This window comes from Oncorhynchus mykiss, chromosome 27 (assembly GCF_013265735.2).
Source record: "Oncorhynchus mykiss isolate Arlee chromosome 27, USDA_OmykA_1.1, whole genome shotgun sequence".
Taxonomy (NCBI): Eukaryota; Metazoa; Chordata; class Actinopteri; order Salmoniformes; family Salmonidae; genus Oncorhynchus; species Oncorhynchus mykiss.
The window spans coordinates 3,082,388-3,154,476 of record NC_048591.1 but is presented as its reverse complement, the minus strand read 5'-3'; the positions used below and the strand labels follow the sequence as shown (position 1 = coordinate 3,154,476).

The following is a 72,089-nucleotide window of genomic DNA, read 5'->3' as shown; positions in this document are numbered from 1 at the left end:
TTGCCTAATTCCTCTCTTTATCTCAAATCTAGGTGAGGTGCCATATTTCAATTTGATAGAGCTGTTACCATTTGCATAGAGAGTCTTAATAGCCTTACAGAAAAAATCCCCAAAGCCAAGTCTCTCAAGGGAGTGGAAGATAAACTGATGCTCTACTGTGTCAAATGCTTTATAAAAATCAACAAATAATATGAAGCTATCCTCAGTTATTAGGTCTGAGTAGTCAAGTACGCCTAATACTAGTCTGACATTGTTAGAAATATGTCTGTTCCTCATGAAGCCAGACTGTGTTTCATCAATGATTGCATCCAGGACTTCTTTAATTATTTTTGCAAGTAGTAAGGCTAATATCTTATAGTCATTATTAAGAAGACAAATTGGACGCCAGTTATCGATGAGCAGCACTTCATTTTTAGGTGTAGGTATCAGTGTTATTAACCCCTGACTCATTGTAGGAGGGAGAACATTGTTTTTAATACTCTCTAAAAAGAGTTCAAATAGGAAGGGAGCTACTTGTTCAGAAAATAATTAGTACAATTCTGATGTAATTCCATCAACACCTGGTGATTTATTGTTCTTTAGATGTTTGATAGACTCTATAATCTCTTCAACTTTGATGGGTTCATCACACTGTTTAGATTCTATATCACTGATAGAGTGAACATTATTCAGTGAGTTAAAAAACATATCTGTGGATTCCTGACAGTACGTAGAGCTATACAATTTTCTGTAAAAATTGCTACAGTATTTAGCGATTCATTTTTGGTCATCTGTAATAACACCATCAATGTTTAACTTATGGATAGTGTTATTTTTAGAGTGAAATTTCTCAAGTCTAAAGAAATAGGATGAATTCTGTTCTCCCTCCTCAATCCATTTTTTCCTAGATCTAATAAAGGCTCCTTCTGCTTTTAATTTATATATATTATCCAGTTTATTTTGTAACTCAATTAGTTCCATCTTCTCCTCCCCCAAGAGGTCGGCTGGGGACCTCTGAGAAAGGGAAGTTATCTTAATGATCACCTTTTCCTCCTCAGCTCTTCTGGTCTTAGCAAGATCACTACCATATTTTCTAAGGTATTTTGACACCTCAAATTTAAAGAGCTCCCAGTTCTTGCAATAAGATTTTTCTTCACAAGCCCTTTCCCAAAAGTGTGAGAGCAGATCTTTAACCTCAAATTTAAAACCTCTCTCTCCATATATCAGTAAGATCAAACTTTTCCATAAAAAGTATTAAACCCAAATTCGGATTGGTTGGCCTACCTGGGGGCCATCTATCAGTTGAATTATCTATTGTAATGTTCAAGTCCCCTCCTATCAATAATAACAAATTGGGAAATTTAGATAATCAATGAAGTATATGCTTCTCCATAGATTCAAGTAACTCATCATTCTCATGTTTGGTGTTGTACCTGTAGAAGTTTACAGTAATGAGCGTAATGTCATTGTAACTGATCACAAGACAAATAAAGTGACCAAAGGGGTCACATTCCGAGTGTAGAATATTACCACCAAAGGTATTTTTCATTGTAGTGACACCGGCGGAGCGTTCAGATCCATGGGAGAGCCAAATATCGTTGCCCCACTGTGACCTCCAGAAGTTGGCATCAGCCAAAATTGAGTGAGACTTGAAAAAAGCAAAAATATGTTCGAAATTGTTTAGCAAATAAAAATAAGGCCTGCGCTTCACATTGTTTCGTAACCCCCTAGCATTAAGAGATAATATACACAAAGACAAAACAACAAAGATTATACAAAAGTATAAACTGTAGTAGGATGAGTCAAAGACGTAGGAGCAGTGAACGTAAACGATAAGGAACCGAAATCTGCACCATTTAAGTCAATTTAAAGTGAAAATAGCTTATTCCATAACCTTTGAGCTAGACATTATCTGGCTTTGAAATTCAACTCAACTGGAAATTATGTTCAAGACCAAACCAAGAGTTCTTGTAGTAAGAGAGACTAAAAACCCTATTTAGTGTAATCAGGAACTATTCTGAGAAATAAAACAACAAATAATAATTTAAATAAAAGGGTACCTACTATTTTAAGTAAATATGAAAACTGATCATAAAATAATTGAATAACAAAATGTTTTACATATACAGTGCCTTGCGAAAGTATTCGGCCCCCTTGAACTTTGCGACCTTTTGCCACATTTCAGGCTTCAAACATAAAGATAAAACTGTATTTTTTTGTGGAGAATCAACAACAAGTGGGACACAATCATGAAGTGGAACGACATTTATTGGATATTTCAAACTTTTTTAACAAATCAAAAACTGAAAAATTGGGCGTGCAAAATTATTCAGCCCCCTTAAGTTAATACTTTGTAGCGCCACCTTTTGCTGCGATTACAGCTGTAAGTCGCTTGGGGTATGCCTCTATCAGTTTTGCACATCGAGAGACTGACATTTTTTCCCATTCCTCCTTGCAAAACAGCTCGAGCTCAGTGAGGTTGGATGGAGAGCATTTGTGAACAGCAGTTTTCAGTTCTTTCCACAGATTCTCGATTGGATTCAGGTCTGGACTTTGACTTGGCCATTCTAACACCTGGATATGTTTATTTTTGAACCATTCCATTGTAGATTTTGCTTTATGTTTTGGATCATTGTCTTGTTGGAAGACAAATCTCCGTCCCAGTCTCAGGTCTTTTGCAGACTCCATCAGGTTTTCTTCCAGAATGGTCCTGTATTTGGCTCCATCCATCTTCCCATCAATTTTAACCATCTTCCCTGTCCCTGCTGAAGAAAAGCAGGCCCAAACCATGATGCTGCCACCACCATGTTTGACAGTGGGGATGGTGTGTTCAGGGTGATGCGCTGTGTTGCTTTTACGCCAAACATAACGTTTTGCATTGTTGCCAAAAAGTTCAATTTTGGTTTCATCTGACCAGAGCACCTTCTTCCACATGTTTGGTGTGTCTCCCAGGTGGCTTGTGGCAAACTTTAAACGACACTTTTTATGGATATCTTTAAGAAATGTCTTTCTTCTTGCCACTCTTCCATAAAGGCCAGATTTGTGCAATATACGACTGATTGTTGTCCTATGGACAGATTCTCCCACCTCAGCTGTAGATCGCTGCAGTTCATCCAGAGTGATCATGGGCCTCTTGGCTGCATCACTGATCAGTCTTCTCCTTGTATGAGCTGAAAGTTTAGAGGGACAGCCAGGTCTTGGTAGATTTGCAGTGGTCTGATACTCCTTCCATTTCAATATTATCGCTTGCACAGTGCTCCTTGGGATGTTTAAAGCTTGGGAAATATTTTTGTATCCAAATCCGGCTTTAAACTTCTTCACAACAGTATCTCGGACCTGCCTGGTGTGTTCCTTGTTCTTCATGATTCTCTCTGCGCTTTTAACGGACCTCTGAGACTATCACGGTGCAGGTGCATTTATACGGAGACTTGATTACACACAGGTGGATTGTATTTATCATCATTAGTCATTTAGGTCAACATTGGATCATTCAGAGATCCTCACTGAACTTCTGGAGAGAGTTTGCTGCACTGAAAGTAAAGGGGCTGAATAATTTTGCACGCCCAATTTTTCAGTTTATGATTTTATAAAAAAGTTTGAAATATCCAATAAATGTCGTTCCACTTCATGATTGTGTCCCACTTGTTGTTGATTCTTCACAAAAAAATACAGTTTTATATCTTTATGTTTGAAGCCTGAAATGTGGCAAAAGGTCGCAAAGTTCAAGGGGGCCGAATACTTTCGCAAGGCACTGTAAACGTCCCTAAGACCTATTTTGGAAATAAGTATTAATAACTAAATAGAACAACAACCGTGTCAAGTCAGAGCAGACCTGTATGCCCTTTAAAACAGTATCTTAGTTACTGTATACATAAAAAATAAATACAGCTTTCAATCTTCTTCATAAGTTTGTAAACAAAATAGGTCTTCTGGTCATGCAAGAACAAACTAATACATTGAAATACCTGAGTATTCCTGAAAAATAGTCACCTGATGCTTGTTAGGTAAACAACATAAGGAAAATGAGAATACCATGGCTGAAACCATCAACCTGTTCCTTCTGGTGAGATTTTAGGGAGGAATATGGATTTCTGAACCGTTGATGAAACCGCGTCCTACAACGAAGTAAGCAACCTTCCCCTCATTTCGTGCTATGTAAGGGATGTCTACCCTTACTTAAGGACTGAAGCTAGGCGATTGCGCAATGTCCCCATGAGTGACACAATACTGAGCCAATCATGGTGCAATGCTCCTATTTTCTGGTGGCCCGCCCCACCACCACAGAAAGCCCTTGAGCTAGGCTGAAACACTTGCATTTTGGAGCTGCCTTACTCAAGAAAATAAAAAAGAGACCATGGTTGTATGCGGCTTTATTAACTCAGTTGTAATATGTTTTTACATTGTTTGCAAACTGATATGTGACACGTATTAATGCCAAAATAACATGCAAGCCCCCCCCCCAATTAAAAACAAATAAATAAATATATATATATATTGTCTGTATATAGCTTGTCTGTATACCCATCTGTCTAACCCTGAAATGGGACTGCAGACTCAACACTGCACTTGAATTAGAGCAAATAACTACTATGTCTGGCTTGACTTCCTCCACCCACTGCAAGGCCAACAGTATGGCCATCCACTCCGACATTTATACAGCCAGATGATCCGTAATATATTTCTTGACTGCCACCCCACATTCCTGCACTGCAAATGCTGACCCAGTATGTCCTGTCCTTGGATCTGTTGAACCATCTGTGAAAATCGCCACATAATCCTGATATACACAGGATCCAGATGTCTATTAAACAAATCAGATGGATCAACACCCTCCCTATCTTTCCATAATCTCTCCAACACTGCCAGACTACTGGAGGCGGGAGCAGCCATGGTGGATTCACAGGAATAGCTACCGTTGGACTAAACTCCCTTCCATACAGTCCCATCTCCCTCGTCTGGGTATTACTCACCCACCCAAAGCTTGTGTTCTGTCCTCGCTCATGTTCCCAGCATGCCTGTAAAATCCCTTTCACAGGATGAGACACCCCATGTTACTGTAGGTTGACCCAATAATTCATTGCCAGTTCTACTCCTCCAGGCTATCTCAGGTTACAAACACCAACTTACTAAGAGATCCAAGATGGCGTAGCAGTCAGACGTCGTGTCGTGTCCCTTGTATATATCGTTTTTTTACATACTTTTCTTCGCATATCTTTTAAAACATTTTGCTAAACCTCAACTTCGAAATACTCTCCGCAACCCGCCTCACCCAATGTAGCGCAGATCTGCTTTTTTTTTCTAAAGTATTCATATTTACTTTGGATCCGGAACCCCTCAACTGAAGCTAGCCAGCTAACTACCAGCAAACCATTGCTAGCGGTCATCAGCTAACTGGTCATCAGCTAACCTTTAGCTCGGAAAGCTCTCGCCAGTTCGAACAACGCGACTCTAACCAGAGCATAACGGACCTATTATTTTTATCCCCGGATTCCCTCCGGATTCCCACCGCAAACGGAACATCTTCAGCTGGATCTTCACAACTAGCTAACTAGCTAACCGCAACTCCGGATGATTACTCCTGGTTAGCGTTTCCATCCACTTAGCTTGAAGCTAGCCCGGCCAGAGCTCCTGAGCTACCACCGAAGCATACTCCTGGGCTACAATATCCGGACCCACGACCGGTCTATCGATGTCACCGCGTGAAGAGGCATAAACAGACTCACCCCATCGCGACGTCCCCCAAAGACCTTCTAGCCCTTGCTATCTGCTTGCTTGCTAACTCGGCCTGCTAACTGCTAGCTTGTTTAGCCCCGGTCCGCTAACTGCTACCTTGTTTAGCCTCGGCCTACTAACTGTTAGCTTGTTAGCACAGGCCTGCTAACTGTCTGAATCGCCGCGTCCCAACCACTCACTGGACCCATATTTACTTTCAATCTCTTTTCGATTTTTAATTCGATTATACCTTCCGGTAACCTGCCTCACCCAATGTGATACGGAATCGCTATTATTTTAAATTTTTTACATTTTTAGAACACATTCAAGAACCTCCAGAAGCTAACCAGCTAACTAGCTACAAGCTATTTAGTCATTGTTAGCCACTGCTAGCGGCTTTACCTTCTGCACAGCCAGCCAGTTTTTTTAACCTGGATAATACTCGCCAGTCTAGCTTCCCTGCCCCATCCACCGCTGCCCCCTGGACACTGATCACTTGGTTACATAGCTGATGCATGCTGGACTGTCCATTAATCACGGTACTCCATTCTGCTTGTTTATGTTTTATCTGTCGGCCCCAGCCGCACTCAGGCTCTGTGTGTAGTTAATCCGACCCTCCCTGCCTAGTCAACGCCATTTTACCTGCTGTTGTTGTGCTAGCTGATTAGCTGTTGTTGTCTCACCTACTGTTTAGCTAGCTCTCCCAATTCAACACCTGTGATTACTGTATGCCTCGCTGTATGTCTCTCTCAAATGTCAATATGCCTTGTATACTGTTGTTCAGGTTAGTTATCATTGTTTAGTTTACAATGGAGCCCCTAGTTCCACTCTTCATACCCCTGATACCTCCTTTGTCCCACCTCCCACACATGCGGTGACCTCACCCATTACAACCAGCATGTCCAGAGATACAACCTCTCTCATCATCACCCAGTGCCTGGGCTTACCTCCGCTGTACCCGCACCCCACCATACCCCTGTCTGCGCATTATGCCCTGAATATATTCTACCATGCCCAGAAATCTGCTCCTTTTATTCTCTGTCCCCAACGCTCTAGGCGACCAGTTTTGATAGCCTTTAGCCGCACCCTCATACTACTCCTCCTCTGTTCCGCGGGTGATGTGGAGGTAAACCCAGGCCCTGCATGTCCCCAGGCACCCTCATTTGTTGACTTCTGTGATCGAAAAAGCCTTGGTTTCATGCATGTCAACATCAGAAGCCTCCTCCCTAAGTTTGTTTTACTCACTGCTTTAGGACACTGCTAACCCTGATGTCCTTGCCGTATCTGAATCCTGGCTCAGGAAGGCCACCAAAAATTCGGAGATTTCCATACCCAACTAAAACATTTTCCGTCAAGATAGAACTGCCAAAGGGGGAGGAGTTGCAGTCTACTGCAGAGATAGCCTGCAAAGTAATGTCATACTTTCCAGGTCCATACCCAAACAGTTCGAACTACTAATTTTAAAAATTACTCTCTCCAGAAATAAGTCTCTCACTGTTGCCGCCTGCTACCGACCCCCTCAGCTCCCAGCTGTGCCCTGGACACCAGTTGTGAATTGATCACCCCCCATCTAGCTTCAGAGTTGGTTCTGTTAGGTGACCTAAACTGGGATATGCTTAACACCCCGGCAGTCCTACAATCTAAGCTAGATGCCCTCAATCTCACACAAATCATCAAGGAACCCACCAGGTACAACCCTAAATCTGTAAACAAGGGCACCCTCATAGACGTCATCCTGACCAACTGGCCCTCCAAATACACCTCCGCTGTCTTCAACCAGGATCTCAGCGATCACTGCCTCATTGCCTGTATCCGCTACGGAGCCACAGTCAAACGACCACCCCTCATCACTGTCAAACGCTCCCTAAAACACTTCTGTGAGCAGGCCTTTCTAATCGACCTGGCCCGGGTATACTGGAAGGACATTGACCTCATCCCGTCAGTTGAGGATGCCTGGTCATTCTTTAAAAGTAACTTCCTCACCATTTTAGATAAGCATGCTCCGTTCAAAAAAATGCAGAACTAAGAACAGATATAGCCCTTGGTTCACTCCAGACCTGACTGCCCTCGACCAGCACAAAAACATCCTGTGGCGGACTGCAATAGCATCGAATAGTCCCCGCGATATGCAACTGTTCAGGGAAGTCAGGAACCAATACACGCAGTCAGTCAGGAAAGCTAAGGCCAGCTTCTTCAGGCAGAAATTTGCATCCTGTAGCTCCAACTCCAAAAAGTTCTGGGACACTGTGAAGTCCATGGAGAACAAGAGCACCTCCTCCCAGCTGCCCACTGCACTGAGGCTAGGTAACACGGTCACCACCGATAAATCCATGATTATCGAAAACTTCAACAAGCATTTCTCAACGGCTGGCCATGCCTTCCGCCTGGCTACTCCAACCTCGGCCAACAGCTCCGCCCCCCCCGCAGCTACTCGCCCAAGCCTCTCCAGGTTCTCCTTTACCCAAATCCAGATAGCAGATGTTCTGAAAGAACTGCAAAACCTGGACCCGTACAAATCAGCTGGGCTTGACAATCTGGACCCTCTATTTCTGAAACTATCCGCCGCCATTGTCGCAACCCCTTTTACCAGCCTGTTCAACCTCTCTTTCATATCGTCTGAGATCCCCAAGGATTGGAAAGCTGCCGCAGTCATCCCCCTCTTCAAAGGGGGAGACACCCTGGACCCAAACTGTTACAGACCTATATCCATCCTGCCCTGCCTATCTAAGGTCTTCGAAAGCCAAGTCAACAAACAGGTCACTGACCATCTCGAATCCCACCGTACCTTCTCCGCTGTGCAATCTGGTTTCCGAGCCGGTCATGGGTGCACCTCAGCCGCCTCAAGGTACTAAACGATATCATAACTGCCATCGATAAAAGACAGTACTGTGCAGCCGTCTTCATCGACCTTGTCAAGGCTTTCGACTCTGTCAATCACCATATTCTTATCGGCAGACTCAGTAGCCTCGGTTTTTCTGATGACTGCCTTGCCTGGTTCACCAATTACTTTGCAGACAGAGTTCAGTGTGTCAAATCGGAGGGCATGCTGTCCGATCCTCTGGCAGTCTCTATGGGGGTGCCACAGGGTTCAATTCTCGGGCCGACTCTTTTCTCTGTATATATCAATGATGTTGCTCTTGCTGCGGGCGATTCCCTGATCCACCTCTACGCAGACGACACCATTCTGTATACTTCCGGCCCGTCATTGGACACTGTGCTATCTAACCTCCAAACGAGCCCCAATGCCATACAACACTCCTTCCGTGGCCTCCAACTGCTCTTAAACGCTAGTAAAACCAAATGCATGCTTTTCAACCGTTCGCTGCCTGCACCAGCACGCCTGACTAGCATTACCACCCTGGATGGTTCTGACCTTGAATATTTGGACATCTATAAGTACCTAGGTGTCTGGCTAGACTGTAAACTCTCCTTCCAGACTCATATCAAACATCTCCAATCGAAAATCAAATCTAGAGTCGGCTTTCTATTCCGCAACAAAGCCTCCTTCACTCACACCGCCAAACTTACCCTAGTAAAACTGACTATCCTACCGATCCTCGACTTCGGCGATGTCATCTACAAAATTGCTTCCAACACTCTACTCAGCAAACTGGATGCAGTTTATCACAGTGCCATCCGTTTTGTCACTAAAGCACCTTATACCGCCCACCACTGCGACCTGTATGCTCTAGTCGGCTGGCCCTCGCTACATATTTGTCGCCAGACCCACTGGCTCCAGGTCATCTACAAGTCCATGCTAGGTAAAGCTCCGCCTTATCTCAGTTCACTGGTCACGATGGCAACACCCACCCGTAACACGCGCTCCAGCAGGTGTATCTCACTGATCATCCCTAAAGCCAACACCTCATTTGGCCGCCTTTCGTTCCAGTTCTCTGCTGCCTGTGACTGGAACGAATTGCAAAAATCGCTGAAGTTGGAGACTTTTATCTCCCTCACCAACTTCAAACATCTGCTTTCTGAGCAGCTAACCGATCGCTGCAGCTGTACATAGTCTATCGGTAAATAGCCCACCCATTTTTACCTACCTCATCCCCATACTGTTTTTATTTATTTACTTTTCTGCTCTTTTGCACACCAATATCTCTACCTGTACATGACCATCTGATCATTTATCACTCCAGTGTTAATCTGCAAAATTGTATTTATTCGCCTACCTCCTCATGCCTTTTGCACACAATGTATATAGACTCTCCTTTTTTTCTACTGTGTTATTGACTTGTTAATTGTTTACTCCATGTGTAACTCTGTGTTGTCTGTTCACACTGCTATGCTTTATCTTGGCTAGGTCGCAGTTGCAAATGAGAACTTGTTCTCAACTAGCCTACCTGGTTAAATAAAGGTTAAATAAAAAATTAAGAAATAATAAATAAAATCAGAGTGGGTTCAGGAAGGGAGGGGAACTATGGACCCAGGAGCAACGTACAACTGGATAAAGGACTTCCTGTTTGGAAGGTCTATCCAGGTGAGGGTGGCGAAGTCTCTGTCAGGCAGCTACCTAGTGGATAACGGTACACCTCAAGGGAGCTTGATTGGTCCTCGGTTGTTCTCAATCATGACCAATGAGGTTTACTCTCAGGTACGGACGGATATTGGGAGGTTGTTATTTGCAGATGATGGGGTAATGGAAGAGGGGAAGAAATGTGCCATACATACTGTAGTCAGGAAAGTACAGGAAGCAATTGATGTGGTAGAGCGGTAGGCGTTAATGTGGAGATTCAGGTTCTCTGTAGAGAAAACTCTGACAGTGTTCTTTACCAGGAGGAAGGTGGGAGATGAGGTATGATTGAAGTTATATGGGATAAACTTGTAGAGGGTGGGGGCCCTCAGGTTCCTTGTGGTGTGCTTTGACATTAGGCTGACCTGGACTCTTGAGAGAGTGGTGGGAAAGTGTAAGGTGCTAAATAGGATAAACTGTTTTACGGGGAAAGCTGGTGGTTCCTCATCGAGGGCCATGTATGTTGCATTGATCTGATCTGTAATAGACTATGGCAGTATAGAGTATGGTCCGGCAGCCCTATGGTAGAACAATTACCAGATTATGTTGTAATACTCTTCATGCTTCGAATAGCTTTGATGAGTAGTCTATCATCTGTGTTTTTTTATTAATTTTTTTATTTCACCTTTATTTAACTAGGCAAGTCAGTTAAGAACACATTCTTATTTACAATGACGGCCTACCCTGGCCAAACCCAGATGACGCTGGGCCAATTGTGCACCGCCCTATGGGACTCCCAATCACAGCCAGTTGTGATACAGCCTGGAATTGAACCAGGGTCTGTCGTGACGCCTCTAGCACTGAGATGCAGTGCCTTAGACTGCTGCACCACTCGGGAGCCCCTGAGCCCCTAATGTGGCGATACTAACCCCCTGCTCTCCAGGAAATAAGTATGTTGTTCTGTAGTAATATGTTCCATAATCTTACATGCATGTGATGTTAAAGCTATTGGCCAATAGCTTGTTGGCCTCTTTGGTTCGTTCTCTGGCTTCCAGATTGGTACCACTACTGCCTTCTTCCAGTTGCCTGGTAGTTTCCCTTCCTCCCACACTCTGTTGTACAACACCAATACCTTATCCAGTGCCTCATTACTAAAATGGGCCAACATAACATAGCACACCTCATCTTTCTCAGATGAAGTTAACCCAGCCTTACATATTACCCTCTCTCCCATGGTAAATGGTGCATTCAACGCAGAAAAAACATCCTCCCTCCTAGCCAGCACTCCAGGGTTCTCCCCCTCGTTCTCTCTCAGATTTGCTGAGCTATGCACTTAGACAAACGCTTTGGCCATCATCTCTGCCTTCTCCTCATCTGTTACTGGCACATCCTCCCCACTTGTCAATACTGGATTATCCCACTCCCTTCTGAACCCACTCATCAATACTGGATTATCCCACTCCCTTCTGACCCCACTCATCAATACTGGATTATCCCACTCCCTTCTGGCCCCACTCATCAATACTGGATTACCCCACTCCCTTCTGACTCCACTCGTCAATACTGGATTACCCCACTCCCTTCTGACCCCACTCGTCAATACTGGATTATCCCACTTCCCTTTGACCCCACTCATCAATACTGGATTATCCCACTCCCTTCTGGCCCCACTCATCAATACTGGATTATCCCACTCCCTTCTGGCCCCACTCATCAATACTGGATTATCCCACTCCCTTCTGGCCCCACTCATCAATACTGGATTATTCCACTCCTTTCTGACCCCACTCATCAATACTGGATTATCCCACTCCCTTCTGAACCCACTCATCAATACTGGATTATCCCACTCCCTTCTGCCCCCACTCATCAATACTGGATTATCCCACTCCCTTCTGGCCCTACTTATCAATACTGGATTATCCCACTCCCTTCTGACCCCACTCATCAATACTGGATTATCCCACTCCCTTCTTGCCCCACTCATCAATACTGGATTACCCCACTCCCTTCTGACCCCACTCATCAATACTGGATTATCTCACTCCCTTCTGGCCCCACTCATCAATACTGGATTATCCCACTCCCTTCTGACCCCACTCATCAATACTGGATTATCCCACTCCCTCCTGGCCCCACTCATCAATACTGGATTATCCCACTCCCTCCTGGCCCCACTCATCATTACTGGATTATCCCACTCCCTTCTGGCCCCACTCATCAATACTGGATTATCCCACTCCCTTCTGGCCCCACTCATCATTACTGGATTATCCCACTCCCTTCTGGCCCCACTCATCAATACTGGATTATCCCACTCCCTTCTGGCCCCACTCATCAATACTGGATTATCCCACTCCCTTCTGACCCCACTCATCAATACTGGATTATCCCACGCCCTTCTGGCCCCACTCATCTTCTTAATCATCCCCCACACTTCTCCCACAGGTGTCGCCCTTCCAATGGTGCCACAGAACCGACGCCAACATGACCTCTTTGTTCTCCTCACCAGGGCCTGGGCCTGCTTATACTGAATCAGATGTTGGAAGTTGTGTGTCCTTTTCAGCACTCTAAATACCCTGTTCCTAGTCACCATTGCCCCACGCTCCTCTGTCCACCATCGGACTGCTTTCCTCCTCTTCCTGCCTGAACTCTTATAGCCTCAGTAGCTGCCCCCACTAAAGCTGTACCCAGTTATTCATAGTATCCACATACCCTCTTATATCCACCGATCCATCACCTGCTCACTCATCAGCTCCTGAAACTGGTTCCACTTTGCCCTTCCAAACACCAACCTGCCTACTCCGTCCACTGACACCTCCTCCTCCCTCAGCCTACTGTGCATACAGTAAGGATAAGGATCACTCCCTACTGTCGAATCCTCCCATACCTCTCACAGACAGATTCCTGCCGTTGCATTAGATACCAGAATTAGGTCCAACGTAGACTCTTTCCTTGTGGCTACATCAATCCTGGTCTTTCATTTAAATCAGAGTTTACATCACTTGGCTATTTCCATCTATTTGTTTCCCTCCACAGAGTGTGTTGTAGGCATTAAAATCCCCTCCCCCTACATCTCTGTCCATTACGAACCACTACATACCCTGTATGATAAACTCCGAAGTCGGTTTAGCTGGTTTAGCTGGCATATCCACAACGAACTGCTGGAACTACTGCCCATTAGCCAACAAGCTTCGAGCATTCCATTCCATTGTAGTATTACCACCATCACTAACATCCAGTAATACATTGAGGTAATCTCAAACCTCTTCCCATGTCATATCTCCGCCCACCTGCCCCGTAATCCCCGGTCTAGATGTGCCTACCCATCTCTCCCTTGAACATTTGCTTGACTCTGAGAGATTTTTGTCTATGCTCCATTTCCTTACAGAACACCAACAATGAACACCAACGATGCTCTCATTGCTTAACACTTTTGCATTGACAACTTCCCAAATCAACTTTTATCACAGCCGTCAATCAACCTCATTGCCCCAACTCCCCCTTTCTCCCTAAACTTCAGAATCACTTTATGCTCCTCCTCATGTCCATGATCCCCTCGCAACTTATCTTGCCCTTTGCCCTTTGCACTCTCGACCTCTGAACTGCCGCTGGCGTTGGAAACTGTTGCTCTCCTCAAACATAATTTTTTTCTTCATCTCCTCCTCCATAGACCTCTCGCTCCCCTTCAAACCCTGCTTTCTTTCTCTCCTTTATTTGATATGAACGTACTTGGTTCACCTTCTTCTCAATCACTATTTCCAACTATATTTGACCCAGTCACAGCACACTGTGTAAAGTTTGATTGTTTGCTTATTCACTTTCAATCGAATTGCAGTTTCTCTCTGCTACCTCCCCCCGCAAATCATTCTCCAGACAGGTGAGTGTTCTTCAAGCAGAGTCCTATATGTCCAATTCATTGCCATAGATTTTGTGATCGATGGAAGTTAAGTTGACCACATGACACACTGCACAAAAGCAGAGCCAGGTTACTGAACCAATAGTGTGGGCATTCCTACATCTGCAGGAACGCCCCCTTCAAGCATCCCATTGGTTCCTGCCTGAACTCGTTCCTGCATGAACACCCCCCCCCCAAGCACAACGTCTTCATGCTTGTGACACGGTCAAAAGGGAAATAAATGTATTAACCAATAGACAGTGTCATTCGCCTGACGAATACCTGCCCCCACCGTCTGACAGAACTGCAGGAAAACAGTTTGCGAAGGACACTGTCTACCATGTGCTAGCTATCTTCTTAGCGACACTTTGTGCTAGCTTGTTAGTTAGCTAGCACACGTGTCACCCACACCTCCCACCTGCTGTGTACCGGAGAGAACCATGCCCAACAGGCATGAATGACTGTCTGCCAGTAGCCCCCGCCTCCCGCTAGCACAGCAGGCGAGAGACTGGAGCGGCATTGTGTGTTAGCTAACTAACTAGCTAGCAGTTAGCTAGCTAACTAGCTAGCACACAGTGTCGCCCTTGCCTCCTGCCTGCTGTGTACCGGACTAGTTGGCTAAACTAGCACACAATGTCTTTCAGGTTGGAAGTCAGCGGGCTATTAAAGCTATAAAAGTGGGAGAAAATCCTACCCCATGGCAAAAAAGTGTAGAATTGCAGGAAATTAGCCTTAAAACTGCAACATTTTCTCTCTGCACCATGGAAAGATGTATCAATTTAGGAAGTTAGTGAAAACAATTAATGGTACTGGTACTTTTATTCAGTGTGATCATGCAACAATGAAATGTAAACAATGCAGTCATAACATCACAACATCATGGGACTGCATAAAACACCTCACAGCGAAGAATCATTTTTGTCGAGTCCTTACAGGCTACTCTATTGTAAAGTGGTTTGTAAAACGTTTTTCATACGGCGGTCATTCTCTGTTTCTTTATCTCTGTCACCCCCCTCTCTCCCCTACTCCTTGGCAGTTATTGGCTGTAGCTTCAAGTCTTCACTCGCAGGGTCAGGGCTTGGGTTGGTGTTCGAATCCCGCCTGCTCCTCCTACTCCTGAACACCTCCCTGACCCTCTTTCTGAATGTCTTGGAGAAGTAGTAGTAGAGCACAGGATCCAGGCAGAGATGCAGCACCACCAGCAGTAATGTGGACTCCTTGGCCAGGAAGAGGTGCCTTTTGGTCTGGCAGTCTGGAGTGATGACCTCGGTCTGGGCTAGCGTATAGGGCGTCCGTACCACGTGGTATGGCACGAAGCACACCACGTACGCTGCCGTCCCCGCCGTAACATTGATGGTGGCACGGCGAGCATGGCGCCACTGTTCAGGGTCATTCCTGCTCGCCAGCAACCTCTTTAGCACCAGACCGTTGGAAACGAGGACAGCCGTGGACGCTTTGAGGAACAGGATGGTACAGAGGAAGACGGCGAGGCCATGCCAGTGGAGTCCCACCTCCTGCTTCAGCTTGGAGCAGCTCAGGAACTTCCTCTCTGGGACGTCCTGGATGGGCAGGGCCATGTTGGGCACCATGATGAGGAGCACAAGTAGCCACACCATCACTGACATCAGCTTGGCGAAGCCCACCTCCTGTATACGGAACAGTCTGGAGCTCTGGCTGGTCAATCAATAAATCAGTCATTGTTTAAAGTGCCTCTAATTCTAGCAAAACATTTAACCAAAAAAATGCTAATACTCCTTACACAATAATTAACAATAGTACAACATTAAAATAAGTTCAAAAGACAGTTTCAAAACCATAATAATACCTGATCTGCATGTAGCAGTCAACGCTGACGAAGGTGAGGAAGAAGATGGACACATACATGCTGATGTAGATTACCACAGCTCTCACCTAGCAGTTGAAGACCATGAGGCCCCAGGGTGCCACACCCATGTCTTTGGCCACCTTGAAGGGCAGGGCCAGGGTGAGCAGGAGGTCAACGGTCAGGAGATTGACCAGGTAGACATTTATGCTCTTCTTGTCATTGTAGCTGTGTAGGAACACCCAAAGGGCCACCAGGGCCACCTGTTGCACAACTGAGCAAGAGGACAAGTACATTAGTGTCTAGTTTTAGAAACAGACGCCTCAAAAGTCCTCAACTGGCAGCTTCATTAAAGAGTACCTGCAAAACACCAGTCACAACGTCAAAAGTGAAGAGGCGATTCTGGGATGCTGGCAAAATAATACAGACACTGGTCAGAGGAATTCTCTTTAGAAGACCAGCATCACAGCCTCTTCACTGTTGACGTTGAGACTGGTGTTTTGCGGGTACTATTTAATGAAGCTGCCAGTTGAGGACTTGTAAGGCAGTTGAGGGCTTGTAAGGCATCAATTAGCCTTTTAAAATGATAAACTTGGATTAGCTAACACAATGTGGCTTTGGAACACAGAAGTGATGGTTGCTGATAATGGGCCTCTGTCTATGTAGATATTCCATAAAAAATCTGCGTTTCCAGCAACAATAGTACTTTACAACATTAACAATGTCTACACCGTATTTCTGATAATTTTATGTTATTTTAATGGACAAAAAAATGTGCTCTTCTTTCTAAGTGACCCTAAACTTTGGAACGGTAGTGTATATACTAGGCATGTCAGAGGAAGGCCCAAGAAAATGTCAAAGACTCCAGTCATTCAAGTCATAGACTGTTCTCTCTGCTACCACACAGCAAGCGGTATCGGAGCGTCAAGTCAAGGACCAGCTCTACCCCCAAGCCATAAGACTGCTGAACAATTAATCAAATGGCCACCTGGACTATTTGCATATATACACCCCCCCCCCCCCCCCCCCCCCCCCCACACACACACACACTTTGTTTTTCCACTGCTGCTACTCGCTGTTTATTATCTATGCAAAGTCACTTTAACCCTACCTACATGTACAGTCGTGGCCAAAAGCTTTGAGAATGACACAAATATAAATTTTTACAGTCTGCTGCTTCAGTGTCTTTAGATATTTTTGTCAGATGATACTATGGAATACTGAAGTATAATTATAAGCATTTCATAAGTGTCAAAGGCTTTTATTGACAATTACATGAAGTTGATGCAAAGAGTCAATATTTGCAGTGTTGACCCTTCTTTTTCAAGACCTCTGCAATCTGCCCTGGCATGCTGTCAATTAACTTCTGGGCTACATCCTGACTGATGGCAGCCCATTCCTGCATAACCAATGCTTGGAGTTTGTCAGAATTTGTGGGTTTTTGTTTGTCCACCCGCCTCTTGAGGATTGACCACAAGATCTCAATGGGATTAAGGTCTGGGGAGTTTCCTGGCCATGGACCCAAAATATCGATGTTTTGTTCCCCGAGCCACTTAGTTGCTCCATCATGCTGGAAAATGCATTGTTCATCACCAAACTGTTCCTGGATGGTTGGGAGAAGTTGCTCTCGGAGGATGTGTTGGTACCATTCTTTATTCATGGCTATTTTCTTAGGCAAAATTGTGAGTGAGCCCACTCCCTTGCCTTAGAAGCAACATGAATGGTCTCAAGATGCTTTACTGTTGGCATGACACAGGACTGATGGTAGTCTTCTTCCTTGTCTTCTCTGGACAAGCTTTTTTCCGGATGCCCCAAACAATCGGAAAGTGGATTTGTCAGAGAAAATGACTTTACCCCAGTCCTCAGCGATCCAATACCTGTACCTTTTGCAGAATATCAGTCTGTCCCTGATCTTTATCCTGGAGAGAAGTGGCTTCTTTGCTGCCCTTGTTGACACCAGGCCATCCTCCAAAAGTCGACTAACTTGTTCCCCCGCTCATTGAAACAGTGTCGGTAATCCCTATATATATATATATATATATATATATATATATATATATTGCCTTGTTATTGTTTTTTGTGTGTTTTTTGTCCGTTTATTTAGTAACAATTTTCTTAACTCTATTTCTTGAACTGCATTGTTGGTTAACCTGTTGCGACGAGCAATCCCGTATCTGGGATCCTATTTATAGCCTCAAGCTCATTAGCATAACGCAACGTTAACTATTCATGAAAATTGCAAATGAAATGAAATAAATATATTAGGTCTCAAGCTTAGCCTTTTGTTAACAACACTGTCATCTCAGATTTTCAAAATATGCTTTTGAACCATAGCTAAACAAGCATTTGTGTAAGAGTATTGATAGCTAGCATACCATTAAGCCTAGCATTCAGCATGCAACATTTTCACAAAAACAAGAAAAGCATTCAAAGAAAATCATTTACCTTTGAAGAACTTCAGATGTTTTCAATGAGGAGACTCTCAGTTAGATAGAAAATGTTCAGTTTTTCCAAAAATATTATTTGTGTAGGACAAATCGCTCCGTTTTGTTCATCACGTTTGGCCACGAAAAAAACCTGTATCCAGGAGTGTAATTATCGCCGCAAGCTCATTAGCATAACGCAACGTTAACTATTCATGAAAATCGCAAATGAAATGAAATAAATATATTAGCTCTCAAGCTTAGCCTTTTGATAACAACACTGTCATCTCAGATTTTCAAAATATGCTTTTGAACCATAGCTAAACAAGCATTTGTGTAAGAGTATTGATAGCTAGCATACCATTAAGCCTAGCATTCAGCATGCAACATTTTCACAAAAACAAGAAAAGCATTCAAATAAAATCATTTACCTTTGAAGAACTTCAGATGTTTTCAATGAGGAGACTCTCAGTTAGATAGCAAATGTTCAGTTTTTCCAAAAATATTATTTGTGTAGGACAAATCGCTCCGTTTTGTTCATCACGTTTGGCCACGAAAAAAACCTGTATCCAGGAGTGGAATTATCGCCGCAAGCTCATTAGCATAACGCAACGTTAACTATTCATGAAAATCGCAAATGAAATGAAATAAATATATTAGCTCTCAAGCTTAGCCTTTTGTTAACAACACTGTCATCTCAGATTTTCAAAATATGCTTTTGAACCATAGCTAAACAAGCATTTGTGTAAGAGTATTAATAGCTAGCATACCATTAAGCCTAGCATTCAGCATGCAACATTTTCACAAAAACAAGAAAAGCATTCAAATAAAATCATTTACCTTTGAAGAACTTCAGATGTTTTCAATGAGGAGACTCTCAGTTAGATAGCAAATGTTCAGTTTTTCCAAAAATATTATTTGTGTAGGACAAATCGCTCCGTTTTGTTCATCACGTTTGGCTACGAAAACCCCCGAAAATTAAGTCATTACAACGCAAACTTTTTTCCAAATTAACTCCATAATATCGACAGAAACATGGCAAACGTTGTTTAGAATCAAGCCTCAAGCTGTTTTTCACATATCTATCGATGATAAATCATTCGTGGCAGTTGACTTTCTCCTCTGAAGAAAATGGAACGCGCATGGACCTGGAGATTACGCAATAATTTCGACGGAGGACACCGGGCGGACACCTGGTAAATGTAGTCTCTTATGGTCAATCTTCCAATGATATGCCTACAAATACGTCACAATTCTGCAGACACCTTGGGGAAACGACAGAAAGTGCAGGCTCATTCCTGGCGCATTCACAGCCATATAAGGAGACATTGGAACACAGGGCATTCAAAATCTGGACCATTTCCTGTATGAAATTTCATCTTGGTTTCACCTGTAGCATTAGTTCTGGGGCACTCACAGATAATATCTTTGCAGTTTTGGAAACGTCAGAGTTTTTTCTTTCCAAAGCTGTCAATGACATGCATAGTTGAGCATCTTTTCGTGACAAAATATCTTGTTTAAAACGGGAACGTTTTTTATCCAAAAATTAAAAGAGCGCCCCCTATCTCGAAGAAGTTAAAACCGCTACAGGATCGGTGGGTCCCACACAGGATGGTTGAGCTAATGTGGGCTAATGCGATTAGCATGAGGTTGTAAGTAACAAGAACATTTCCCAGGACATAGACATATCTGATATTGGCAGAAAGCTTAAATTCTTGTTAATATAACTTCACTGTCCAATTTACAGTAGCTATTACAGTAAAACAATACCATGATGTTGTTTGAGGAGAGTGCACAATCATGAACTTGAAAAGTTATTAATAAACCAATTATGCACATTTGGGCAGTCTTGATACAAAATGTTGAACAGAAATACAATGGTTCATTGGATAAGTCTAAAACGTTGCACTTACACTGCAGCCATCTAGTGGCCAAAATCAAAATTGCGCCTGGGCTGGAATAATACATTATGGCCTTTCTCTTGCATTTCTAAAATTATGGTACAAATGTTTTTTTATTTATATTCGCTTTTACCAGATCTAATGTGTTATATTCTCCTATATTCATTTCACATTTCCACAAACTTCAAAGTGTTTCCTTTTGAAATGGTATCAAGAAAATGCATATGATTGCTTCAGGTCCTGAGCTACAGGCAGTTAGATTTGGGTATGTCATTTTAGGCGAAAAGGTGAAAAAAAGGGTCTGATCCTAAGGGCTTGTAAAGTAAGCATTTCACAGTAAAGGTCTACTCCAGTTGTATTCGGCGCATGTGACAAATAACATTTGATTTGGTCATAGACAACGCACTGATGGAGGGTGTCATCGGTGGAGTTTGTGGGAAGCGTCATCATCAATTGGGGAGTAGATAGTCTAACACAACATGCACCTTTGACTGATGTTGTGGCAGAATCAGAATTATTTAGGTAACATTGATAAATAAGATGTTTTATCAATGTTCATAAGTATGCTTATTTGGGAAAAGTTACTTGGGGCCCAGAGAGGGGAGAGGTCAGGTTTGTCTTATCTGTGAATGTGTCTGTAACTATTCCTAAACCATGTGAAGGGATGGTGTGATTAATGGGGAACCAGCTAGTTGGCTCCACAATGTCTGTGTGCCAGTCACTCCTCTCCGTAAGCTTGTCCAGGAGGGGTTGTATTTTTTATGGGAGTATCTAGAATTGACAATTGATATATGCCATTGAATGAGGTAATGTTTTGGTCCTATGTGGTACCAAGAACGAGAAGTAGAACCTCGTCTAAGAGGGCAAACTGAACGATAATTTATAGCTAATGCTGTCTGGCTATAGGATACTCTTTTTTTTTCTGGTAAAAGGTTCTTTGTGTAATGTTCCTAAGATCTGTTATTCGTCATGTGAGTTTTGATGGGTGTGTCTCGGCTATAAATTATACTAAGAACTGTTTTGTAAGCACTCTCAGAGAATTAATTTATAGACACTGAATTGATCTGAGAGTCACAGGGCTATGGTGAAGCTCATATAATTAAAGATGGACTTTATGATAACTCTGACTTGTGTGTGGTTTACTCTCTCATGATTTGGTAATACAGGAAATTTCCACGACATTTGGCGACGAGGAAGGGATGTGAATCTTCACTCAGTGACCATTCCTGACAATCTAGGTAAATAAATTGTGCACGAGGGATCCCTCAAAATTGGGATCTTAGGGAAACCACACTTCGGGAACGAGGCAGATGGACCAACCTTTGATCTGAGAGGAAGTGAGCAGAGTGGATACCACATCTCAAACTGAGTTTTTTTTAAAGAAAGAGGTGAGCGAACCACACACACTTGAAGTCAAGTTTTTTAAATATGCCTCTGTTACGTATACTCTGAGTGTGAATTCCTCTGTAAGGAGGGCACCTTGGAGGCGTAAGCAGGGCCGAGTCAGAGGAGAGTAATCTGAGAGTTTGTGGACTCAAAGATACTCTGCCACTGTCCGGTTGCGAGTGACCAAGAGCTGTCCTGACACTGAATTGATCACAGTGGGGATTGGTGCGGTCTGTGGGGGTGAGGGGCCAGGGTGACTGTGTGTTCTGTGTGAAACATGGTACTTGGTGAAGCCCTATTGGAAGAAGGACCTCATTCTGTGTGTCTGTGTGATTGTCTAAGTGACCCTCAGACGTGGTGAATTCCAATTATTTTAAATGTGCTAGCCAGGTATGCCCTGGGTTACTCTGTGTGAGTATTTTGTTATGGGATCACTAGGTAATATTTGTCGGAGCGTTCTGTGTGAGCGGGGTAGGTTGACTGTGTGAGTAACCTTTCAAGTATGTTCTGATGTTCTGTGTGAACGTCTGACCAGTTCTGTGTGAACATCTGACCAATCCTGTGTGGGTGATCCTTAAAGTTCTGTGTGAGTACCTAAGATTTCTTATGTTTTATATGGATTCTGTGAATATTTGAAATTATGATTAATTGTATGTGTGTATAATCAATTACTACAGATTTGATAAAGTAATGCTGAGAATATAATTAGATACAATTTAAACCACCCGTTCGTAGATGTACGTAGGTTTTGAGTTGGTATCTTTAATGGATAATTTGATAAAGATGAGGGTGTAAGCACTATTAAACTAGTCTACAAAATCTGGGAAATGGAGCTCTGGAAACTGATTAGAGTGTGTCCACTTTTGGTTATCTTACCCTAACGATGTAACTATAAAACGCTTATTGGATTATCTCCGTCTGGGTACAACATTTGAAATAAAACTGCCCTTAAGGTCTGATAATGTTATATTTTTTCTTCCCAGTATGAGATAAATTGCGGGATTTATTGAATAAACTGTTTTCCATAAAGTTAGAGAGAATTCGAGGGAATATCAACGTAATTGATGATGTCATAGAAAGCCTAAAGTTTCCATCAAACTAATTATCATTATCATCATCATGTAGTAAAGTAATTGAAATACGTTGCATGAGTAAACATAATCTACTTTTATTAAAAGGCGCAGGATCTGTTTCCTTGTGTAATAAATGTCGATGTTATTCTTTGATTGCTAATCTATTCATTTGGCATATGAGAATCATAGCCGGAGTAACGCTTGGACCTTTAAAACTATCGGAATTGCCGATAGTGACGTGTCCAGATTTTACGAATACAAACAATTGTAAAGTGGGTTTATTTGCGGAGAATCTTAGTCATTTACATAGTGTTGGTGGTATAGTGGTGACCATAGCTGCCTTCCAAGCTGGAGCCCCGTGTTCGGTTCCCAGCCAAGGCGTTAACTAAAATCTGAGTTTTTGATTGTAATTAAACTATTTGTATGTTTTGCCTGGAAAATTATGGTCGCTTGTGTTTGTATAAAATATAAAGTGAATGTTTTAAATAGCTTGTTTGGTTTAAATTGAAAGACTAATTCATTCAACTTAAAATAAGAGCGAAGCGACTCAAGACAGTGTCTGTTGCCTAAATGATCTGCTGGAATAATGTATTGAGAATTGAGTCGTATTTAAATAACTGTATCAATAGAGGAGACAGTTACCTAAATTAAAGAAATTCTAAATAATAGAGGAGAGATAATGGCGATAGAGAGGTGCCCCCCGAAATGTTTTTCATTCTTATAGATTGACTGACACATGCTATAATTTTGGCGCTGTGTGTGTTATTTTTAAAGTCTTGGACATTTCATATGTGGGAAGATGAAAGAGAAGAGAAAGTTGTAAAGTGATTCAGGTGTGAGTAAGGAAACATTGTGATAATGTATTCTGATGGTTATTGATTCTTGGTTTGATTGTTTAGGTAACACCAGTGAATTTGAGCAGGAAAGGTAATGTAGTCTAACATTATAATCTGTTTCCATTATGTGGAACAATGTCAGGTCATTAAAGTTGATTGCAGGTTGAGTAGTTTGAGAGCCTGTTGACAGAAGACGGAATGGGTATTAATGTTGAAAAGCAAGCTTGGGCCAAACTAGTAAGGTAGTATGTTAAGTGGGGGAGTATCATAGATTTGAATGATAGTTTTGTTAACTCTATAGTCAAAACAATTGCATACGTTTTGGGAAACTAGCTAGGTTGAATTTGGTTATTTGTGCTTTTCCCCTGATACATAGACATCTGTCTCAGGGGCATCAGTTGTTGTTTTTTAAGAAACGTGCTGATTGTGTTTTATTTTATTGAGATGTAAACATGAGTCTCTGAGCAATTTTGTCATCTGAACCATTATAGTAGTGTGTTCTTGTGTAGTTTGTTTGTTATTTGCATGAATTTATCACTGTATCATCTGCATACATTGGAACTTCAGACCCTGTACAGACAGAAGGAAGATCATTAATGTACGTGCTGAACAGTATTGACCTTTGGGGAATGAAAACTTTGTGGATATGAGTGGAAAAAAATTTGTTTGGATTTTTACGCTGATGAGACAGCGCTAACTTTTGAAAGATTTTAGATTTGTTAAAAATCAGGATAGTTTTTACTAAATTTATATCAACAGGTTGAAATTATTAGATTGCTGATTAAAGGGGTTTGTTTATTTGTTACTGTTTATTGTTTATTTTAGGTGTTGATTTTATTTAATTAAACACATTTCCACGACACTGACAAAAAAAAATCCACATGTGGTTAGGTCATGCAAATTTGAATAGTTTAGAAAACTGAGGCCAGCCAGCAAAACATAAACAAGTGTACTGCAGTGATCTTAGAACAACACCTATGAACCTTGTTTAAAAAATAATACTTACTTCAGATGTCACTCTTTCGTTGTCTGTTTGTTGGTTTTCAGCTGAGACACCGAAGTCACTGTCTGTTTAAAATGACATTACAGGAAGTGGTGAACACAATGAGTTTCATGTTCAATTTCTTTAGCGTATACACCCAGACAACACATCCTAGACAGTCAGGGACCTGTAGAAGGAAGCCCAAAAAGATTTCCATTCTAAATCTCACCATTTTGTAGTTTGAAAAACAGTATAACCATTTTTTTTTTTTTTATCTCAGTGTACCTAAGGAATACGTTTGCTTGACAGTATCTCACCATTTGTACAGCAGATTGAAACAAGTCCTATTTTTGGTTGAAATGTCCTATTTGACAGGTCTATTTAGCATTAGAAACTGAGATATAATCTAACCCTTTAAAAGAGGATGCACTTTAATTGCATATTTTATTTTCAGGTTTATTTGCTACAATATTGTTTTGGCATTCTGTATGTTGGACTTCCTCTTGTAAAAGCCTTCCTCATACCACACAAAAACAAAAAACTTTTAGCTATATTATGTTATGCTTTTAAGGTTTTACATTTTGAGGACATGAAATTCTGTGGTGGGTTTCGGCAGTCTGTATCTGCTACAGGAACTGATGCACAGAAATAAGATGTGCTCAATAGAGAAGTGTCATTTCTGTTCCCTAATCTGTGCTTTTGATCACACATGGAAATTATGACAGGTACTCATTTCTAATGTGTATCATTTATTGGAGCTTGCTACAAATACATAAGACACGAAGTGCACAGACACTAACCTTGGTGTTTTATCTGACTGTACGTGTTGCCATGATTTGATTGATTGAACGCACAATGATTAATATTGTACTTTTGTCAAAAACAAGACTAGAGCCATTGACTAAGAGGACAATGAGTGTGCAGGTTGGTTGAATAGAGAGTTTGGGGACAGAAACGAGGTCAAGCAGTATATTTCTCCGTCTAAATCACTAAGGTAAACCACAGGTTACATATAGTCAGTCAGGTCATGCTGTCGTCTGAGTTTATTATTAAAGGAAAAATTATAGCCGAGGTCGAGGCTCTCAGCCGGGCAAAATAGCGGTACAAGGCAAATAGGCAAATGTATGTTCTATCTAGACCAAAGGATGCCCATAGGTAACCCATTTCATATTCTGTATTGAGTAGAGACATCACATTTTTAGTTAGCCAATTTTAGCCTCAATATATGTATTTTATAATATATATTTATTTATGTTCCAGGCAGTTCCATCCACAAATTTCTTGTTAACAAACTATCGTTTTGGCAAGTCGGTTAGGACATCTACTTTGTGCATGACACAAGTCATTTCTCCAACAATTGTTTACAGACAGATTATTTAACCTATAATTCACAGTATCACAATTCCAGTGGGTCAGAAGTTTACATACACTAAGTTGACTGTGCCTTTAAACAGCTTGGAAAATTCCAGAAAATTATGTCATGGCTTTAGAAGCTTCTGATAGGCTAATTGACATAATTTGAGTCAATTGGAGGTGTACCTGTAGATGTATTTCAAGGCCTACCTTCAAACTCAGTGCCTCTTCGCTTGACATCACGCAGCCGTCATACCGCTCAGGAAGGAGACGTGTTTTGTCTCCAGAACAACAGCAAAGGACCTTGTGAAGATGTTGGAGGAAACGGGTGCAAAAGTATCTATATCCACAGTAAAACGAGTCTTATACCAACATAACCTGAAAGGCCGCTCAGCAAGGAAGAAGCCACTGCTCCAAAACCGCCATAAAAAAGCCAGACTACGATTTGCAACTGCACATGGGGACAAAGATCGTACTTTTTGGAGAAATGTCCTCTGGTCTGATGAAACAAAAATAGAACTGTTTGGCCATAAAGACGATCATTATGTTTGGAGGAAAAAGAGTGAGGCTTGCAAACCGAAGAACACCATCCCAACCGTGAAGCACGGGAGTGGCAGCATCATGTTGTGGGGGTGCTTTGCTGCAATAGGGACTGGTGCACTAAATAAAATAGATGGCATCATGAGGGATGAAAATTATGTGGATGTATTGAAGCAACATCTCAAGACATCAGTCAGGAAGTTAAAGGTTGGTCGCAAGTGTGTCTTCCAAATGGACAATGACCCCAAGCATACTTCCAAAGTTGTGGAAAAATGGCTTAAGGACAATAAAGTCAAGGTATTGAGGTGGCCATCACAAAGCCCTGACCTCAATCCTATAGAACATGTGTGGGCAGAACTGAAAAAGCTTGTGTAAGCAAGGAGGCCTACAAACCTGACTTAGTTACACCAGCTCTGTCAGGAGGAATGGGCCAAAATTCACCCAACTTGTTGTGGGAAGCTTGTGGAATGCTAACCGAAATGTTTGACCCAGTTAAACAATTTAAATGCAATGCTACCAAATATTAATTGAGTGTACGTAAACTTCTGACCCATTGGGAATGTGATGAAATAAAAGCTGAAATAAATCATTCTCTCTACTATTATTCTGACATTTCACATTCTTAAAATAAAGTGGTGATCCTAACTGACCTAAGACAGATAATTTTTACTGGGATTAATTGTCATGAATTGTGAAAAGCTGAGTTTATATGTATTTGGCTAAGGTGTATGTACAGTTAACTTCCGACTTCAACTGTATATGAGATCTCTGCCCACCTGCCCCGTTATCCCTGGTCTAGATGCTCCAACCCATCTCTTCCTTGAACCTGTATCTCCCTGGACCTGGACCTCCCTCACTGCCTCACCATATGACACCCTTCTGTCCCCTCTCACTTGTTGCACCTCCACTGCCTGCTTCATTGCCTCAAAAACCACCATACACCTCACTATGAGCACCCCCACAGCTGTAGCACTTTGGTTGTACACCATTGACACAGTTCCCATACTCATGCTCCCCTCCACACCTGGCATGCCTCTTTCTCTCTTTACAGGCTGTTGCCACGTGCCCAAACCTCTGACAGTTAGAACATCTTAAAGGCTTGGGTACATAAGCCCTCACATTGTAACTCATATATCCTGTGGTTACTTTATTTGGAAGTATCCTGTCCGTGAAATGTAACAGAATAGATGGGCTATCTACCCTCACTTCATCCCTTGTTGCTTGCCATCTTTGAAAATTCACTGGAACGCTTCTTCTAAAAATGTCACTTACCTCTTTAGTGCTAACACTCACAGGCACTCCTGTTATCACCCCAATGCTTGATCGGTCCAGCTGCTCAACACCACCTTACAGTTCCCTATTTGCTTCACTCTGAGCTTTTTGCCTCCACCCTATGTCTTTACAGAACACAAACAAGCTCCCATCTCTTAACCCTATTGTATTGACAACTTCCCCAATCAACTATTTTATCACAGCCGTCAACCTTATCGGACTCATTGCCCCAACTCCCCCTTCCTCCCTAAACCTCAGAATCACTTTAAGCTCCTCCTGACCTCCATGATCCCCTCGCAACTTATCTTGCCCTTCCTCCTCAGCACTCTACCACTGAACTGCCTCTGACGTTGGAAACTATGTTGCTTTCCTCAATCATCCTTTTCTTCATATCCTCCATAGACCTCGTGCTCCCCTTCAAACCCCTACTCCCTTTCTCTCCTGCTTTGTTTTTTATTTTTCCCTCTCTCCCCTTTATTTGTACCGCTATGTGCTACTTGCTTTGCTTTCTTCTCAGTCACTATCTCCTACCGTCTCTGACCCAGTTACAGCTGGGCTGAACTGCCATCACGCCGAGTAAAGTTTGATTGTTTGCCCATTCCCCTTCAATCGAATTGCAGTTTCGCTCTGCTACCACCCCTGCCAATCCTTCTCCAGACATGTTCTCACGTGTTCTTCAAGCAGAGTCCTGAATGTCAAGTTGATTGCGCTTGATTTTTGGATTGATGGAAGTTAAATTGACCACATGACACACTGCACAAAAGCAGGGCCAGGTTCATGCTTGTAACACTTTTGAATGCAGGTCAAAAGGGAAATAAAAGTATTAACCAGTAGACTGTCATTCGCTCCCACCTGCCAAACACCTGTCCCCACCTTTGTTAACAGAACTGCGGGACAACAGGTGGCGAAGGACACTGTCTACCGGAGGCTGGGGCGACACCATGTGCTAGCTAACTAACTAGCTAGGGTGGGTCTAGCTAGCTAGTTAGCAACACTTTGTGCTACTTTTAGTTAGTTAGTACACGGTGTCACCCACACCTCCCGTCTGCTGCTTACCGGAGAAAACCATGCCAGACAGGCGTGGGAGAAGGACACTGTCTACCAGTCGCCCCCGCCTCCCGCTAGCACAGCAGGTGAGAGGATAGAGCGACATTGTGTGTTAGCTAAATAGCTAGCTTGCTAGTCAGGGACACCGTGTGCTAGCAAAATATGAAAAAAAGCATGAGATGAGTTATAAAACTTAAAACTTGCCCCATAACAAAAAAGTGTAGAATTGCAGGAAATTAGCTTTAAAACTGAAACATTTTCTCTTAATCTAATGACAAAATGTGTAGAATACCATTATAAAACTAGACATTTTCTCTGCACTATGTCAAAATGTGTTGAAATGCAGGAATTTAGCGAAAAAAAGAAGCAATCATCTGTTACTTTAATTCAGTGTGATCATGCAACAATGAAATGTAAAATAATGCAATCATAACATCACAACATCATGGGACTGCATAAAACACCTCACAGCGAATAATCATTTTTGTCGAGGCCTTACAGGCTACTCTATTGTAAAGTGGTTTGTAAAATGTTTTTCATACGGCGGTCATTCTCTGTTTTTTTTTTTATCTCTGTCACCCCCTCTCTCTCTCCTACTCCTTGGCAGTTATTGGCTGTAGCTTCAAGTCTTCACTGGCTTGGGTTGGTGTTCGAATCCCGCCTGCTCCTCCTACTCCTGAACACCTCCCTGACCCTCTGTCTGAATGTCTTGGAGAAGTAGTAGTAGAGCACGGGGTCCAGGCAGAGATGCAGCACCACCAGCAGTAATGTGGACTCCTTGGCCAGGAAGAGGTGCCTCTTGGTCTGGCAGTCTGGAGTGATGACCTCGGTCTGGGCCAGCGTATAAGGTGTTCGTACCACGTGGTATGGCACGAAGCACACCACGTACGCTGCCGTCACCACCGTAACATTGATGGTTGCACGGCGAGCATGGCGCCACTGTTCAGGGTCATTCCTGCTCGCCAGCAACCTCTTTAGCACCAGACCATTGGAGACGAGGACAGCCGTGGACGCGTTGAGGAACAGGATGGTACAGAGGAAGACTGCGAGGCCGTGCCAGTGGAGTCCCACCTCCTGCTTCAGCTTGGAGCAGCTCAGGAACTTCCTCTCTGGGACGTCCTGGATGGGCAGGGCCATGTTGGGCACCATGATGAGGAGCACAAGTAGCCACACCGTCACTGACATCAGCCTGGCGAAGCCCACTTCTTGTAAACGGAACAGTCTGGAGCTCTGGCTGGTCAATCAATAAATCAATCAATCACTGTTTAATGTGCCTCTAATTCTAGCAAAACATTTAACCAAAAAAATGCTAATAATCCTTACACAATAATTAACAATAGTACAACATTAAAATAAGTTCAAAAGACAGTTTCGAAACCATAATAATACCTGATCTGCATGTAGCAGTCAATGCTGATGAAGGTGAGGAAGAAGATGGACACATACATGCTGATGTAGACTACCACGGCGCTCACCTGGCAGTGGAAGACCATGAAGCCCCAGGGCGCCACACCGAGGTCTTTGGCCACCTTGAAGGGCAGGGCCAGGGTGAGCAGGAGGTCAGCGGTCAGGAGATTGACCAGGTAGACATTGATGCTCTTCTTGTCATTGTAGCTGTGTATGAACACCCACAGAGCCACCAGGTTGGCAGCTATGCTGGTGAGAAAGACCAGGATGTAGAGCACGCTGAAAGGCTCCATCTGGTCATTGACAACGCACTGAGGGAGGGTGTCATCGGTGGAGTTTGTGGGAAGCGTCATCATCAATTGGGGAGTAGATAGTCTAACACAACATGCACCTTTGACTGACAAAAAAAATCCACATGTGGTTAGGTCATACAAATTTGATCAGTTTAGAAAACTGAGGCCAGCCAGCAAAACATAAACAAGCGTACTGCAGTGATCTTAGAACAACACCTATGAACCTTGTTTAAAAAATAAATAATGAGAACCTTACTCTAAATGTCACTCCTCCGTTGTGTCTGTTTGTTGGTTTTCAGCTGAGTCACCGAAGTCACTGTCTGTTTAAAATGAGATTACAGGAAGTGGTGAACACTATGAGTTTCATGTTCAACTTCTTCAGCGTATATACCCAGACGACACATCCTAGACAGTCAGGGACCGGTAAAAGGAAGCGAGAAAAAGATTTCCATTCTGAATCTCACCAATTTGTAAACAATCTAACCATTTAAAAAAAAAAACGTTTTTATCCCACTATACCCAAGGATTACGTTTGCTTGACATTATCTCACCATTTGTACAGCAGATTGAAACAAGTCCTATTTTTGGTTGAAATGTCCTATTTGACAGGTCTATTTAGCATTAGAAACTGAGATATAATCTAACCCTTTAAAAGAGGATGCACTTTAATTGCATATTTTATTTTTAGGTTTATTTGCTACAATATTGTTTTGTCATTCTGTATGTTGGACTTCCTCTTGTAAAAGCCTTCCTCATACCACACAAAAACAAAAAGCTTTTAGCTATATTATGTTATGCTTTTAATGTTTTACATTTTGAGGACAGGAAATTCTGTGGTGGGTTTTGGCGGTCTGTATCTGCTACAGGAACTGATGCACAGAAATAAGATGTGCTCAATAGAGAAGTGTAATTTCTGTTCCCTAATCTGTGCTTTTGATCACACATGGAAATTATGACAGGTACTCATTTCTAATGTGTATCATTTATTGGAGCTTGATACAAATACATAAGACACGAAGTGCACAGACACTAACCTTGGTGTTTTATCTGGCTGTACGTGTTGCCATGATTTGATTGATTGAACGCACAATGATTAATACTGTACTTTTGACAACAACAATGCTAGAGCCATTTATTAAGAGTGTTTGTGCAGGTAGGTTGAATAGAGAGGTTGGGGACAGAAACAAGGCCAAACAATATATTTCTCCGTCTAAATCACTAAGGTAAACCACAGGTTACATATCAAGCTGTCGTCTGAGTTTATCAGGAAAATTTAGGTCTAGGCTCTCAGCAGGGCAAAATAGCAGTACAAGGCAAATAGGCAAATGTATGTTCTATCTAGACCAAAGGATGCCCATAGGTAACCCATGTCATATTCTGTATTGAGTAGAGACATCAAATTAGCGCATTTTAGCCTCCAAAACAAGTATTGACATTCTAGGCAGTTTATCTTTTTTCCCCCAATACAAAGTTCAAATAATTTCTAGTAGATAGAAAATGTACCAGAGGAGGGCAGTGCGGTGTGTCCTAAATTACACTGGCCCGTCTCGACATGCTGAATGACGTCCTTGTCTGGGTGCATGGCAGGGTGGTCAGGTTCCCCTGGCTAATTCTCCTAGCTCCTGGCGGTGGGCCTGTACTGTCTGGCTGTGCCATTGTTATACTATGACGCCTCTGCATGCCCAGCTGGGCCCTGAAGGTCTTACAGAAGATGAAGTAGATGAGTGGGTCCAGGCAGGCATTGAGGACTGACAGCAGGACTGTCAGCTCCTTCATGTAGTAGAAGGCCTGATGCCAGTAACACCTGTGCAAGAAGGGCCGGAGGAAGGTGTAGGGCAGGCGCACCAGGTGGTACGGCACAAAGCACACGCAGAACACAGTGACCAGAACGAGCATGTTTCTCTTGGAGCGGCTGAGGTTCCTTCCGGATCCACAGGAAGGATGTTTCTGCTGGTTTAGCTGCGCCTGTTGCAGCCTGAGGATGGTGCCCCAGTAGAAGAAGATGAGGGAAAACAGAACAAAGAGGAAGATGGCGGCCGAGAAACTGTGGATTATCTTGTAGAGCAGTAGAAGCTGGGTGCTGTGGAGGGAGTCACAGCCTATGGTACCGGGGATGAGATCTGCACCCCAAGTGGTGAGGAGGGATACTGTCAGGTACGCAGATGATGAGGCCAGAAGGGTGACCCAGGTTGCCATGGAGATGTAGTGGGCAGCGCGCACCGTTTGCAGGGTGTGGGTCTCCAGAGGACGGACGATCTTCAGGTACCTGTAGGCAGTAGGATGGCTTAGCAGGGGTAAGATGAATTGAGAACTGACTCATTACTGAGTCTTACTGATGTTGTATTCATGAACATGGCTGCCAACCTGAATGGTGTCAGTGAAATGTGCACCTTTTGAAGGTGAAATTTGCAACAACAAAAAAATATACATTTGAAGGGTAGCTAGCACTGCCGACACTTACGCAGCATCACAAGAAGACTATTCAACTTGATTCACATATCCAAATCAAACAAGATTGCTGTAGTTGTGTCACTGGACATGGGAAAGGAATTTGATAGGGTCAGCTGGCCTTTTCTCTTTACAGTCCCAAAAAATTGAATGGATAAAGATTATATATACACAACACCTACAGTATCTGTTGTAAACAATGGGAAAATGTCTCAACCATTGATGCTGGCTAGCAGGGGCAATCTCATGATTTTTTTCCACTGCTATTTCCCTCTTTATAGAACCTCTTGCCTGTGCTATCAGACAGAACAACCAAATCCATGGCATACAGGCTGACAGACATGGACTTGTCAGTTATCAATAAATACCTGTTGGCTGCGATGTACTCCATGAAGAGGATGCTGGCGTACATGTTGAGGTAGAAGGCCGTGGCTCCAAAGTTGCAGTACACGTGGCGCATAATGGTCGAGTTGTGGGTGGCGTAGTTGGCAATGCGGAGAGGCAGACACAGGCTGAGGAAGAAGTCTGCCGCGGCCAGGTTCTGCATATATACTGTCACGCTGGATTGGTGGCGCTGGGCTCGGCAGAAGTAGACCCGCACCGTGAAGCCGTTGAGAACCACGCCCACCAGGAAGACCAGGGAGTAGGTTACGGTGAAGAATGGGTGTGCGGAGATCTCCATCAAGCCGCAAGAGGCCGACCCAGAACCATTTCCCACAGTGTAGTTCATGGTCTGTATAGAGTATGTATTGAAATAGCTGTCCATTCCTCCCAAAATTGAATCATTAAAACATTTCTAGCCCGTCTATCTATGGGTAAAAGGGTTGACGTGTTACGTTCGACGTGCTCAGTTTTCCACCACAAAATGGCCAAAAAGAGTAGAACCAGCTTTTTATTTTTAAAGTTGCACCATATTAAAAAGGGAGGCCAGTTCACGTAAGAAGGTTGACCTTAAATTGAGGGACAGGATTCTTAAGAATATTTATTTTATGTGATTAGTGATTCATCTAATCACATGAATTACATAATAATCTTCAGAAATGACTTTGTCAAAGCAATAACACAACTAGGGCTTTACAATAATGGTGAAAACTTGGAAAAGGTCTGGTGTTAAGAGGTTAAAAATCTTCCTAGAAGTCACAGAGGATGCACAGAGGGGCATCTCAAATTAGCAAGTCATTATTCAAATAAAAAATATATATATTTATAGAATTTTCCATGTGGCCTATGTTCAAATTAATTAAAATATCAAAGGGACACAAATGTCTCTCTATTCGTGGAACAACCCTCCTATCTATCTGTTATACAGATCCTCGAATATCAACGTTCTTCTGCCTCAGTTCCTTACAGCATCTTTGTCAATCTCCAACAATTCATTAATGATCTTGGTTAAGCTTTGTAGTAGTCATCAATAAATCATTATAACTGCTTATAAGTAATAGTATACATTTGAAAATACTCATTTATGAATAGAATGTAAACTATACATCGTTTATTCATGCTTATGCATGAAAGTGGTACTACCATGATATGTAAAATACTTAACTGACAGGGAAATAGATATGCTCATCTGCATCGCTCCACTATTGCTCTCTTAAGCTGTTACTTAAAAAAATCTTTCACTCATTTGTTGCAGAATTATTAAGTTATCACTATGTAATAGAGAATGTTATGAATATATCTCTTACCCTTCTTTCTGTTCCAAAGATACAGTATGTCAGCTGGACCGCCTGGTTAGATCAAAGTATGTTCTCTATATTCTCTACAACTTCCTTTTTCATGAGGTAGTGTGAATGCGTATGAATGTGGGTGTGTGTGTGTGTGTCTCTGTGTGTGTTGGTGATAGACAGAGAGCGAGAGTAAGAATGCCTGAATGCACGTGTGTACATGTGTGTGAGCGTGCATGTGTTCTAGAGAGAGAGGAAGAGGGCGCATGGAAATATTTGTCTAGTCAAGAAACAGTGATGTAGTGATAGCTAAATAGGTCATCAGTCAATACTATAAATGCAGGTCTCAGGTACTGCATTTGGAAGTCAAATCAAGAGGTCGCTTGACAAATATATACTTTTTGCCCCGTAGCAGTTCTCCTCACTGAATTGAGTTCATTACGATGGTGTGATAAGGTCATCTGGAGCATGCACAAAACATCACTTCTTGAATTCCCTACTTGGCTGTGTTCCAAACAAGTAAAAGACACACCCTCTCCCCTCAGTCCTCAAATTAAGTGGACAGTTCAGAAGGCGTATCATGAAGTATGATGAATTGACACTTGCAAGGCAATGGGTGAGGGAGGAATAAATTCCTTGCCCGGCTGTGTGTGTTTTATATGCGCTACAGTCAATTATGATTGTATTTCATATATTGGCTGGAAGACAATGCATCCGCAGACATCGAGTACTAGCCATTCGACAATATCTGGTAAATCAGAAATGATAATGTCAGGGAAAGTTGTATGCACTATCTAATGTTTCCAACAGCTAACCAAACAAAAACATCCTTACTTTTACGATACGTGTTTGTGCCGTCATATGCATTAGTAGCATAACTTATTTACATTCGTTTTTACTTACACTTGTATGTTGACTTCTCCATATTGATGTTGGTTTTAAGTTTTGTCTGACTTTTCTGAGCGGATGTAATACAATCATCGCAAATTGAGTTATGGGGTGTTTCAGGCCCCGGAGTGAACAGAACTGTACACTTGATCACAAACGAGAGCTGAGGGGCTTACTTTGCCAACTTCCCTTGCTTGGCTAATTGTTTGGACCGACGACAAATATGGCCGCTGGGATTCCCCCAAGGGCATAAGGCGAGGGTAAGTGGAGGAGGATGTGTCTTTTACGTGTTTGAAACGCAGCCCTTGTCTGTGCAGTTTGATACAAACAAGCTGTAGCACTGCCTGGAGTTGTCATCAACTCACACACATCCAACAAATACATTTAATTCAGTAAGAACCACATAAATACCCCAGTGGTATATCAAGCTAGCAGGTTTTATGTTTTTATTTCCCCTTATACAGCAACTTGAAGGTGAATGGGGAAATGAGTGAACATGAGGAGGATGATAGGGCACCGACAAGCAGTTCCAGGAAGTGGATCCTCAATGCTTGGAACCCGTTGTGATAATAAATATTAGCGATAGCGATATTACTGTGCAACATTCTATTTTCATTCTATTTTCTCCCAAGATTGCAAGACCGTTCGTATGTTGATGTAGTGAGCCTTGCGGATTGTATTGTCCAATCATAGAGCAGATACAAGCCACATGATCCGCCAGCGAACACATAACGGCAGCTGACAGCAGATCACGTGACTTGCATCTGCTCTGTGACTGGACGACACATACCTCAATGCTGTATGGGATAAGTAGTTTGTTTCCCCTCAACACCGGTATGTACAGTCTTGAACTCTTGACTCTTTTTCTTCTTATATCACAGTTTTTTTTATTCAACATTAACGAGCATGTTTTTGAAATGTGTATGCTAAAAATGACTGGCCATGACGGAACCACATGAAAATAAAATAAAAGAGAGCCGCACACTCTAGGAGCTCAGAAGCAAAAATGTAATTACCAACGTTTCGACAGCCAAGCTGTCTTCATCAGGGTATAATCACAAACACTGCGGGATGACTCGTTTATATAGTGTCAAAAGACACAGGTGTCTGTAATCATGGCCAAGAGTGGCCTAATATTATTGGTTAATAATCAAATATTAAAATGTCATACAAAGAACAGCATACAAACAACAAATGGATAGCATACGATCATAGATTAATTTGACTACACAAGCTTACAAACAATTACAATGGCAAAGTCACAATAATCACAAGAATGGCTTCAGATCAAAGTCTACGTTGAGACCGAAGGGCGCAGGGGTCTTTAAATTAAAGATCCAGACAGCCTCTCGTTTTAACAATAAATTATCAAGGTCACCCCCTCTCCTAGGGAGGTGACATGTTCGATGCCAATATAACGCAGAGACGAGATCGAGTGGCCTGCCTCCAAGAAGTGGGCCGCAACTGGATAAGTAAAGTTTTTACACTTAATGGTGCTACGATGCTCTGAGATATGTACTTTTAATTCGCGCTTTGTTTTACCTACATAATTTTTACCACAAGGACAAGTTATAAGATAAATAACTGCCTTAGTGGAGCACGTAATAACACCTTTTATTGGGATCGATTTCCCTGTTTGTGGGTGTTTGAAGGATCTACATTTATAAGTGCCATTGCATTGAGCACAGCTATTACATTTGGGTGACAACTATCAGCCCTCGTCAAACTGTTACGATCAGTAGGTTTCCTGTAAAGATCAGTGTATAGAACATTATCTTCACACAAGATCAGAAAATCAAGAAAACTGATTTGACGTGTATCAGATTGCATAGTAAATCTCAGATGCTCAGAACAGGAGTTAAGAAAAGCATGGAATGCCTGGAGCTGTTTTGCATAACCCCTCCATTAAACAAAAATATCATCAATATACCGTTTCCAAATAATGATGTGAGGCAAGAAAACATTTTTGAGAGGATTGAAAATAGACTGTTTCTCCATGTAACCCACATACAAATTAGCATTAGCAATATGTCTCGATAGAGTGATTGCGATTGGCTGGAGGTATAAAATAACTCTTGCTTCTAAAAGGAGTCGGAGTATGTGCAGGAGAGCAAGAGTGGCCTAATATCATTGGTTAATAATCAAATATTAAAATGTCATACAAAGAACAGCATACAAACAACAAATGGATAGCATACGATAGGTGTGCGTTTAATAGGTGTGCGTTTATTTTTCTTCTAGATAGTTCTGGAACCACAACCATGAAATGAGGGGCACGGCCCGTCAGAGCCCTATGGAGGAGTTGGTGGCTGCCTGGTACTCTGGAATGCTGTTGTTCAGGCCTCTAGTTTCCTGAGACATCCTCTCTTCTAGACATTCCTCCAGCCATGAAAATGTATCTCTATCTATTACAACCACAGAGGAGATTTGTTTGTGTGTATGTGTACACTGCCCCCACTTGGGGATTAAACCATTTTTTCAATTTTCTTAACTTTTACTTTTTGCTGCAAAATATCCAAAATATGTGTATGTGTGTATGTATGTATATATATATATATATACAGTGCCTTGCGAAAGTATTCGGCCCCCTTGAACTTTGCGACCTTTTGCTACATTTCAGGCTTCAAACATAAAGATATAAAACTGTATTTTTTTGTGAAGAATCAACAACAAGTGGGACACAATCATGAAGTGGAACGACATTTATTGGATATTTCAAACTTTTTTAACAAATCAAAAACTGAAAAATTGGGCGTGCAAAATTATTCAGCCCCTTTACTTTCAGTGCAGCAAACTCTCTCCAGAAGTTCAGTGAGGATCTCTGAATGATCCAATGTTGACCTAAATGACTAATGATGATAAATACAATCCACCTGTGTGTAATCAAGTCTCCGTATAAATGCACCTGCACTGTGATAGTCTCAGAGGTCCGTTAAAAGCGCAGAGAGCATCATGAAGAACAAGGAACACACCAGGCAGGTCCGAGATACTGTTGTGAAGAAGTTTAAAGCCGGATTTGGATACAAAAAGATTTCCCAAGCTTTAAACATCCCAAGGAGCACTGTGCAAGCGATAATATTGAAATGGAAGGAGTATCAGACCACTGCAAATCTACCAAGACCTGGCCGTCCCTCTAAACTTTCAGCTCATACAAGGAGAAGACTGATCAGAGATGCAGCCAAGAAGCCCATGATCACTCTGGATGAACTGCAGAGATCTACAGCTGAGGTGGGAGACTCTGTCCAAAGGACAACAATCAGTCGTATATTGCACAAATCTGGCCTTTATGGAAGAGTGGCAAGAAGAAAGCCATTTCTTAAAGATATCCATAAAAGTGTTGTTTAAAGTTTGCCACAAGCCACCTGGGAGACACACCAAACATGTGGAAGAAGGTGCTCTGGTCAGATGAAACCAAAATGGAACTTTTTGGCAACAATGCGAAACGTTATGTTTGGCGTAAAAGCAACACAGCTGAACACACCATCCCCACTGTCAAACATGGTGGTGGCAGCATCATGGTTTGGGCCTGCTTTTCTTCAGCAGGGACAGGGAAGATGGTTAAAATTGATGGGAAGATGGATGGAGCCAAATACAGGACCATTCTGGAAGAAAACCTGATGGAGTCTGCAAAAGATCTGAGACTGGGACAGAGATTTGTCTTCCAACAAGACAATGATCCAAAACATAAAGCAAAATCTACAATGGAATGGTTCAAAAATAAACATATCCAGGTGTTAGAATGGCCAAGTCAAAGTCCAGACCTGAATCCAATCGAGAATCTGTGGAAAGAACTGAAAACTGCTGTTCACAAATGCTCTCCATCCAACCTCACTGATCTCGAGCTGTTTTGCAAGGAGGAATGGGAAAAAATGTCAGTCTCTCGATGTGCAAAACTGATAGAGACATACCCCAAGCGACTTACAGCTGTAATCGCAGCAAAAGGTGGCGCTACAAAGTATTAACTTAAGGGGGCTGAATAATTTTGCACGCCCAATTTTTCAGTTTTTGATTTGTTAAAAAAGTTTGAAATCCAATAAATGTCGTTCCACTTCATGATTGTGTCCCACTTGTTGTTGATTCTTCACAAAAAAATACAGTTTTATATATTTATGTTTGAAGCCTGAAATATGGCAAAAGGTCGCAAAGTTCAAGGGGGCCGAATATTTTCGCAAGGCACTGTATATGACATTATAACTACTTACATGTTTTGTCAGCAGTTATAATGTCATAATGTGTCAAGCAAAAAAATCAACAACTGAGAGGAATATGTTAGTTAATGTAGAGACAAACAATTGTGCATATCTTTTTGACAAAGTTAATTTACAAATATAGCTATTCAGCAAGTTAGCTGACTAGCTAATGACATGAGTATGACATTATAATTCGTGTTGTTTAATGTTTTAGGGACTCCTGTGAAAACCAGCACACCAGGCTGTCGTCTTGGGAAACAAGAATCTAGCTAGCTAAAGCATTTACTGCAAATTGTATGTACAATTGTGTAAGCTTGCCTTGCAATGCAGCTGAAGTAACATAGCCAGTTAACTGTTTACTTGCTTATGGTGTAGTGGAGGATAAAAATAACTGAATGCCTATGGATGTGTAGCTAGCTACGGTATGTAGCCGATCTGTGTTTGTCCGTGATGTGTACGCCACCTTCTCCACTGCTGTCTTGTCGATGTGGATAGGGGGGTGCTCCCTCTGCTGTTTGCTGAAGTCCACAATCATCTCCTTTGTTTTGTTGATGTTGAGTGAGAGGTTGTTTTGCTTTACACCACACTCCGAGTGCCCTCAACTCCTCTTGGAGAATGTCTCATCATTGTTGGCAATCAAGCCTACTACTGTTGTGCCGTCTGCAAACTTGATGATTGAGTTGGAGGCGTGCATGGCCACGCAGTCATGGGTGAACAGAGAGTACAGAAGGGGGCTGAGCACGCACCCTTGTGGGGCTCCAGTGTTGAGGATCAGCAAAGTGGAGATGTTGTTTCCTAACTTCACCACCTGGGGGCGGCCTGTCAGGAAGTCCAGGACCCAATTGCACAGGGCGGGGTTGAGACCCAGGGCCTCTAGCTTCATGATGAGCTTGGAGGTTACTATGGTGTTGAATGCTGAGCTATAGTCAATGAACAGCATTCTTACATAGGGTATTCCTCTTGTACAGGTGGAATAGGGCAGTGCGCAGTGTTATGGACCTATTGCGGCGGTAAGCATATTGAAGTGGATAAGGTGGAGGTGATATGATCCTTGACTAGCCTCTCAAAGGACTTCTCAATGACAGAAGTGAGTGCCACGGGGCGATAGTCATTAAGTTCAGTTACCTTTGCCTTCTTGGGTACAGGAACAATGGTGGCCATCTTGAAGCATGTGGCACTGTATTATCCTCAAAGCGAGCAAAGAAGGTATTTAGTTTGTCTGGAAGCAAGACGTTGGTGTCCGTGACTTGCAAGTAACCACTTCACTGTACCATTTACACCTTCTGTATCCTGTGCATGTGACAAATAAACTTAGATTTTATTTGATATAGCATGCGCTTACCACATGGCCTCAAATGTGAATCTTTAAAGAGATGGATGGGGCTAAGGCTTAAGAATGTGTAAACGATACGGAATACAACATTGACATGATTAAAGCAAAAAAATATTTGTATTAAATCAAACCTCAAAACAACATTGACATGATTTAAAGCAACAACAAAAAATGTCTTAACCCATGTCTTATCCTATGGCATCAGTAGCAATTTTTAATACTGTAAAGGTGTTTTCTAGAAACAAATGTCTGTTGTTATAATTTCTAATGCAGTGCAGACATGCCTTCAGCGGAGTTCATTACAAAAGGGTCAGTCGAACTTCCTGCAATATATAAACACATACTGTATCAAGTATTAGAATTCTTGCCTTTTGATGGTTTACTATTTTTCCACAAATGCTTCTTCTTTCAACTCACCTGTTCTCTCTCCTCTCCTCTTCTCATCACATATTACTAACAGTCTGTTCTGTGGTAAGGGAACATCTCTTTGGCCCTCCCCTGCCTCTGGGCAGTTTCTTCAGTAGTGACTCGCGGAACTTAGTGCACATTAAGAAGTAGATGACGGGGTCCAGGCACACGTTGAGTGCTGACAGGAAGAGGGTGACCTCCTTCGCCTGGAACAGCATATAACGGCTGTGCCAGCTGAAGCCGGAGCCGGGTAACTGGCTTTGGGTGTAGGTCACGCGGCAGATGTGGTAGGGCACGAAACAGATGAAGAACACGGCCAGGAGGCTGAAGATACTGCAGTTGGACTTGCTGTACACCCCGCTGTCGTCCTGGCGAACACGGCGGTACGACTTGTAGAAGTGGTGGGCAATGGAAGAGTAGCAGAAGGCTAGAACCAGTACGGTGGCCCAGAACAGGGCCACACCGAAATACGAGGACACCTTGTGCCACTGCTGACCCAGGGGGGTCTTTAGCTGCACACAGTGCCTGGAGCTCTCCTCATCCGCAGGCTTGCTAGTCAGCATGACATTGGGGAGTACGGAAAGCAGCAGCAGGCTCCACGTCAGCAGGGCCAGGACCCGGGTGAACCCCACTCGTTGCAGGGGGTGTGTGCAGGAAGACGAGTGTCTTACGACCTTGACGTAGCGCTCCAGGCTGATGAGGCCCATTAAGATTATGCCCACATACATGGAGGAGTAGAAGAGCACAGCGCTGTAGCGGCACACGGCCACACGGATCTGCCAGCCGCCCAGGCCGAGCTCGCTGGCCACGCGCCAGGGGAAGGTGAACAGCATCAGCAGGTCGGCCACTACCATGTTTTTTAAGTAGACCACCATGCCTGAGTCGCTGGGCACCCGGAAGAAGATCCAGGCAGCCAAGCTGTTGAGAGCCAATCCCACGCCGCCGATCAGCACGTAGAGAACTGGGAGCACCTGGTGGGGAGAAGCAGGATGAGAGTCTGGCTGGAGAATGCGAATAGAGGTGGTTGATACATAAAAATAGGATAACGCAAACACATTTGTTGAAGAAGCATAAGCTATGTCTCAGCATCAGTGTAAGTGTACTGCACCTATCCACCCGTAGAAAAAAAGGGTTTCAAAAGGGTTATTCTGCTGTCCCCATCGGAGAACCCTTTTGAGTTCCAGGTAGAACACTTTTGGGTTCCATGTACAGTACCTTAAGAAAGTATTCACCCCCCTTGGCATTTTTCCTATTTTGTTGCCTTACAACCTGGAATTAAAATTGATTTTTGGGGGGTTAGTATCATTTGATTTACACAACATGCCTACCACTTTGAAGATGAAAAATATTTTTTATTGTGAAACAAACAAGAAATAAGATTTTAAAAATGAAAACTTGAGCGTGCATAATTATTCACCCCCCCCCCCCCTCACACTTTGTAGAGCCACCTTTTGCAGCAATTACAGCTGCATGTCTCTTGGGATATGTCTCTATAAGCTTGGCACATCTAGCCACTGGGATTTGTGCCCATTCTTCATAGCAAAACTGCTCCAGCTCCTTCAAGTTGGATGGGTTCTGCTGGTGTACAGCAATCTTTAAGTCATACCACAGATTCTCAATTGGATTGAGGTCTGGGCTTTGACTAGGCCATTCCAATACATTTAAATGTTTCCCCTTAAACCACTTGAGTGTTACTTTAGCAGTATGCTTAGGGTCATTGTCCTGCTGGAAGGTGGACCTCCGTCCCGGTCTCAAATCTCTGGAAGACTGAAACAGGTGTCCCTCAAGAATTTCCCTGTATTTAGTGCCATCCATAATTTTTTCAATTCTGACCGGTTTCCCAGTCCCTGCTGATGAAAAACATCCCCACAGCATGATGCTGCCACCACCATGCTTCACTGTGGGGATGGTGTTCTCAGGGTGATGCGAGGTGTTGGGTTTGTGCCAGACATAGCATTTTCCTTTATGGCCAAAAAGCTCAATTTTAGTCTCATCTGACAAGAGTACTTTCTTCCAATATGTTTGGGGCGTCAAACATGTTTGCTTATTTTTTTCTTTAAGCAATGGCTTTTTTTCTGGCCACTCTTCCGTAAAACCCAGCTCTGTGGAGTGTACAGCTGAAAAGTGGTCCTATGGACAGATACTCCAATCTCCGCTGTGGAGCTTTGCAGCTCCTTCAGGGTTATCTTTGGTCTCTTTGTTGCCTCTCTGATTAATGCCCTCATTGCCTGGTCTGTGAGTTTTGGTGGGCAGCCCTCTCTTGGCAGGTTTGTTGTGGTGCCATATTCTTTCCATTTTTTCCCCTCATTTACTTCTCCACAACTTTGTCCCTGATCTGTTTGGAGAGCTCCTTGGTCTTCATGGTGCTGCTTGCTTGGTGGTGCCCCTTGCTTAGTGGTGTTGCAGACTCTGGTGCCTTTCAGAACAGGTGTATATATACTGAGATCATGTGACACTTAGATTGCACACAGGTGGACTTTATTTAACTAATTATGTGACTTCTGAAGGTAATTGGTTGCACCAGATCTTATTTAGTGGCTTCATAGCAAAGGGTGTGAATACATATGCACGTACCTCTTTTCAGTATTTTTTTTTTATTTCACTTCACCAATTTGGACTATTTTGTGTATGTCCATTACATGAAATCCAAATAAAAATCTATTTGAATTACAGGTTGTAATGCAACAAAAAACACCAAGGGGGTGAATACTTTTGCAAGGCACTGTATAATATAGAACCAAAAAGGGTTCTACTCAGAAGCAAAAATGGTCTTTTATAGTGTTCTCCTATGAGGACAGCAAAATAACCATTTTAGGTTCTAGATGGGTTCTCTAAGAGTGCATGCATGCCTATACAGTACAAACATTTTAGTGTACATGTAGCTATCAGTCATTCATATAGTTTTCTTGCACATAACGTTTGCTTTTTAAACCTATAGCTGTATTCTTTGAGCCAGAGCCTCATCGCAGATATGAGAAAAGAAAACAAAAAGAGATCAGACATCAGTTCAACTTCTAGTTTTGATTTACATTGGTTGAGTTTTCAACTAACGTGAATTCAACATGAAATCAACAAAAGATGTCACCATTTAGGTTAAAAGTTTGGTGAGAAAAAAAAAATGAAATGCCTTTACGTGGATGACCTTTTAAAATCCAATCAGTTTTCTTCATTGATTCAAATGAATCGCATAGATTTTGGGGGGGTTTAAATTACGTGGAAACAATGTTAATTCAATCCGTTTTTAACTAGTGGGAGGTAATCAACCACATACCTCTACCCTGCCACCCCACATTTCACAATATTGAACACTTTCTTTGGCCTTACATTAGATTAAGGCATCCACCTAGCTGACAAATTTGTGTCATGACGATTAGCAAAGCCCACTTGTCAGTGTAGACTGACATGTAAGCCAAGATCATTTTGACTTGGGGTGGATAGGACTGGGGCTGGGTAACAGCCTGTAATGTCTTATAATGAGTCTTATAATATGCTGTTTCTATGTTTCTATGTTTAACTTTTCATCTGATATTATAACTGGTATTATTGTCAGTATTTAGTCAGGATCATTATGAGATTATTATGAGAGAGCATATAATGATAGGCTTAGGGCATTATGAAATATTTTCATTTTCAATATTTTCATTTTCATATCTAAATAATTTCATTGCATTCTTGTGTGGTATAAACATAAAAGCACAGGTGCCTTATGTTACGACATCATCAGCGCTGTACCTGGTGAGTGAACACGCTGCCGAAGTCTGTTGTCTGATTGGATGGGCCAGTGATCCAGTTGCCGGCCATGCCTGAGAGAGACAGTGTTGATTTCAACGTACATACAGTCTCGTAAAATGGTGTCACTAGAATTTGGTTACAGATGTGCCTCTTTAGTGCAGAGAAAGTCAATAGCTGTAAATATGGATTACTGGTGGTCAAAGAAAACCAAATCAAGGTAGAACATTTTTACTTTTTCTGTAGCATTTGTACAACTTCTCCCAAGTATGAACTTATAAACTGCTGAATCCTACTCGTTTTTTGTGTTTGTTTTTTAAAATACATAAAACTTAAAACAATAGGCTTAGTAAGAATGATTCAGCCAAGTTATTCAGCCCACACAGAAGCCTCTTTTACACCTTACAGAAAAATGTGTTTCATGATCTGAACAATATGATCCAGTCCATAGAGATCCTATTAAATTACTAAAGGGGATATGTCATAAACCCTCAAAGTTACAGAATGTGGTGAAAATGGCAGCTGTATTGGTCAGGGACAATTCCAAACCAGTCTAATTGGAGTTAATGGCAGTAGAGGCATAAAATAGTAATATCATTACAAATACAGTTCATATGGGTTTTATACACATTTTCTGTATAAATAGTCTCTAAAATATATGTATACAGGCCATAAACGTCTACTTTTTTGTTTTCTTGGGAAGCTGTGAGAGCTATTATATGATACAACATCAGTATCTGTTGCATTTACAACTTATCTAAGTCCTATCATCCACTGATTTCAGCCAGTGTATGGCTGTGGGTTGAATGCATTGTTTGAATGGAATGATGGCATATTGCCAGTTAATTTGAATAATTCCTCTGAAGTTGTCTGGCTAGCTAGCTAACAAACATACAGTGCAGATAAATTCTTTAATGCTCAGACTTTATTGTCCCCCGTCTTACTGGCAAAACCATGTTTGATCAACTCCCTGACCAAAATGTCTGTCCTTTATCCCATCATAAGAAGGTGCATGTCCATTCTAGTATTCTATTTCATAATTCTATGATCCAATCACTTTCTGATCAACGTTTGTCAGCCCTACACATTGTATTAAAATCTTTGTGTTATCCGTTCAATGTGTCCGCATTGTGACCAGATTGGCTGATGTCTCCCTGTATACAGATTTTCTTTCAAAATAATAGGAATTTATTTATTTTAATAAAATTACTGATGCCATAGGTCAATAGTGCTACCGGTCAATGATTTTAGATGCCGGTATAATGATGATTTAAATGGTTTGACCATCCAGATGTGTTTACACTTGATTCATATCCAGATACAACGTGTGCCTGACTAGCTCCGGAGGTGGTTAGGAAAATGTGATGAAAATCAGATCACAATGTGTATTTTAATCATGGGCACAAACAGAATGAAGACAAGATCAGGACAAAGGGGTAATATTAGCACCAGGTATAAATGGGGACATAGATGAGTAAAACTCTGTGAAACAAAGATAAAACATTCTGCACCGTGTCCGTGTGTAATGTTAACATACAAGGGAACAATTAACACATTCCTTTTTGCATTTAGCTATCTAACAATTAGCACCTCTTTCATGTGTACAGCAAAGTTATGTGGAGTAGTACACATAGACATATCTCCACAAACTATTATCTCCAGTAGCTTCTATACAAATAGAAAGGCAGTTCCTATATATTTGTTTAAGTAGTCTGATACAGACTAACCTTCAGCAAGCAGGACAGAGATTCTCTGAGGTAAAAAGTGGTGGAGGTCTCTACCTCCTGGCTGTGTGATGAGAGGACACGGCTCCTGTCCTGTTGGATGGTCGAGTATCTCTGTCTGCCTGTCTGTGGGTGGATCTCTCTTACTGCTGACAACACAGGATGCTACTCAGACCTTCCACTGATATTCCAACAACGACCTTGTGTTCTCCAGTCTCAGGGGTTACCTTTTGTCGGACAAATACACACAATAAGTTTCCCCTGTGATGCTCAGGCTTTATTGTCCCCTGTCTTACTCTCTCTCTTTCTCTCTGCATGTGTCCTCCTCCCACACGGCTCCTTCATGAGAATCGGAGGAAGTCAGCAGGGGGTTGGGGGGGGGGGGGGGGGGGGGGGGGGGTCTAGGCTAGGGCATTGCATGAAATGGGAAGTGGTGTGACCTCGCTATGCCTCCAAATTTGAGGATCTGTGGTTTCTGGATCTTTGGTTTCTGTATGATTTGGTTCCCATTTTCACATTTCAGTCATTTAGTGGGGAAATCCAATAACATACCACAGTCACTGTAAGAGGACCTTTCTTTGAAATGTTTTAGAAAATATCAACAGAATCACTACCAGTGAGTGCAACAAACACATAAAATGCTTCTTTTCACATTCACCGCCCGACACTTCACCCACTAAGGAGAATGCTGAGCTAGTCAAGTGAACAAGTGATATGAATGTGAGTCAAGCCTCACCAGGGCTGGCGCCAGAACAAATTAGTTGGACAGGCATTTGATTTCCACTCTTAATTTATTTTTATGTATGAGTGTTATATTAAACACCATACGTGGCGTGTGAGTTTCAGGTTTGGGGAAGCTTCCCACCCAGCAAACTGTCCTTAAAAAGACATTGAAAAAGGCCCTTCCGGTGCCGCGGTGGTCTAAGACACCGCATCGCAGTGCCACTAGATTCTGGATTAGAGTCCAGGCTCTGTCGCAGCCGGGAGACCCATGGGGTGGCGCACAATTGGCCCAGCGTTGTCCGGGTTAGGGGAGGGCCAGCAGGGATGTCCTTGTCCCATTGCGCACTAGTGACTCCTGTGGCAGTGCACGCTGACACGGTCACCAGGTGAACAGTGTTTCCTTCGACACATTGGTGCGGCTGGCTTCCAGGTTAAGTGGCCATTGTGTCAAGAAGCAGTGCGGCTTGGTTTGGTTGTTTCGGAGGAAGCACGGCTCTCGACCTTCGCCTCTCCCGAGTTCGTACGGGAGTTGCAGCGATGAAACAAGACTGTAACTATCAATTGGATACTATGAAATTAGGGAGAAAAAGGGGTAAAAACATATATAATTACAGTGGGGCAAAAAAGTATTTAGTCAGCCACCAATTGTGCAAGTTCTCCCACTTAAAAAGATGAGAGAGGCCTGTAATTTTCATCATAGGTACACTTCAACTTTGACAGACAAATTTAGAAAAAGAAATCCAGAAAATCACATTGTAGGATTTGTAATGAATTTATTTGCAAATTATGGTGGAAAATAAGTATTTGGTCACCTACAAACAAGCAAGATTTCTGGCTCTCACAGACCTGTAACTTCTTCTTTAAGAGGCTCCTCTGTCCTCTACTCATTACCTGTATTAATGGCACCTGTTTGAACTTGTTATCAGTATAAAAGACACCTGTCCACAACCTCAAACAGTCACACTCCAAACTCCACTATGGCCAAGACCAAAGAGCTGTCAAAGGACACCAGAAACAAAATTGTAGACCTGCACCAGGCTGGGAAGACTGAATCTGGAATAGGTAAGCAGCTTGGTTTGAAGAAATCAACTGTGGGAGCAATTATTAGGAAATGGAAGACATACAAGACCACTGATAATCTCCCTTGATCTGGGGCTCCACGCAAGATCTCACCCCGTGGGGTCAAAATGATCACAAGAACGGTGAGCAAAAATCCCAGAACCACACGGGGGGGACCTAGTGAATGACCTGCAGAGAGCTGAGACCAAAGTAACAAAGCCTACCATCAGTAACACTACGCCGCCAGGGACTCAAATCCTGCAGTGCCAGATGTGTCCCCCTGCTTAAGCCAGTACATGTCCAGGCCCGTCTGAAGTTTGCTAGAGAGCATTTGGATGATCCAGAAGAAGATTAGGAGACTGTCATATGGTCAGATGAAACCAAAATAGAACTTTTTTGTAAAAACTCAACTTGTCATGTTTGTAGGACAAAGATTGCTGAGTTGCATCCAAAAGAACACCATACCTACTGTGAAGCATGGGGGTGGAAACATCATGCTTTGGGGCTGTTTTTCTGCAAAGGGACCAGGACGACTGATCCGTGTAAAGGAAAGAATGAATGGGGCCATGTATCGTGAGATTTTGAGTGAAAACCTCCTTCCATCAGCAAGGGCATTGAAGATTAAACGTGGCTGGGTCTTTCAGCATGACATTGATCCCAAACACACTGCCCGGGCAACGAAGGAGTGGCTTCGTAAAAAGCAGTGGCCTAGCCAGTCTCCAGATCTCAACCCCATAGAAAATCTTTGGATGCAGTTGAAAGTTCTTGTTGCCCAGCAACAGCCCCAAAACATCACTGCTCTAGATGAGATCTGCATGGAAGAATGGGACAAAATACCAGCAACAGTGTGTGAAAACCTTGTGAAGACTTACAGAAAACGTTTGACCTCTGTCATTGTCAACAAAGGGTATATAACAAAGTATTGAGATAAACTTTTGTTATTGACCAAATACTTATTTTCCACCAAAATTTGCAAATAAATGCATTAAAAATCCTACAATTTGATTTCAGGATTTTTTTTCTCATTTTGTCTGTCATAGTTGAAGTGTACCTATGATGAAAATTACAGGCCTCTCTCATCTTTTTAAGTGGGAGAAGTTGCACAATTGGTGGCTGACTCAGTACTTTTTTGCCCCACTGTATAAAAGACAACTTTCGTGTCGTTGAAAAGATACCTATAAAAATACGTCCTTCTACAGCCTGTTTTGGTTGAAAGTCCTTCAGGTCGTTGTTTTAACTACTTTCAAATGTCATAATTTCAATGTACTTGTAGCCTATACACGTGGACGCAGTAACCAAAAAATGGTTTGTATTTTTTATTAACAATCACACTTCTCGTTACATTGGTCCAGTATTTGCACAAAACATTCAGTCAAAGAATACTATCTAGTACAGTGATAACAGACAAAATACAGTTAAGTTCAAATGAATATAATTAATTATATACACTGAATAATTATCCATCAAAAGTATAGATATATTTCGCTGCGTTAGCAAAGGTCCTGCGTGGTGGTGACGTGGAAGCCACCACCCCTGGCTCTACCAGGAGCATGTTTAAGGTGGTCTGCCACAGCTCTCCGAACATCATGGTCAGTGGCCTTGCTGTTCCATTTCTTGACTGCAGCTGTAACACCATAATAACACAGTAAGTTATAGAAAAGACTAATGGATATTGAGCGTCTTACAGGTTCCCCACGGCACTTGAAATCAGCATTCAGGGCTCAAACCACCGGTTTATCACTAACCAATGGTGGCTATTTTGTGTTGTGCAGTAATAATTTAGAAGTGGATAAATGTGTTTGCTTTTCCGTGTCTGTCAAAGACAAAAAAGCAATTTACAAGATAAGTTGTCCTTCTGAGGGGCTGACAATTGATTAGGGCCGGGCTCAAACTTGCACGCAGTGTAGAAAAGACAAGGCCCTGTTTGTATGGCGCAATTTGTCTCTCTCACGCCTCCCTAATGGACTATTATAATCACATTCATTGGTAAACACTGAACACTGTAGCCTAATATATTTGTCAGTATGCAGAGATTGCAAGTAAAACATTCAACTTGAAATGAGGGAGATGTTTAGCTGACTGGTTGCTCAGGAGACAAAGGCAATGTCAGACGTACGGAAGACATTTGACTTGAGCTCATAGAAAGAGGATGGAACCAGCACGTTTACAGTGTAAACAACACAAAATAAATTATAGGTGTACCAGAGAGTTGATCTGTACTAATGAAAAAAATTATAAAGCCTTTATTATTATTATTTAGGCCATTGTAAAACTCTAGGCTAATTATTCAAGAGAATGCTTGACTGCATTTAAATGCAGGACTAGTAGGTGGTGTGATGAAATTAAGTAATAATAAGGCCTAATTGATAACAGGCCAGAAAGCTAAACAAAACCAGCATAATGACATACTAGACTCTGCTCCAACGAAGAAAAAAAAATGGTAAAGCATTTATTAGGGCTACAGCATTGCAAAATAAAAAAAAACTTAATTCGAGAAAATGCCACGCTGGGCGGACCGTTATACATTTTTAGAACTTGCGAGTCAATATGTTAAAAGGCCATTAAGGTCACATGATCACCTCATTCAAAATTGCCAAGCTCCTAAAACCATTCTTCTCAAAAAGGGACCACTGTAACGCTCGTCATCTTCTTCTGACGAGGAGTAAGAGAGATCGGACCAATTTTCAGCGTGGTAAGTGTCCATTTTAATATGTAAAACTGAACACTACAAAATACAAAATAACAAAGTGTCACAAACACTAACACAGAAAATAACAACTCAAAATTGAAACCAGGCTACCTAAGTATGGTTCTCTATCAGGGACAACGATAGACAGCTGCCTCTAATTGAGAACCATACCAGGCCAAACACAGAAATCCCAAATATGGGCTCTCATGTACTTTTGCTTAAATATACCATGGCTGTTAGCCAATCAGCTTTCAGGGCTCAAACCACCCAGTTATTAATACAAAATATACTACAGAATAATGACATGTTTGTAGGTACTGTTGACAACAGAGTACACAGTTGTGTTTCCTAATCCTCGCTTGCGTGATGGCCATTGAAGTTGAACAAGGACATCAGGCCATTGGTAAAGAGCCTGAAAGTCAAGCACACATAGGATGTTCTTTGTGAATTGAACACTTTCAAACTGCTGAGGAGATAAGGCTGGATTTACTGTCTTTGTTGCAGACAGTTCGTATCACTAACGATACCTTTAAAATGACTTTCTTATTGGATCCATTCTGAAGATATGACATACCATGACCTTGTTGGCACAGTCCTTTGTGTCCTTAACACCAATTTTGCTTAACCTTGCAATCTGTGTCAAGAGACTTTGTTTGAAACACCGGAAGTTATGCAGTAACCACTGTCTCAGTATGAGTACTTAAAAAAAAAAAATTCTACAGGCATCACTTTTTGTATCGCTTTATAGCTTGTGTGAAAAATGCTGGCAAATCTACAAAATAAATTTCACTTTCACCATCAGATTCTGTGCATCCACACCTTGGAGCTGCTTCTCTAGTTGGTCAAAGTCTTGCTCCGTCTCCATCCTCTTGACACGGAACTCAAAGAGTCTTGGGGCTCTGCTCTCCCAACACGTTTCACCTCCTCCAATATCTCCAATTTAGTTAGGACACACTTCTGAAGTTCTGAAAGGAGAACATTTTGTTGACACTGTGGAATTATGGGGTTGTCACACGCAAGAGGATCTTGACAGACAAGATTGTGACTGCAAATAAAAGTGACATTTTACTTGCAATAATACATATAGTTCAACGTTTCCATAATGTTCTGTATTCTAATGGATTCATTGTTTATCTTCAACACAAGTTTCAATGTTGTAGTCAATTTTGAGTCATTCCACAAAATAGGTGCCTTTTGAATTAGTGCATAATTTATACATAAAACATCAGAGAGAATCAAAAAGGCACACATTTCGTGGAACTATCCACTTACTGGCATTATTCATGGGAAACAACTCTGGTCTAGTGGAGGGAATGGGAGGGTGAGAGCTGCGATGCTCTTGGCTCCGTTGGGACTGGCAAGTAGAAGCCCTGGATGAATCTACAAAATCCAAAGCAAATTCAGTGTCAACCCAGAGGTAAACAGCAAAAATAAATAGTACCTGATTTTTACACACTACAACACATATTTTAAGGATAGTTTTAATCTTCAGTTATCAAGACTGAACATGATGTGTATAATTTCTGCTCATTGTAAGGAAACTAGCACTGATGAGCGAACGTGTCCCCGTTGTGTGCATGTTGTCTGTGTGTGCTCTTTAGTTATTACATAACTGCCCTCACCTTGTCTGGTAGAGTAACAGGATGGATATGAAGAAGGACTGTGCCCTAGGACCATGCCTCAGGACTACCTGGCATGATGACTCCTTGTTGTCCCCAGTCCACCTGGCTGTGCTGCTGCTCCAGTTTCAACTGTTCTGCCTGTGGCTAGGGAACCATGACCTGTTCACCGGACGTGCTACCTGTCCCAGACCTTCTGTTTTCAACTCTCTAGAGACAGCAGGAGCGGTAGAGATACTCTCAATGATTGGCTATGAAAAGGCAACTGACATTTACTCCTGAGGTGCTGACTTGTTGCACCCTCGACAACTACTGTGATTATTATTATTTGACCATGCTGGTCATTTATGAACATTTGAACATCTTGGCCATGTTCTTTTATAATCTCCACCCGGTCACCCCTCATAGCCTGGTTCCTCTCTAGGTTTCTCTCTAGGTTTCTTTTGGCCTTTCTATGGAGTTTTTCCAAGCCACCGTGCTACTACACCTGCATTGCTTGCTGTTTGGGGTTTTAGGCTGGGTTTCTGTACAGCACTTTGATATATCAGCTGATGGCCTCCCGGGTGGCGCAGTGGTTAAGGGCGCTGATTTAAGTTTCCCTGCATTAAAGTCCCCGACCACTAGGAGTGCCGCCTCTCGGTGAGCTGTTTCCTGTTTGCTTATTTCCTTATACAGCTGACTGAGTGCGGTCTTAGTGCCAGGATCTGTCTGTGGTGGTAAATAAACAGCCACGAAAAATATAGATGAAAACTCTCTTGGCAAATAGTCTGGTCTACAGCTTATCATGAGATACTCTATTTCTGGCGAGCAAAATCTAGAGACTTCCTTAGATTTCGTGCCCCAGCTGTTGTTTACAAATATACACAGACCGTGGCAGCCTATATTGGTGCAGCCTATTTCCCACCAGCTGACTGTTATCCATGTCGTCATTCAGCCATGATTCGGTGAAACATAAGATATTAGTTTTTGTTGTCCCGTGGGTAGGATATTTGTGATCGTACCTCATCTAATTTATTGCCCAATGATTGTACGTTGGCAAGTACTGATGGTAAGGGCAGATTTCCCACTCACCAACGGCGGATCCTTACAAGGCACCCCGCCCTGCGTGTCTATACCTGCGTGTCTTTCTCTTGCCAATGATGGGGATTTTGGCCTTGTCGGGTATCTGAAGTACATCCTGTGCGTCCTGCTTGTTGAAGAAAAAATCTGTCTATTCCGAGGTGAGTAATCGCTGTCCTGATATCCAGAAGCTCTTTTTTGCCGTATGATACGGTGGCAGAAACATTATGTACAAAATAAGTTACAAATAACGCAAACAAAAACATATAATAGCACAATTGGTTAGGCATTACATTACATTACACATAAAACATACACCTACCATCCACACCAACCAACCTCCAATCGCCCACCCTCCTTTCATTTTTGCTTTAAGTAACCTTTTTATCTTATGTAACCATACCATACATAACATATCCTACAAATTTGAGTGTCCGAGGATTTTTCATTTTCTATGTTACGTCAAACCTTTGAGACCAGCCTGCAACGCGCACTAGGTGGTGGGCCAAAGCCCAAAAAATTTGAACTTGATCGATCCCTTTCGTGGGAGGAGCTGATATTTTATATTTGACAGTAAAACATTCTTATGATGACTATAACACTTGTTGGCACCTTCAATTCTTGAACATTTTCTCATAAAAAGTATATTTCAACACTGTCTGCTCAGGCAAATTTGCCACACTGCTAAACCTGGAACCAATCAGCAGTTTGTTGAAGCCCTTTTGGCAGCGATTACAGCCTCAAGTTTTCTTGGGTATGACACTACAAGCTTGGCACAACTGTATTTGTGGAGTTTCCCCTATTCTTCCCTCTCAAGCTCTGTCAGGTTGGATGGGGAGCATTGCTGTACAGCTATTTTCAGGTCTCTCCAGAGATGTTCAAGTCCGGGCTCTGGCTGGGCCCCTCAGGGACATTCAGAGACTTGTCCCGAAGCCCCTACTGCATAGTCTTGGCTGTGTGCTTAGTGTCGTTGTCCTGTTGGAAGGTTCAGCCTTCGCCCCAGTCTGAGGTACTGAGCACTCTGGAGCAGGTTTTCATCAAGGATCTTTCTGTACTTTGCTCTGTTCATCGTTCCCTCGATCCTCCCAGTCCCTGCCGCTGAAGAATATCCCCACAGCATGATGCTGCCACTACCATGCTTCACTGTAGAGATGGTGCCAGGTTCTGGCCAAAAAGAGTTCAATCTTGGTTTCATCAGACCAGAGAATCTTGTTTCCTCCCTGATTATGGCCCTTCTACTCCGATTGTTCAGTTTGGCCGGGCGGCTAGCTCTTGGAAGTGTCTTGGTGGTTCCAAACTTCTTCCATTTAAGAACGATGGAGGCCACTGTGTTCTTGGAGACCTTCAATGCTGCAGGCATTTGTTGGCAGATGCTGCAGGCATCTGTGCCTCGACACAATCTTGTCTCTGAGCTCTACGGATGATTCCTTCAACCTCATGGCTTGGTTTTTGCTCTGAAATGCACTGTCAACTGTGGGACCTTATATAGACAGGTGTGCGCCTTTCCAAATCATGTCCAATCAATTGAATTTAACACAGGTGGACTCCAATCATGTTGTAGAAACATCTCAAGGAAGATCAATGTAAACAAGATGCATCTGAGCTCAATTTCAAGTCTCACAGCAAAGGGTCTGAATACTTATGTAAATAAGGTATTTCTATTTTTATTTTTAAGAAATCTGCAAGAAATGTCTTTAAAAAACGCTTTTGCTTTGTCATTATGAGGTATTGAGTGTAGATTGAGGAGTTTAAAAAAAATGGAATACATTTTTAAAATAAGACTACCATAACTAAATGTTGGAAAAGTCAAGGAGTCTGAATACTTTACGAATGCAGTGTATATATTTATATATATTTTTTGCCATGAATGACGGGTTGCCACTGGTCTTAACTCTTAACTTTCTTTGCCTCACACAAGTCGATGAAGTCTGTTTTTTAACATCCATTGCAAATGATAGTTCCTCAGTATTTTAAAAATATTTCCAACACTCCCAATCACCAAGCCTCGGTGTGAAAGAGCAAAATATCACGATCTAATGATCCCATATATCCAGTGGAAACCTCTTAAAAAACAGATTTCTGTCCCAAGCTCACTGGTGCAGGAAACTCTGAGGGCCCAGAATAAGCTATTGATACATTGTTGCAAGTTCGCTAGTGACAGCTTCCAGATGGATCAAATGATTATTTGATACGATGTTGCAATAGCTCAAGTCATGACAGATAGAAAGGGAAGCAGACAGGCAGAGTAGAGAGATTAATGTGTTTGAAAGAACCAGACTTTTCATCAGGATATTGTCTACTGTTTTTATGTCGGCTTTAAGTCTATTCGTTTTACTTAGTTGATGATGGAAGTTATAGGCTTACTCCTGTATCTCTGAGTTCTTTGCTCTCTAGCCATTAATGGATCATAGTGTATCAATGTATCCATCCATGTGGCAGAGGCTAGTGCTCTCACCATAGTTGAATTTGAACTTTTAGATTTTTATAATTTTACTTGGTATGATTAACCACGTGACAATGATTTTGAGAAAGGAAAACATTAGTATTGAAATGAAACTGTTCCACGGAAATGCGCATTAAAAATACAACTGTCACGCAGATGGGTAGAAATGGTAAGATAAATTGTAAGCTTCCCCAAACTTGAAACTCACTAGCTGCCTATTGTCTTTACAATCATAAAAAAAAAAATGTGAACGTGCAAGCACCTGCACACATAGGAGATCCCTTTAAAAAAATCCAAGGCCGTCCAACTGATTCATTCTTGCTTCGTTCTTGCGCCGGGTCTGGATAAGAAGAGCGACATAAAAGAGAGAAGACAAAGAGAAGAACGGAAGGTAGCAGGAGAGAGGGTGGGTGATGCATGATGCATGAGGAAGTGGACACAAGGCAGACAGAACTAAAGACAGAAAAAATAACAAACAGAAAAAGCTGAAACAATGGAGATACTAGTAGCTAATAATAACACTATTGCAATCTGATGTCTGATGAATTGTGTCTGTTAATATTTCCAATAGTAAAGGTCTTGCCTTGGGACATTGAGAGGAAACACAGTCTAAATACTCTATGAACTCGCTTTGAAAGGCTCTGTGTAGTTTTTCCATAATTTCAGCCAGTAGTAGCCAGTTGTAGTGCTCTTGAGCTAAAACGGGTCACTGAAGTTTGTGTTGTATGTCATATTAGGCTGTGCATGTGCAGCTCTGCAGAAAGGTTCACACAATTGTCACTAACTAGCCCCACTGTCATTAAGCGGATAATGTGCCCAACTTCCAGTTTTACCTTGTAACCTCATTAGACATGATTGCACCTGCCTACGAACATTGTCCATCAAATGATGTTGTTGTGGGCTACTATGGACTGAATGTACATCCCTTGAACATTGTGGAATATCTAAATAGGCGTACAGAGGCCCATTATCAGCAACCATCCCTCCTGTGTTCCAATGGCACGTTGTGTTAGCTAATCCAAGTTGATCATTTTAAAAGGCTAATTGATCATTAGAAAAAGCTTTTTCAATTATGTTATCACAGCTGAAAACTGTTGTCTGATTAAAGAAGCAATAAAACTGGCCTTCTTTAGACAAGTTGAGTATCTGGTGCATCAGCATTTGTGGGTTTGATTACAGACTCAAAATAGCCAGAAACAAAGAACTTTCTTCTGAAACTCGTCAGTCTATTCTTGTTCCGAGAAATGAAGGCAATTCCATGCGAGAAATTGCTAAGAAACTGAAGATCTCGTACAACGCTGTGTACTACTATCTTCACAGAACAGTGCAAACTGTCTCTAACCAGATTAGAAAGAGGAGTGGGAGGCCCCGGTGCACAATTGAGCAAGAGGACAAGTACATTAGTGTCTATTTTTAGAATCAGACGCCTCACAAGTCCTCAACTGACAGCTTCATTAAATAGTACCCGCAAAACACCAGTCTCAATGTCAACAGTGAAGAGGCAACTCCAGGATGCTGGCCTTCCAGGTAGTTTCTCTGTCCAGTGTCTGTGTTCTTTTGCCCATCTTAATCTTTTCTTCTTATTGGCCAGTCTGAGATATGGCTTTTTCTTTGCAACTCTGCCTAGAAGGCCAGCATCCCGGAGTCGCCTCTTCACTGTTGACGTTGAGACTGGTATTCAAAAGCGTTTGTTTTGAATACATGCTCTGCCCAACTCAAGGTAATTAACCATTTATACTGCACCAACATAAGACTTTGAAGCAATGATTCAACATACTGTTAGAACGAAGATTTCTCAGCAACTCAGCTTTTCACTGTAGCAATGACATCTCAACAATTCAAACAAGTACAATACCAAAGCATTTCAATAACACATTTTTATTCTGGATCTCTTTTAGGGCAGGGAAACAGTTCATCTCGTCAGTGTGTTGTTCTTTTGTGTTCAGTAGGTGACGACGATTGCGACGGTACATCGCTCCTTCTGCGGTGCGGACGTGATATGAACTTTCTGAGTCAGCTGGCTGGATGACAACTGCTGGCTTCCAGAGGCCATGCTCCTGGATTCTAACTGACTCTCCGTTGATGGTGGTGGCAGTGGTCTAGCTGACCTGTCGTAGTATCGCTTTTGTTGTTGTTGTCTCTGTGCATGTTTTTCATGCATTTCCTTGTAGCTGACAACCTCAGGTTGCAAATGCTGGTTGGTGCTGGGAAGGAATGAGCGAAGTCTGCGGCTCATCAACAGCTGGGCTGGTGATTTGAAGTTGTCAACTGGAGTGTTGCGGTATTCAAGGAGACTGAGTTAGGGGTCTCGTCTGCTTTTGCTTTGTCCTGGATGGCAGGGAGCTCGGCCCCAGTGATGTACTGGTCTGTCCGCACCACCCTCTGTAGTGCCACGTGATCGAGGGCAGTGCGTTTGCCATACCAAGCAATAATGCAGCCAGTCAAAATGCTCTCAACGGTGCAGCTGTAGAACTTTTTGAGGATTTGAGGGCTCGTGCCAAAGCCTTCTTCATGACAGTGTGGGTGTGTGGACCATTTAAAAAATACATTTTTCACCTTTATTTAAAACCAGGTAGGCCAGTTGAGAACAAGTTCTCATTTACAACTGCGACCTGGCCAAGATAAAGCAAAGCAGTGCGACAAAAACACAGAGTTACACATAAACAAATGCTCAGTCAATAACACAAAAGAAAAGAAAAATAGGAAGATCTATGTACAGTGTGTGCAAATGTAGAAGAGTAGGGAGGTAGGTAACAAATAGGCCCTAGAGGCGAAAATAATTACAATTTAGCATTAATACTGGAGTGATAGATGTGCAGATTATGTGCAAGTAGAGATACTGGGGTGCAAAAGAGCAAGAGGTTAAGTAATAATATGGGGATGAGGTAGTCGGGTATGCTATTTACAGATTGGCTGTCTACAGGTACAGTGATCGGTAAGCTGCTCTGACAGCTGAGGCTTAAGGTTTGAGAGGTAGATATGACTCCAGCTTTAGAGATTTTTGCAATTCGTTCCAGTCATTGGCAGCATAGAACTGTAAGGAAAGGCGGCCAAAAGAACCGTTGGCTTTGGGGATGACCAGTGTAATATACCTGCTGGAGCGCGTGCTATGGATGGGTGTTGCAATGGTGACCAGTGAGCTGAGATAAGGCGAAGCTTTACCTAGCAAAGACTTATAGATGACCTGGAGCCAGTGGGTTTGGCGACAAATATGTAGTGAGGGCCAGCTAACGAGAGCATACAGGTCACAGAGGTGGGTAGTATATGGGGCTTTGGTGATAAAACGGATGGCACTGTGATAGACTACATCCAGTTTGCTGAGTGTTGGGGGCTATTTTGTAAAAGACATCGCCGAAGTCAAGGATGGGTAGGATAGTCAGAGGGTATGTTTGGCGGCATGAGTGAAGGAGGCTTTGTTGCGAAATAGGAAGCCGATATTAGATTTAACTGGATTGGAGATGCTTAATGTGAGTCTGGAAGGAGAGTTTACAGTCTAACCAGACACCAAGGTATTTGTAGTTGTCCACATATTCAAGAACCGTCCAGAGTAGTCAGAACCTTCCAGAGTAGTGATGCTAGTCGGGCGGAAGGGTGCAGGCAGCAATTGGTTGAAGAGCATGCACTTAGTTTTACTAGAATTTAAAAGCAGTTGGAGTCCATGGAAGGAGTGTTGTATGGCATTGAAGCTCGTTTGGAGGTTTGTTAGCATGGTGCCCAAAGAAGGGCCAGATGTATACAGAATGGTGTCGTTTACGAAGAGGTGGATTAGAGAATCACCAGCAGCAAGAGTGACATCATTGATACAGTGCCTTGCGAAAGTATTCGGCCCCCTTGAACTTTGCGACCTTTTGCCACATTTCAGGCTTCAAACATGAAGATATAAAACTGTATTTTTTTGTGAAGAATCAACAACAAGTGGGACACAATCATGAAGTGGAACGACATTTATTGGATATTTCAAAAAATTTTAACAAATCAAAAACTGAAAAATTGGGCGTGCAAAATTATTCAGCCCCCTTAAGTTAATACTTTGTAGCGCCACCTTTTGCTGCGATTACAGCTGTAAGTCGCTTGGGGTATGTCTCCATCAGTTTTGCACATCGAGAGACTGACATTTTTTCCCATTCCTCCTTGCAAAACAGCTCGAGCTCAGTGAGGTTGGATGGAGAGCATTTGTGAACAGCAGTTTTCAGTTCTTTCCACAGATTCTCGATTGGATTCAGGTCTGGACTTTGACTTGACCATTCTAACACCTGGATATGTTTCTTTTTGAACCATTCCATTGTAGATTTTGCTTTATGTTTTGGATCATTGTCTTGTTGGAAGACAAATCTCCGTCCCAGTCTCAGGACTTTTGCAGACTCCATCAGCTTTTCTTCCAGAATGGTCCTGTATTTGGCTCCATCCATCTTCCCATCAATTTTAACCATCTTCCCTGTCCTTGCTGAAGAAAAGCAGGCCCAAACCATGATGCTGCCACCACCATGTTTGACAGTGTTCAGGGTGATGAGCTGTGTTGCTTTTACGCCAAACATAACGTTTTGCATTGTTGCCAAAAAGTTACATTTTGGTTTCATCTGACCAGAGCACCTTCTTCCACATGTTTGGTGTGTCTCCCAGGTGGCTTGTGGCAAACTTTAAATGACACTTTTATGGATATCTTTAAGAAATGGCTTTCTTCTTGCCACTCTTCCATAAAGGCCAGATTTGTGCAATATACGACTGATTGTTGCCCTATGGACAGAGTCTCCCACCTCAGCTGTAGATCTCTGCATTTCATCCAGAGTGATCATGGGCCTCTTGGCTGCATCTCTGATCAGTCTTCTCCTTGTATGAGCTGAAAGTTTAGAGGGACAGCCAGGTCTTGGTAGATTTGCAGTGGTCTGATACTCCTTCCATTTCAATATTATCGCTTGCACAGTGCTCCTTGGGATGTTTAAAGCTTGGGAAATCTTTTTGTATCCAAATCCGGCTTTAAACTTCTTCACAACGGTATCTCGGACCTGCCTGGTGTGTTCCTTGTTCTTCATGATGCTCTCTGCGCTTTTAACGGACCTCTGAGACTATCACAGTGCAGGTGCATTTATACGGAGACTTGATTACACACAGGTGGATTGTATTTCTCATCATTAGTCATTTAGGTCAACATTGGATCATTCAGAGATCCTCACTGAACTTCTGGAGAGAGTTTGCTGCACTGAAAGTAAAGGGGCTGAATAATTTTGCACGCCCAATTTTTCAGTTTTTGATTTGTTAAAAAAGTTTGAAATATCCAATAAATGTCGTTCTACTTCATGATTGTGTCCCACTTGTTGTTGATTCTTCACAAAAAAATACAGTTTTATATCTTTATGTTTGAAGCCTGAAATGTGGCAAAAGGTCGCAAAGTTCAAGGGGGCCGAATACTTTCGCAAGGCACTGTACAGAGAAAATAGTCAGCCCGAGAATTGAACCCTTTGGCACCCCCATAGGGACTGCCAGAGGTCCGGACAACAGGCCCTCCGATTTAACACACTGAACTCTATCTGAGACGTAGATGGTGAACCTGGCGAGGAAGTCAATTGAGAAGCCAAGGCTATTGAGTCTGCCGCTAAGAATGCGGTGATTGAGAGAGTTGAAAGCCTTGGCCAGGTCGATGAAGACGACTGCACAGTACTGCCTTTTATCGATGGCGGTTATATCGTTTAGGACCTTGAACATGGCTGAGATGCACCCATGACCAGCTCGGAAACCAGATTGCATAGTGGAGAAGGTACGGTGGCATTCGAAATGGTTGATCTCTGTTAACTTGGCTTTCGAAGATTTTAGAAAGGCAGGGCAGGATAGATATAGGTCTATAACAGTTTGGGTCTGAGTGTCTCCCCCTTTGAAGATGGGGATGGCTGCGGCAGCTTTCCAATCTTTGGGGATTTCAGACGATATGAAACAGAGGTTGAACAGGCTAGTAATAGGGGTTGCAACAATTCCGGCGGATAATTTTAGAAAGAGATGGTCCAGATTGTCTAGCCCAGCTGATTTGTAGGGGTCCAGATTTTGCAGCTCTTTCAGAACATCATCTATCTGGATTTGGGAGAAGGAGAAATGGGGAGGCTTGGGCAAGTTGACCAGGGTAAGTGTGGCCAGGTGGAAAGCATGGTCAGCTGTAGAAAAATGCCTATTGAAATTCTAAATTATAGTGAATTTATCGGATGTGACAGTGTTTCCTAGCCTCAGTGCAGTGGGCAGCTGGGAGGAGGTACTCTTATTCTCCATGGACTTTACAGTGTCCCAGTTTGTGCTAAATGATGCAAATTTCTGTTTGAAAAAGCTAGCCTTTGCTTTCCTAACTGCCTGTGTATATTGGTTCCTAACTTCCATGAAAAGCTGCATATCGAGGGGGCTATTTGATGCTAATGCCGTACGCCACAGGATGTTTTTGTGCTGGTCAAGGGCAGTCAGGTCTGGAGTGAACCACGGGCTTTATCTAGGGCATGCTTATTTAAGATTGTGAGGAAAGCAAAGATAATACAACATAAATATATACATTATACACAAACTATATCATTCTACACCTACTCATTCCTGGGTTTTTCTTTATTTTCTACTATTTTCTACATTGTAGAATGACAGTGAAGGTATCAAAAGTATGAAACAACACATGTGATCATGTTCTGTGGTAACCAAAAAAGTGTTAAATCAAAATATACTCTGCTCAAAAAAATAAAGGGAACACTTAAACAACACAATGTAACTCCAAGTCAATCACACTTCTGTGAAATCAAACTGTCCACTTAGGAAGCAACACTGATTGACAATACATTTCACATGCTGTTGTGCAAATGGAATAGACAACAGGTGGAAATTATAGGCAATTAGCAAGACACCCCCAATAAAGGAGTGGTTCTGCAGGTGGTGACCAGACCACTTCTCAGTTCCTATGCTTCCTGGCTGATGTTTTGGTCACTTTTGAATGCTGGCGGTGCTTTCACTCTAGTGGTAGCATGAGACAGAGTCTACAACCCACACAAGTGGCTCAGGTAGTGCAGCTCATCCAGGATGGCACATCAATGCGAGCTGTGGCAAGAAGGTTTGCTGTGTCTGTCAGCGTAGTGTCCAGAGCATGGAGGCGCTACCAGGAGACAGGCCAGTACATCAGGAGACGTGGAGGAGGCCGTAGGAGGGCAACAACCCAGCAGCATGACCGCTACCTCCGCCTTTGTGCAAGGAGGAGCAGGAGGAGCACTGCCAGAGCCCTGCAAAATGACCTCCAGCAGGCCACAAATGTGCATGTGTCTGCCCAAACGGTCAGAAACAGACTCCATGAGGGCTGTATGAGGGCCCGACGTCCACAGGTGGGGGTTGTGCTTACAGCCCAACACCGTGCAGGACGTTTGGCATTTTCCAGAGAACACCAAGATTGGCAAATTCGCCACTGGCGCCCTGTGCTCTTCACAGATGAAAGCAGGTTCACATTGAGCACGTGACAGATGTGACAGTCTGGAGACGCCGTGGAGAACGTTCTGCTGCCTGCAACATCCTCCAGCATGACCGGTTTGGCGGTGGGTCAGTCATGGTGTGGGGTGGCATTTCTTTGGGGGGCCGCACAGCCCTCCATGTGCTCGCCAGAGGTAGCCTGACTGCTATTAGGTACCGAGATGAGATCCTCAGACCCCTTGTGAGACCATATGCTGGTGCGGTTGGCCCTTGGTTCCTCATAATGCAAGACAATGCTAGACCTCATGTGGCTGGAGTGTGTCAGCAGTTCCTGCAAGAGGAAGGCATTGATGCTATGGACTGGCCCGCCCGTTCCCCAGACCTGAATCCAATTGAGCACATCTGGGATATCATGTCTCGCTCCATCCACCAACGCCACGTTGCACCACAGACTGTCCAGGAGTTGGCGGATGCTTTTGTCCAGGTCTGGGAGGAGATCCCTCAGGAGACCATCCGCCACCTCATCAGGAGCATGCCCAGGCATTGTAGGGAGGTCTTACAGGCACGTGGAGGCACGTTTTAAGGACATTACATCAAAGTTGGATCAGCCTGTAGTGTGGTTTCCACTTTCATTTTGAGTGTGACTCCAAATCCAGACCTCCATGGGTTGATAAATTTGATTTCCATTGATAATTTGTGTGTGATTTTGTTGTCAGCACATTCAACTATGTAAAGAAAAAAGTATTTAATAAGAATATTTCATTCATTCAGATCTAGGATGTGTTATTTTAGTGTTCCCTTTATTTTTTTGAGCAGTTTATTTAATATTTTGGATTCTTCAAAGTAGCCACCTTTTGCCTTAATGACAACTTTGCACACTCTTGGCATTTTCTCAACCAGCTTCATGAGGTAGTCACCTGGAATGGATTTTAATTAATTGGGGTGCCTTGTTAAAAGTTAATCAGTTGTGTTGTGACAAGGTACAGGTGGTATACAGAAGATAGACCTATTTGGTAAAAGACCAAGTCCATATTATGGCAAGAAAAGCTCAAATAAGCAAAGAGAAATGACAGTCCATCATTACTTAAAGACATGAAGTTCAGTCAATCCGGAAAAAAGTGCAGTCGTAGAAACCATCAAGATCTATTATGAAACAGGCACTCATGAGTACCGGCAGAGGAAAGGAAGACCGAGCGTTACCTCTGCTAAAGAGGATAAGTTCATTAGTTACCAGCCTCAAAAATTGCAGCCCAAATAAATGCTTCACAGAGTTCATGTAACAGACAGATCTCCACATCAACTGTTCAGATGAAACTGCGTGAATCAGGCCTTAAATGGTGGAATTGCTGCAAAGAAACCACTATTAAATGACACCAATATTAAGAAGATGCTTGCTTGGGCCAAGAAACATGAGAAATGGACAGTAGACCTGTGGAAATCTGAGTCCAAATTTGAGATTTTTGGTTCCAACCGCTGTGTCTTTGTGAGATGCAAAGTATTGTGAACGGATGATCTCATGTGTTGTTCCCACTGTGAAGCATGGAGAAGGAGGTATGATGGTGTGGGGGTGCTTTGCTGGTGACACTATCAGTAATTTATTTAGAATTCAAGGCACACTTAACCAGCATGGCTACCGCAGCATTCTGCAGCGCTACGCCACCCCATCTGGTTTGCGTTTAGTTGGACTGTAATTTGTTTTTCGACAGGACAATGACCCAAAACACACCTTTAGGCTATGTATGGGCTATTTGACCGAGGATAGTGATGGAGTGCTGCATCAGATGACCTGGCCTCCACAATAACCCAACCTCAACCTGGTTGAGATGGTTTGGGATGAGTTGGACAGCAGAGTGAAGGAAAAGCAGCCATCAAGTGCTCAGCATATGTGGGAACTCCTTCAAGACTGTTGGAAAAGTATTCCAGTTGAAGCTGGTTGAGAGAATGCCTAGAATGTGCAAAACTGTCATCAAGGCAAAGGGTGGCTACTTTGAAGAATCCAAAATATTAAATATATTTTGATTTTTTTAACACTTTTTTGGTTACTACATGATATCATATGTGTTATTTCATAGTTGTGATGTCTTCACTATTATTATACAATGTAGAAAATAGTAATAATAAATAAAAACCCTTGAATGAGTAGATATGTCCAAACTTTTGGCTGGTACTATATGTCTATAAATATGGATGTGGTACACATCCGGGTGAAATGACATAACGAAGATCCTTGTAGGATCTAAACATTGTTTGTTTGTTGCTTCCCAGAGAGATTTCAGGGATTGTAACATATTCTGTTTCACGGAAACATGGCTCTCTCGAGATACGCTGTCGGAGCCGGTACACCCACCTGGATTCTCAGTGCGTCACGTCGACAGGAATAAACATCTCTCCAGGAAGAATAATGATTTCATGATTAAAGACTCATGGTGTAATTGTAACAACGTTCAGGAACTCAAGTCCTTTTGTTCACCTGACCTAGAATTCCTCACAATCAAATGCTAACCATATTATCTCCCAAGAGAATTCCCTTTGGTTATTGTCACAGCCGTGTATATCCCCCCTCAAGCCGATACCGTGACGGCCCTAAAGGAACTTCACTGGACTTTATGCAAACTGGAAACCACATATCCTGGAGCTGCATTTATTGTAGATGGGGATTGTTCCAAAGCAAATTTGAGAACAAGGCTATCTAAATTATATCAGCATATTGACTGTAGCACTCACACTGGAAAAACACTGAACATTTGTTACTCTAACTTCTGCGATGCATAGAAGGCCCTCCCCTGTCCTCCTTTCGGCAAATCTGACCACAACTCCATTTTGCTTCTCCCTCCCTATAGGTAGAAACTCAAACAAGAAGGACCCGTGTTAAGGACTATTCAACGCTGGTCTGACCAATCGGAATCCACGCTTCAAGATTGTTTTGATCAAGCGAACTGGGATATGTTCCGGGTAGCCTCAGAGAATAATATTGACGTATACGCTGATTCGGTGAGTGAGTTTATAAGGAAGTGTATAGGAGATGTTGTACCCACTGTGACTATTAAAACCTACCCTAACCAGAAACCGTGGATAAATGGCGGCTAACCACCTTATTTAACCATGGAAAGGTGACTGGGAATATGGCCGAATACAAACAGTGTAGTTATTCACTCCGCAAAGCAATCAAACAAGCAAAATGTCAGTATAGAGAAAAAGAGTCGCAATTCAAAGGGTCAGACATGAGACGTATGTGGCAGGGTCTACAGACAATCAGGGACTACAAAAGGAAAACCTTCTTTGCCCGCTTTGAGGATAATACAGTGCCACCAACGCGACCCGCTACCAAGGACTGTGGGCTCTCCTTCTCCGTGGCCGACGTGAGTAAGACAAGGCGGCCGGTCCCGACGGCATCCCTAGCCGCGTCCTCAGAGCATGCGAAGACCAGCTGGCTGGTGTGTTTACGGAGATATTTAAACTCTCCCTATCCCAGTTTGCTGTCCCCACATGCTTCAAGATGGCCACCATTTGTTCCTGTACCCAAGAATGGAAAGGTAACTGAACTAAATGGCTAGCACTCACTTCTGTCATCATGAAGTGCTTTGAGAGACTAGTCAAGGATCATATCACTTCCACTTTCCTGTCACCCTAGACCAGGCCTGGGCAATTCCAGTCCTCGGAGGCTTGATTGGTGTTACACTTTTCTCCCATCCCTAGCAAACACACCTGATTTAAACTAATTGCATTCTAAACTCAAGATCACGATTTGGTGATTATTGGAGCCAGGTTTGTTTGCTGGGACTGGGGAAAAAGAGCGACAGCAATCAGGCCCCCGAGGACTGGAGTTGCCCAGGCCTGCCCTAGACCCACTTCAATTTGCTTACCGCCCCAATAGGTCCACAGACGATGCAATCGCCATCACACTGCACACTGCCCTATCCCATCTGAACAAGAGAAATACCTATGTAAGAATGCTGTTCATTGACTATAGCTCAGCATTCAACACCATAATACCCTCCAAGCTCACTATTAAGCTTGAGGCCCTGGGTCTCAACCCCACCCTGTGCAATTGGGTCCTGGACTTCCTGAGGGGCCGCCCCCAGGTGTTGAAGGTAGGAAACAACATCTCCACTTCGCTCATCCTCAACACTAGGGCCCCACAAGGGTGTGTGCTCAGCCTCCTCCTGTACTCCCTGTTCACCCATGACCACGTGGGCATGCACGCCTCCAACTCAATCATCAAGTTTGCAGATGACACAACAGTTGGCTTGAATATTTTGTATTTTTTTACCCAACTTCATGGTATCCAATTGGTAGTCTTGTCTCATCACTGCAACTCCTGTATGCATTCGGGAGAGGCGAAGGTTGAGAGCCGTGCGTCCTCCTAAACACAACCCAGCCAAGCCACACTGCTTCTTGACACAATACCCACTTAACCCAGAAGCCAGCCGCACCAATGTGTCGGAGGAAACACCGTACACCTGGCGACTGTGTCAGCGTGCATGCGCCCAGCCCGCCACAGGAGTCGCTAGAGCATGATGGGACAAGAACATCCCGGCAGGCCAAGCCCTCCCCTAACCCAGACGACGCTGGGCCAATTGTGCACCGCCCCATGGGTCTCCTGGTCACGGCCAGCTGCGACAGAGCCTAGACCCGTGATCTCTAGTGGCAGAGCTAGCACTGCGATGCAGTGCCTTAGACCACTGCGCCACTCGGGAGGACCATAGTAGGCTTGATTACCAACAACGACGAGACAGCCTACAGGGAGGAGGTGTGTGTGGTGTCAGGAAAATAACCTCTCACTCAACGTCAACAAAACAAAGGAGATGATAGTGACTTCAGGAAACAGCAGAGGGTGCACCCCTATCCACATCGATGGGACAGCAGTGGAGAAGGTAGAAAGTTAAGTTCGTCGGCATACACATCACCGACAAACTGAAATGGTCCACCCACACAGACAGTGTGGTGAAGAAGGCGCAACAGCACCAGTCACCTAGAACCCTCACAAACCTTTAGATGCACAATTGAGAGCATCCTGTTGGGCTGTATCACCGCATGGTATGGCAACTGCACCGCCCACAACAGCAGGGTCTGCACAACTCCTCTCTGGGGGCAAACTACCTGCTCTCCAGGACACCTACAGCACCCGATGTCACAGGAAGGCCAAAAAGATAATCAAGGACAACAACCACCCGAGCCACTGCCTGTTCATCCTGCTACCATCCAGAAGGCTAGGTCAGTACATGTGCATCAAGCTGGGACCGAAAGACTGAAAAACTGTTTCTATCTCAAGGCCATCAGACTGTTAAACAGCCATCACTAGCACAGAGAGGCTGCTGCCTACACACAGACTTGAAATCATTGGCCACTTTAATAAATGGAACACTAGTCACTTTAATAATGCCACTTTAATAATGTTCACATATCTTACATTACTCATCTCATATGTAAACACTGTATTCTATACTATCTATTGCATCTTGCCTATGCCGCTCTGACACTGCTCATCCATATATTTATATATTCTTATTCCATTCCTTAACTTAGATTTGTGTGTTTTAGGTATTTGCTGTGGAATTGTTAGATATTACTTGTTAGATATTGCTGCACTGTCGGAACTATAAGCACAAGCCTTTAGCTACACTCACAATAACATCTGCTAACCATGTGTATGTGAACAATACAATTGGATTTGTTTTGATTTGAATAAAGGTATGTGATTGAGCTTGAGTGTGCGGGCTCCATTTCTTTCATACCAACTTTCTTTGGCCCTGCACCCCACTAAGGATGTAGGTTTGATTACACTTCATGAAATTAATAGACTGTGACATTAATATAATTAACAAAATGACTATATATAAGATCACAGCTTCACAATTGTTCAGCAGTACACACACATAAATAATGTTTGCAATATAATAACGTGTACACACTGTCAACAATAAGAGTGCCAACTTGCAAGCAAAGTGTAGAGACCGGTCTGAATGGTATCATCTAGGTATATAAAACTGCAAACTCCAAAACAGCTTCTCCCCATCCCATCTACCTCTATCCCCTTCTAAATCTTCCTTTTTTGTCTCCCTGTTTTACTCTGTTAGCTTATCAAAACATAATAAAATCATATTCTTTAAAGTGCAAGTCTGCTTCTTAGTTTGTGAAATGCTGACTGGTGGCCAGAACCAATGTTCAGCGGTGGTAGAAGCTGCCTGTAAGCATAGATCCAGGATCAGCTAAACCTCCGCAATCCTGACCTCATCCATTAGGCGGGAAATATGTAAAACTGACCTAAAATCAGCATTTAGTAACTACAGTACTTCATTTGGGAGGTCCTTCATTCCTGCTCCTAATAAGGTTCCTGGATGATGTCCTCAAGCTGGACTGACCTGTAACACACATTCAGACTAACAGTGAGTGAAAGGCCACACACACACACACACACACACACACACACACACATTCATACACCTCACCTTGTTTTTGCAGAATCTTGGCCCAAATATTATGCCCAGGATAGCATTGATTGTATGTGCTGCACAAAGGATGGCCTGCAGTCCACTGGTTGCCATGAGAACAGAAAACAGCACTACATTCCATTGAACAACGTTGCGTGGCTCCTCGCAGGCCGCCGGCCATAATGTTCTATCAAACAGGTAGATGGGATCTCTACAAAGACAAAGTTAACCTAAATTGACATTCATAACACATAGAACTAGTGAACACAAGCTGTGCAAAGTGTAGAAAATGATTACTGGTAATTGTGCAACTACACAGTGTCAGTGGGAATTTGATCATTGTTGTTCTACTTAAGACCACACCTAGGTTCTCGAAACTGATTTTGAGCAATTCAGGACCCCCCTCCCCCCTCACACACACACACTCACCCGCTTTTCTGTGGTTTGAGTGGCATCTCCCAGGCCAGACCTTGTGTGCTGTTGTGCAGACACAGTGGTCCCTGTACCAGTCCTGTAGCGCTCACTAGGCAGCAAAAGGCTGCAGCAGCCAGAGCCACGCAGGAACACCCCACTTGGCACAGCATCTGGCCACAAGAGGGCGGAAGATCCATACTATTACAACTTGATAGAAAGGGGGCCTGGGGTGGTTGCCAGTGGTTAGAGCACATCTCTGTAGTAGCACATGTAATCTGAAGTTGGCGTGGGTTTGATTCCGGCCAACTGACCTTCAATGCAAAAACTCTCCTAATTATTCCATCTCTCTCTTGCCGTCTCTATCCAATAACCCATGAGAATTTGATAGAAAGGAAAAAGCGCTCCCAGACTAGTTCTAATTAGTTCAGGATGTACACCACAACCAATGAGGCAGGTCACATACATACATGGAAGACTGTTAAAAATACTCACAAAGAGGACATGAAGATGTAATGGAGGTGGATCGGTTGGTGAACCAGACTAGTTTGATTAGTAACCTCGCCCTAGCTAATGCGGGTCCTGAGGTACACAGATTTGGATGAAAACAGGCCACAGCCTCACCTCTATCCTGTACGCACAGCAGCCTTCCCTTGAGCTGCCAATCACAAACCCCCGAGCTCCAATAAGAACCTACAGACAAAGGCAGAAAAAGCTAAATGAAATATACCATTAAAACAAGTTTACATTTTTTTTTATGTTTCAGTGATGGTCAGAATATAATTTTTACAGGGAATCCCTATTCAGTAGAATGCTACACATTCACTTCCCTCCAATAATTGATGTTATTACAGTATTACTGTCAACAATAGCAGAAACAACTTGCAAAAAAATCATAGCACTGTGACTGACTCTAAATGTAGCTTAAAAACAGACAACAGATATATTAGACACATGACAATCCACCCTCAAACCACAATCTGCCTTTTTTTGGACAACAGGGTTTTTCAGGAATGAGTGACATGAGTGTCATTATGACTGTCATGCCATGACCTTATTAGGACACACACACACACAGCATTGTTGTCTCACCAGGAATCCAGAGGCCCACAGGCCTGTGCCCCACCGGGCCTCTCTGGTCACGTGACCGTCCAACAGGTAGCGTGCCTGAAGGTCTGGCAACAGCAACAGGCCATTGGCCAGCATGCACACAAATGCCATGGGAACAAGGGACACACCCACACACCTGGAGCAGCTGGCGACACACATCTCTGTGGTAGACGTCCAACAAGGATGAAGAGAAGACAGTCAGAATAACTTCAGAGTAATTATTTTCTTGTTTTTTTATCTTTAGAGTGCCACTGTTCCTTATCTTGTAGCTCTTGAAATACAGAACAACCCTCTCACCTACAGAGAAGTTCCATTTCACTCAGAAAAACCAGTCTGAGATCAGTCAAGAGAATGAAAAGGGTTAT

The 72,089-nt window shown here is 42.8% G+C and overlaps 3 protein-coding genes and 1 long non-coding RNA gene across 6 annotated transcripts; all 4 read right to left on the bottom strand.

The window, feature by feature from the left end:
* Window positions 1-14,848: 14,848 nt before the first annotated feature.
* Window positions 14,849-24,569, bottom strand: LOC110507044 (probable G-protein coupled receptor 171). The gene is made up of 2 exons (XM_036965221.1): window positions 24,493-24,569; window positions 14,849-16,141 (listed from the first exon to the last, which is right to left on the bottom strand). Exon 2 carries the CDS (start codon window positions 15,668-15,670, stop codon window positions 15,068-15,070), a length of 603 nt encoding a protein of 200 aa, XP_036821116.1. The 5' UTR covers window positions 15,671-16,141; window positions 24,493-24,569; the 3' UTR covers window positions 14,849-15,067.
* Window positions 24,570-29,049: 4,480 nt separating this feature from the next.
* On the bottom strand, window positions 29,050-34,664 carry LOC110507342 (probable G-protein coupled receptor 171). Of its 2 annotated transcripts, XM_021587269.2 has the most exons (4): window positions 34,517-34,664; window positions 30,637-30,700; window positions 30,070-30,484; window positions 29,050-29,914 (listed from the first exon to the last, which is right to left on the bottom strand). In XM_021587269.2, the coding sequence occupies exons 3-4, from the start codon at window positions 30,441-30,443 to the stop codon at window positions 29,311-29,313; spliced, it is 978 nt and encodes a 325-aa protein (XP_021442944.1). In that variant the 5' UTR covers window positions 30,444-30,484; window positions 30,637-30,700; window positions 34,517-34,664; the 3' UTR covers window positions 29,050-29,310. The 2 variants fall into 2 exon arrangements, with proteins under 2 accessions (XP_021442944.1, XP_021442943.2); XM_021587268.2 differs by lacking the exons at window positions 29,050-29,914; window positions 30,070-30,484; window positions 30,637-30,700 and adding exons at window positions 31,486-32,646; window positions 33,197-33,561.
* A 6,054-nt stretch (window positions 34,665-40,718) lies between these two features.
* On the bottom strand, window positions 40,719-47,026 carry LOC110507341 (P2Y purinoceptor 14). Of its 2 annotated transcripts, XM_021587265.2 has the most exons (4): window positions 46,771-47,026; window positions 45,047-45,117; window positions 41,324-42,285; window positions 40,719-41,229 (listed from the first exon to the last, which is right to left on the bottom strand). In XM_021587265.2, exons 2-3 carry the CDS (start codon window positions 45,113-45,115, stop codon window positions 41,350-41,352), a joined length of 1,005 nt encoding a protein of 334 aa, XP_021442940.1. In that variant the 5' UTR covers window positions 45,116-45,117; window positions 46,771-47,026; the 3' UTR covers window positions 40,719-41,229; window positions 41,324-41,349. The 2 variants fall into 2 exon arrangements, with proteins under 2 accessions (XP_021442940.1, XP_021442939.1); XM_021587264.2 differs by having other exon boundaries at window positions 40,719-42,285.
* Window positions 47,027-69,361: 22,335 nt separating this feature from the next.
* On the bottom strand, window positions 69,362-70,772 carry LOC110507257. Its single transcript, XR_002471093.2, has 3 exons — window positions 70,633-70,772; window positions 70,222-70,414; window positions 69,362-70,134 (listed from the first exon to the last, which is right to left on the bottom strand). It is a non-coding gene; the product is annotated as an uncharacterized LOC110507257 (long non-coding RNA).
* Between the last annotated feature and the right edge of the window lie 1,317 nt (window positions 70,773-72,089).

What these genes read in the sequence shown, in the direction of transcription:
- LOC110507044 (XM_036965221.1), bottom strand. Translation starts at nt 15,670, where the DNA reads ATGTCAGTGATGGTGTGGCTACTTGTGCTCCTCATCATGGTGCCCAAC.
- LOC110507342 (XM_021587268.2), bottom strand. Translation starts at nt 33,558, where the DNA reads ATGAACTACACTGTGGGAAATGGTTCTGGGTCGGCCTCTTGCGGCTTG. An exon ending in GAGTACATCGCAGCCAACAG is followed by an intron (nt 32,647 to 33,196) that starts GTATTTATTGAT and finishes TACTGCCTACAG; the next exon opens with GTACCTGAAGATCGTCCGTC.
- LOC110507341 (XM_021587264.2), bottom strand. Translation starts at nt 45,115, where the DNA reads ATGGCCGGCAACTGGATCACTGGCCCATCCAATCAGACAACAGACTTC. An exon ending in GCAGCGTGTTCACTCACCAG is followed by an intron (nt 42,286 to 45,046) that starts GTACAGCGCTGA and finishes TCTCCCCACCAG; the next exon opens with GTGCTCCCAGTTCTCTACGT.